The following is a 72089-nucleotide window of genomic DNA, read 5'->3' as shown; positions in this document are numbered from 1 at the left end:
CAAAGACTCACCAGTGACGCTGAATTCCAAAAATGTAAAAAGGCCAAATAAAGTACGAAGTTGAAGAGCACCGAAGACCAAAACTCCGAAAAGTGTCGCCAAATACAGCCACGGCCATCCAATCCCGAGGTAAAAAGCATAAGAATTATAAATATTCAAATCCCGGTAAATAGTCAATCTACAAATAGACATACTCACCATAAGCCGATATCGAAACCAAATCCGAAACCGAAACCGATATAGAAACCAAAAATAGTAGTGAGGTAAATGGTAAATGTTTGTAATGTTAATTAACTCAATCCTTTACTCCATTTTAGTGTATGAAAATTGAATACACTAGCTAGAGTATTACTTCAATTCATTAATTCACAGAAATCTATCAAAAGATTAAGTTAAAAACAACCATTATCAAATACACTAATTCAAATATATATAAAATAAGGGCGAAAGATACCAGAGGAAGAGTCAAACTCATAGATTAAATATAAACTGACATTTTAAGATGTTGATACAATATATTTATGATGTATATTAATCACGTAGCAGGTTTCGTCGTGGGGAAAGAGCTCCACATAGATCTACAATAAGTGCAATATCGTTCCGACTAATTCTATAAAGAGAACATATATGTATAAACTATCATTCGTCTTTCTACATAAACTCTTCTTGTACGAATCTTTTCATTTGCACATTTGCGTTGATCGTGAATAATTGCATTTTGATTGCGTAGCTGCCTAATAGTATATGGTGTTGCATTTGGATGTTCAGATGGATAAATGGTATAGCTAAATAAGTAACAAAATATATCGTATGAACCGTTCACATCCTTCAATCTGTTAGTCATCGGTGTCATTGTTTGGACCTAGGAAAACAGTTTTGATGTACCTTTTTTTTTAGCTCACATGCTTTTCCCATCACTTGGCGTCCGTCGTCCGTCGTCGTTAACTTTTACAAAAATCTTCTCCTCTGAAACTACTGGGCCAAATTAATCCAAACTTGGCCACAATCATCTTTGGGGTATCTAGTTTAAAAAAATGTGTGGCGTGACCCGGCCAACCAACCAAGATGGCCATCATGGCTAACAATAGAACAAAGGGGTAAAATGCAGTTTTTGGCTTATAACTCAAAAACCAAAGCATTTAGAGCAAATCTGACATGGGGTAAAATTGTTTATCAGGTCAAGATCTTTCTGCCCTCAAGTTTTCAGATGAATCCGACAACCTGTTGTTGGGTTGCTGCCCCTGAATTGGTAATTGTAGGGAATTTTTGCTGTTTTTGGTTATTATCTTGAATATTATTATAGATATCGATAAACTGTAAACAGCAATAATGTTCAGCAAAGTTAAATTTACAAATAAGTCAACATGACCAAAATGGTCAGTTGACCCCTTTAGGAGTTATTGACCTTTATAGTCAATTTTTAACCATTTTTCGTAAATCTTAGAAATCCTTTACAAAAATCTTCTCCTCTTAAACTACTGGACCAAATAATCCAAACTTGGCCACAATCATCTTTGGGGTATGTAGTTTAAAAAAATGTGTGGCGTGACCCGTCCAACCAACCAAGATGGCCGCCATGGCTGAAAATAGAACATAGGGGTAAAATGCAGTTTTTGGCTTATAACTCAAAAACCAAAGCATTTAGAGCAAATCTGACATGGGGTAAAATTGTTTCTCAGGTCAAGATCTTTCTGCCCTCAAATTTTCAGATGAATTCGACAACCCGTTGTTGGGTTGCTGCCCCTGAATTGGTAATTGTAGGGAATTTTTGCTGTTTTTGGTTATTATCTTGAATATTATTATAGATATCGATAAACTGTAAACAGCAATAATGTTCAGCAAAGTTAAATTTACAAATAAGTCAACATGACCAAAATGGTCAGTTGACCTCTTTAGGAGTTATTGACCTTTATAGTCAATTTTTAACCATTTTTCGTAATTCTTAGAAATCTTTTACAAAAATCTTCTCCTCTTAAACTACTGGACCAAATAATCCAAACTTGGCCACAATCATCTTTGGGGTATGTAGTTTAAAAAAATGTGTGGCGTGACCCGTCCAACCAACCAAGATGGCCGCCATGGCTGAAAATAGAACATAGGGGTATTATAAATAGAGATAAACTGTAAACAGCAATAATGTTCAGCAAAGTAAGATTAACAAATACGTCAACACGAACGAAATGGTCAGTTGATCCCTTTAGGAGTTATTGCCCTTTATAGTCAAATTTCAACCATTTTTTCGTAAATCTTAGAAATCTTTTACAAAAATCTTCTCCTCTGAAACTACTGGGCCAAATTAAACCAAACTTGGCCACAATCATCATTAGGGTATCTAGTTTAAAAAATGTGACCCGTAAGGAGTTATTGCCCTTTATAGTTAATTGTTAGCATTTTTTATAAATTTTTGTAAATTTTTAGAAAATATTTTCCACTGTAATTACTGGGCCAAGTTCATTATAGATAGAGATAATTGTAGCAAGAAGAATGTTCAGTAAAGTAAGATCTACAAACACATCTCCATCACCAAAACACAATTATGTCATGAATTTATCTGTGTCCATTGTTTAATATTCACATAGACCAAGGTGAGCGACACAGGCTCTTGAGAGCCTCTAGTTTCTTTCTGTGTCTATCATGACTTGTGTATGAATACAGTGTATATGACGATTTCCAGTATAAAACAACGCCAAGCTTTTGGTTGGACGATTTGTTCTATAAAGGGGGGGGGGGGGGTCATCAATAGATCCAACTGCGTCATCAAATTCTGGCCAATCACCTTTCATAGCTATATAGATTCCCATTCTTTAGCTGAAGCCATGTTATCGTTGATCGGAAAGCTTGATCAAGAATTTGCCAAATTTCATAGATAGTTTGAAAGTGTCAGCTTTTAAGAATCGCTTCTTTATTCCTCGGTCTTATTCTGTTTAGCCCTCGCATGCGTATCAAATATAATTATAAACTATATACTGTTTTACCGGTAATCCTGAAGAAATTGATTTCATGTCTTATACATTACTGGTAAATGTCATTTTCTTGATATGGGTTTAAACTTTCATTAGGTAATAATCGGGGTCCAAATGAATTGGGAAACTATTAAAATATAAACATCATTTATATATGTTGTTCGTTCTCGTGAGGCTAACAGCATCAATTAAACATTATTTTTCTGTGAAACCAATATATATTGTTATCTTTGTCTCAATATTATTTTGAAAATCGAATATATATTATAAAAATAAATATAAGCATTTATACTGCACATCATATTTTATACATTTTCAATATAGCTTTAATAACATTTAATGGAATATATCCGACACTTGTTACAGAATCAAACAATTTGTTTTGACACGAACAGTCACAAAGATCTTTCAACAAAGTTAGATATCGAATTCACCAGGTTGAATTTATATTTCAACATGAATTTGATAACGGGAGCAAAGCGTTCAAATGACTTCGAAGGGTAAAGAATTAGCTTCTAAAGGAAGTTTTTTTTCCTCTGTGAGATAGATGCATGTAAATTGTTGAATTGAAGTAATACTCCATCTAGTGTATTCAAATTTAAAACAATATAATGGAGTTAAAGGGATGAGTTAGTTTAACATTATAAACATTTATTATTTACCTCACTCCTTTTTTTTTGGTTTCGGTATCGGTTTCGGTTTCGGATTCAGTTTCGGTTACGGCTTATGGTGAACATGTCTAATATGACCATATCAATGATGATTCATGTAATCAGAGTAGTGCTGACGTTTTGATACCTACTGGGAATCAAAACATCAGCAGCAGTGGCATCGACACAGTGGTTGCAAATAAACGCATCATAGATAACAGGATTCAAATTGTATTTACGCCAGACGCACGCCTCGTCTACAAAAGACTCATCAGTGACGCTCGATTCCAAAAAAGTAAAACAGGCCAAATAAAGTACGAAGTTGTAGAGCAACGAACATCAAAACTACTAAAAGTTTCGCCAAATACAGCCAAGGCATAGAGTCATCCGCTTTTCTTGACATTTCATGTAAACTTGACTTCTCGAACTTTTAGGATTACTCGACACATCACGTGTTTCTTCTTATAATTTGCTCGATCAGTCGATGTTCTTTAACTCATTATTTCTAAATTGGTTATATGCTGTTCTAGTACGTTCACTCCATTGTCCAGTAGACTCATTTTCAAATATTGGATTTTGAATCAGAATTCGAAACATCGGGAATATCTTCATCCAACATCTGACTTCAACCCCATTCGTGTATCAACTGAACGTTTGTATTTTCTATGTCGATGCATTTCGAGTAATATTCATGATGTAAGGCTTTCTGTGTAAAGAACGGCAACTGAAAACGTTCAGTTTCCTTTTCAACCTGGTCTAAAAAGATGTTCTTATGTTAATCTTTCATACCACAACGTTCGCTAGTCATATGTCTGGTGGAGCACTTAGCACCCTAACAATCTAGTTCTGCCTTCCTCAATTCATGAGCCTTGTACTTTAGTGGTAGTCGTTTTATGGTTTCTCTCATATTTGTTCTGTTCTATGTTCCTTTGGAATTTCAACCAAAGATGAAGAACTGGATCTTCCATCCCTGTATTGGATACCTAAACTACATGAGTGTCCTTACACACAACGAAATGTTGCTGGGTCTTCCAAGTACAGCCACTAGACGTTAAGCAACCAACAATCAATCAATCTTCCAAGTACTTCACGAAACCTCTTTCTAAATTATTAACATCTTTTTTATCAGCAATCAAAGCCGGGCTTCAACGTTATTGTAAAACTGCCTATTCTAATTATTCCCCATTCCAAACTAAAAGACAAATTGAAAGTGTTGGTGTTTTCTTTGTTTCACAACAAAGAATGGCGAACATAGATACAATTATATTGTCTTGGGGAGGGATAAATCCTACTTTGTAAAGAATCACTCTGATTTAATTAAAAATATCTCTGCAACTGACATTATCAAGATGCTTGATTTCCTTATTAACAACATATTTGTTACGTTTGAAGGACGTGTTTTTCAACAGACTGTCAGTATTCCAATGGGAACCAATTGTGCCCCTGTTCTTGTCGACTTAAGCTTGTTTCTTTATTATGATGAGGCTGACTTCATACAGGAACTTCTTTCTTTCCGCTATATAGATAATGTTCTTTCACTAAATAATTCAAAACTTGGTGGCTATGTTGAACGCTTTTTATATCCCATCGAACTAGAGATAAAGAATACTACAGAAACAGTTAAGTCTGCCTCATTTTATTGACTTACATCTAGAAATTGACAATGAGGGTCGGTTGAAAACAAAACTTTATTTATGTTGTGTCATGTGTACTATTATTTGTCAGTTTGTCTTTTTCATTTTTTTGCCATGGCGTTGTCAGTTCATTTTCGATTTATGAGTTGGACTGTCCCTTTGGTATCTTTCGTCCCTCTTTTGTAGATCGTTGCGGTTAGTTTTATTCTTGGACTTGATTTAAACTATGTTTTGTCGGGATCTTTTACTGTTTACCAGATGTATCCATTTTTGCAAGTCTGTGCTATAAGAACAACTTCTTTGGTGATAACAATCGCATTTGAAAATATAGAACTACTATTTATATAAGGAAACACCCATTGTGTCATTTTTGTACCATAAAAAAAACATCAGGAAACAATGACTGTAGGTTAATCGAATTGTAATTGACACGCATTTGGTTAAAGGATATTGTAAATTTAAATCGTAAGAGAAAACTACCTTGATTCAGTGCACTCCCATATCGTTATTAATCTACTGCTCATCGACATATACCCAAAATCTTCTTTAATCATATTTTCATAATTCAACTGAATTTATATTTCAGCTGATGTGTTTGTGATATACGTAGGTGATGAAGGATCGGAATCACTAATGGCAGGATGTCTATACAACCCACAGTTAACTACAGTAGCCGAACATTTTGAGCTCAAACAACTAGAGCAGAGAAACCGAGTTATAACATGCTATGAGAAGTTCACCATCACACAGCGAGAGAAAGTAGCTCAGGCTATTGCCTAAAGACAGAGAATGGTCTTTATCAGTGTTCCTGTTTTGTTCGTCTTTGTCTCACTTGTTATAATATAAATGTGCAATCAAGTAATATTAAAGATGTACAAGGTAAAACATTTAAAACAATTTAAAAAGAATATATTTCATCCTAGATTTGTGCATCATAAAACTACTCAAAACTTAAAATTAAAAGTGTAGTGTTTGTTTAGAAGTTTGTACTTGTTTAATTCTAATTTTTCTTCAAATTACTTTATTTTTTATTTTTGTCCCTTTAATTGATAGGAAATGTGTTTCTGTTCACATAATATAATGTTATAACCATTGCTTTTATTGATTTGTATTGTTTAGCTTTAATGTATATAAGTTTTATTTTTTTCTGAACAAATAAATGTCACCCGAGCATGCTGGTCATGATGCTTCAATTCTAATTTGGTAATGTAACTGTTTCATGACATGCAATGGATAATATTTTTCTCGCATTTGTTGGAATCCGTTGGTCTGAGTTATATAACTCATTTATTTATTCAGGCTAATTGTCAGCAAAATCCTCATTTAACATGTTTCATACATCATAGATGACTAGGTACTAGTATTGTATGTCCTTGTAAATACAACTCAACTTAACGTTTTTAGTTAACCTTGACTTTATAGTTAACTCTTGTAAATGTACAACAGCTCTGGTTATTACAATACAGATTCACGAGCCCATGTTGTTTGCCTTGATATGGTTTAAATGTGTAACTATTTTCGTCAGAAAGTTCTTAGTTGTTGTAGGTCCTCAATGCTCTTCAAACTTGCACTTTATTTGGCCTTTTTAACCTTTTTTTATTCGAACGTCACTGATGATTCTTTTGTAGACGAAACATGCGTCTGGCGCATGTAGAAAATGTCAATCCTATTTATTATGATGAGTTTATTTGGTCTCAAATATCAATAATTTGTTATTAAATGTTTCTTCGAAAAAGTTCAACGAACTTAATATAAGCGGGATATCTTCAACCAGTTTGAAATAGTTACACCTGAAGTGAGCATGTATCAAACAGTAGTTGACGACAGTGTATCATTACTCTTACCAAATTAAAATTGTATAACTATCCATGCAGTTGACAAAACTAAAGACATACTTACTTAAATGAACTGCTCTAAAGATATAACCCAAAATGTTTATAGGTGCATATGTACACAGAAATGAGAGTTATAGGGAACTATATTTCAGAGTGTTTACATTTTATAGATTTAGTAGCTAACATAGTGATACTTTCTAATATAGAGGCCTTAGAAAAGACTTAAAACAAGAGTTCCAATATTTCCACACAAAAAAAAATGAAATAAAATCATTAAGTTCATGCGTTTGAATCTTATGTGGATTTACGTTCACCAGGAACGCGCAAAGCCACATATTTGAAAGCGATTATGTACAAAACCAAAACAGTTAAAGGGATATTCAACAAAACTAAGAATAAAGACAAATCCATCCAAGATAAAGATTTCTCTGTATGTTTGAGCGAAATGACGGACAGGAACACGGGAAGAAAAGCAAAACTCGTTTTCTACCTTTGTAAATCACATTTAAAGATTTGGTATTGAACCACAACTCTTTCAAAAAGGAAAGAATTGAATGTAAATACCTCAAACTAAGAGCTTTTCAGACAATCTCTAAATTTGTTCAATGAGTGAGTGCTACTAACACAAATCTGCCTCTCATTGAAAAACAAGCAGTTTGACATTGTTTTATGTTTTATTCCCATGTAATAATTGTAAAAAAATATTGACATTTTGTTTTGTGTGTCAAGAGTTTTCATTTCTATCTATAATAAACAAAATAATTCGTATGTTACACAAATTAAATTATTACATAATTGCATGCTTTGTTTGATGAATAAACGCAACAGTGGTATACCGCTGTCCGAAAGTCATCAATCGATTGAGAGAAAACAAATCCGGGTTACAAACTAAAACCGAGGGAAACACATCAACTATAAGAGAAAAAAAAACGATACAACAGAAGCACTGAAGTGCATAAAAAAATCAAACAGCAATGTAACACACACAAAAACGAACTAAACGATAACAACTGCCAATTATCTGATTTGGTACAGGACATTCTAAGAAAAAATGGTCAGTTGAACCAGGTTTTGTTGCAAGCCAAACCTCGCACTTTTGTAGCAATGTTAAATAAAACGCAAAACGAACATCATTACACGATAGGACTACAGTACAAATCCATGCAAGAACATTCAGGACAAAGAAATATACAAATAACAATACAATAATACATTTAGACATGCTAATAGTTATCAAAAGTACCAGGCTTATGATTTAATACGCAAGACGCGCGTTTCATATACATAAGACTCATTATTGATGCTCAGATAACACAGTCAGAAAGCCAAACAATTATAAAGTTCAAGAGCATTGATGGCTCAAAATTCCAAAACGTTGTGCTTAATACGACTACGGTTATCTATGAATGGGATAAGTAAATCCTTAGAATAATTCATACTTTTGCAAATAGTAAATTTATCAAAAACAATCCACCATGTTATTGATATTCATGTCAACACCAAAGTGCTGACAAACCACATAATAAAAACGTAGATGTAAAACAACCTAAGACAGCACATAAAAACAGCACAACATCACCACGTGTTCTCTTTCACGAGTCTGATGAAATTGTTTATTTTTGATTTTGTTGAATTTAAATGACATTTTTACACACTGTCAGGAAACACTATTCACTTATATGGACTAGAACTAGGATTTTCGTAATTCGTACATGTATATTGTCTTTTAACATTGCCTTATGTCTATTTTTTATGATAATTTGTGCTTCGTGCAATTGGCATCTGAATAACTGATACAAAACTGTCTCAGGGTAAGGGGATGTAGAGCGCTAACAAAAATATTACACATTAAAAGTCTGTATATACCTCTAACGGGCTCCAAAGTTAAAGCATTTAATTCGGTGGTTGGTATTTGTTTCTCACTTAAATGGTTTCAAATTTTTATAGCCGACTATACGGTATGGGGTTTCTCGTTTTGGAAGGTTAGAATCGCCTATAATTGCTAACATCCATTTCGTTTGTACTTTGGGGTGGATAGCTAGCTCTATTGGCAATTATACCACTCCTTATTTTTGGTTAGGTTGAAATATTATTTTTTTTTCGATAATCGATTTGTTATAAAGAAGCCTGGTAGTTTCCTCTTTTAAATTGATTCATAATATTTTAAAAATAGCAGGACATTCGTCTGTAATTGTATAATTTTATTAGAACAGCAGAAAACTCTTATAAAATTTAATTTATGTTCAAATGACCTGTCAATTTTTTAATATCATGAACTGCGAAGAAATACAGCAATATTGTTGTAAGAGTCTGCATTGATTCTTTTTTCGTCCACACTTTTCACATTCTACTAATGATACAACATGATTAGCATGATTAGGGTTAATCTGATTTTTGCTTTAACTATAAGTTATTAGTTATAGTATTATAGTTTAACATTGTGTTATTCTATCTAAACAAAAATCAATTTTTGTTTGTCCAGATTAATTTTTATTTATATATTTTTTTATTAACCAGACAACGTGATTAAAACTTAGTGTAAATGCAGATGTTTATAAGAATTTAGTGTAAATATAGAACTTTAAAAGTGTCTCATAAGTTTATTTTATGGCTGGGTATTGATTGAATGTTTTAACTGGTGATATAAATATGTTGTGTACTTTATTATATTAATCAATATGTGACACTATAATAAAATAAATTTGTCTTTTATCTTATCTTTTTTTGTCATATACAGTTGCAACGATTAGTCGCATTTACGTATTAAAGGAGCTAATGGTAAATTATAACCTATAAGAGCATTACAGGTAGAGTAAAAAATCAGTTATTTAATCTACTTCTCAGCTTACATGCTAATAGTAATTAGATGCATTGTATCATAGAAGCTACAATGTAGATCAATCGATTATACACATGGCTCTTGATTTGAACACTATTCTACTTTCGATTCAGATATTTCGATTGTTAAAGAATGTCTATGATTATATCATGTACTATATAATAAACTTATATTGGGGTAAACGTGCTATGACGAGTTTAATAGCATATCAATTAAAAACAAGAAAGTAAGAAAGAAAGATTGACAAAATATACACATTCGTATTGAACATTGTTAAATGATTTATGAAAAATATACAAAGACAAACAAATTGTGAGAGAGACAGCATGGTGAAAGAAAGATAACTCAAATTTATATAATGTCCTTGAAACCTACAGTTATGTGTGTCAATTTGGTAAATCTATTGTCAAATATTTTTACTTGTTTCAAAACTTTTGTTCGGGTATTTGCAAAAAAAATGTTATCAAGCTTTTGTCGTTTTATGACAAAATCAAAATGAATAAATTCTCTAAATCGAGTATTCTCTATTTTCGATATTTAAAAAATAGACTATGTTTCTTGATGCAGCTTATATAGGATATATTAATACAAAATGGAGCGCGTCCTTAATCACGTTCACATCACAATATTTTCAAGTCTTTCACATCTAGGAATATATTCCATTTAGCTGAAAAGTTCAACCTGCGTTAATGATAGAAAGTTCAGATTTTTAATTTATGATTATTTAATCTCAATTGTTTAATAATGAAGTTTTGATAATAATCAGTATGTGTACAAGATAAATAGTTCTCTCTAACAAATAAGATTTGAATACAAAATATAAACTTTGCCTTTATTATGTAGATAGGAACCTTACATCCTTTCAGTTCTCGACAAAGCGGTTTCTGTGACAAATTTAAAGTAATTTCTCCTGTTCAGATATACCCAAGTTTTAACATTTGGTCAGATCAATGTTTGATTTTTTAACGTAAAAAAAATAAATCACAAAAATACTTAACTCCCAGGAAGGCCATAAGGTAGCAATAAACAGTTAGGAAAAAATATCAAAATTCGCTCTCATTAACTTTTCCAACCCCTTTTCATTGCGTTCTTGCAATATTAAGCTTACTATTTGTGTCATATATGTGCATATGTATGTTAACAGAATCTTCAATATATTTTATATCCAGTATATAAAATGGTAAAATATAGCTTCTTTTGGGTGTTTCCATGGCAACATTCTGCATTTGTTTGCTATAAAATATTGCAAAAATGGGGTAAAAGATGTCACATATTTCCCCAAAATTTGGCTAAAAGTAGAATTTCAATCGCTTATCTATCAGTTAATTCAATGAAAATCATATGTCTTTCGTCTCATTTTTTTTTGTAAAATTGCGTCAAAAACTTCGTGTAGAAAAAAGTGTTTGTAAACATTACATTGATTTCTGGACCGATGGCCAATAAAACATGTAAAAAATAATCTTGATGATCTTATAAACCATCTTTAGTAATCTAAATTCAGCTGTCTAAAAATGAATTTTATTACACAATAACTTTCATACTTGAAAAATCCATCGACGCCAAAATGCGAAACTAAACTCCTAACTGTGTATTGTTACCTAATCAAATGGCAAAATTAAAATTTCAAACACATCAAACGAATGGATAACAAATGTCATTTTCCTGACTTGGTACAGGCATATTCTTATGTAGAATATGGTGGATTGAATCTGGTTTAATAACTATCTAAACCTCTCACTTGTATGACAGTCACATCTTATTCAATTTTATTTACCACGATGCGTGAATAAAACAGACATAATAGGTAAAATTGTCAAAATACGGGTACAGCAAACATCACTGTGTCACAATCTCAATTAGAACAAAAGACAAAAAAATATTTAAACAAGAAGCACAAAAAGCATTTAACAAATTTAACAATCACATTCATTGCTTACTTATATATGTATTTTAAATTAACCATTAAAGAATTGAAATATTTGAAGTCCTGTGACTGCATTCACATCAACTCTAGTGTAGGTTCGTGCGTTTGACTTCAGAATGTAAACGTTACACAGGAAGAAATATAAAAATGTAGTTTAAAATATTTTCAAAATTATAATTTCACATTGGGAAAGGTGGTATACAGGATTAAAATATCAAAAGTTGTGTTAGAACTAATTTCAGAAAAAGAACTAGATTTAAAATTATCCAGAAGTTCTTTACAAATAACAGTTTGAATATAAAATATAAAGTTTGCCTTTATTATGCAGATAGGAACCTTACATCCTTCCAGTTCTCGAAAAAGCAGTTTCTGAGACAAAGTTAACGTAATATTGAAAACAGACAATACTTTATTAACATGACAAGTGTTTGTATCAATACTCTTATAAAAATTTCATAACCTGCAGCTATAAGTAACAATAATTGATATAGCAGATAATAATTTAATTTTGGATGTAACGCGTCTTCTTGATTGGCTGACGTTGTTTTGTTTATCAGCTCATAGAAATAAGTTTGTCATGTGTCACTGACGTTTTAAACGTTTTTTCATTGTTTACTCCAGTGTAAAATGAAATGGAGAATTAAATTATAAGATATGACTGTAATATTTTTTCTGTCTATTCGGAATAACATCAAAATTGTGGTGCAGACTTTTAATCAACACGCTACGCGGGTTAAACAGTTTGCATCACATTTTTGATGTTATTTCTTCAAAGACAGACAAAAAATTACGGTCATTCCTTAAATGATAAATACTCATATAACTTTATTCTTGCATTTTTTTCTTTATGTCAAATGTCATTACTAACGATCATAACGGGTATTTTGTCTTGCCATGTAAAATGCCAATGTGTAAAACCATATTTTTGCAAAAAAAAAATCTTCAAAAAATATGATAAGTTCAAATTGATGTTGAAAAAAGACAACAGCAGTATACCGCTATTCAAAAGTCATAAATTGATTGAGAGAAAACAATTTCGGGTAACAAACTAAAACCGACGGAATAAAACATCAACTATAAGAGGAAAACAACGAAAAAACAGAAAAACTGTAACAAAAACAAACGCCAACATACATAGAAACGGACTATTTGATAACAACTGCCATATTCTTGACTTGGAACAGGACATTTTAAGACTCAATGATGTATGGAATGAATGTAGGATGAACACATCCTACTGGAAGGGTATTCTGACCAAAATGAAGTGCATGTAAGCTTTTATGTACATTCTACATACTTAGATTAACTAAACATTCTGTAGAAATAACTTGAAATTACTTAATTTATTTGTTTATTTGATTTAAGTAATCCAAATAGTTGTCATTAAAAAATAATTACTTGCATTTAATAAACTATTTCAAAAATTACTCAGTAATTTATTTTTACCTAAATGCAGTAAATGATTTACGAAAATTACTTCTTCTTACTAGTTTGTATTAAATAAATTACTTAAAATGATAACTACATAATTTTACTCTCTATATATATATTTATTTATTTATTTTTCACAATCATACTGTTATATTTCTAATTGTATAAAAACGTTAAACTCAATTTTCAAACATTCAAAACAAGTGGCTATAAAACATAACCCACACGACATAATGTATGTTTGGTTTTGTTTTAAAGGTGTCTTGCCGATAAAATAATTTCAGTTGATTTTTTTCACAACTAAACTGATTTTATCATGATTGTTTTGACAGCCATTTATAATTATATTTTGTCTTCAGTATTTGATGATGTGCATAAAAACATGACAATGGTATCAAATATTTCAATGAATATAAAAAACTGATATGAATTAAAATATTTTGCTTGATCACTTTTTAAATAAATTGTCAATATAGAAGGGCATCATAAAATTGTATTTCCTTAATGAGGATATGTACAGATAAATTTCAAAAAGGTCTAGAAAAAGAGTTTAATTTGAAAATGATATATGAACACTAAAAGTTATACAGACTAAAGTTTTACCTTTATTTTAACATACATATTAAGTAATAATTTCCTGTTTGAAGTAAAAAGAAATTACTTCAATTTAGTAAAATATTTAAAGAATTATACATATTAATTGTTCTTCATCAACAACACGTCTTATTACTAAGTAATACTAAAGTTACAGAAACGCGAATTTGAAGAACGACTTTTCTGATGGGAAATATCAAGGTGAGACCAGAAAACAGAAATCAGTTAGAAGGTTTAATGAATGATGTTGGCCAAACCCAGAATCAATTGGAAGCAAGCATCAGGAGAGAACCTAGAAAACAGATCAAGGTCGGATGGTGGAATGTTAGAACAATGTATGCACCTGGGAAGACATACCAGGTAGTAAATGAAATGAACAATTATGGAATTGATGTATTGGGTATTAGTGAATGTCGTTGGACCGAACAGGAAAGATCAACCTAAGAGGTGGTGAGACTTTGCTTTACTCTGGACAAACAGAAAGACATGAATATGGAGTAGAACTAATTATATCTAAAGTAAACAGAAAGACACTCATGGAATGGCAACCTATTAATGAAAGAATAATAACAGCTCGATTTTTTGATAGACATATAAAGTTGATCATAATACAGTGTTATGCACCAACAAACGAAGCTTCCGATGAACTAAAGAGGAATTCTACCAAACCCTGAATGATGTAACAGCAAAAGTCCATAAACATGATATGATAATAGTCATTAGTGACATGAATGCAAAGAAAGGATCAGATAATGTTAAATATGAAGATGTAATGGGGAAGAACGGGTATGGTGTTATCAATGAGAACGGAGAACTATTTCGGAATTATTGTCAGACTAACAACATTGTAGTTTGCTTCAGCATATTCCAACATAAAGATATTCATAAATGTACATGGAAGTCACCAGACGGAAACATCAAGAATCAGATTGATCACATCACGATTGACAAAAGGTTTAGAAAATCTATGGAAGATGTACGGTCATATAGAGGTGCTGATGTTGGTAGTGATCATGAACTACTTATTTCCAGAGTTAAGCTTAAACTATTTAGACAGAGAGTAAATCAGGGACAGAAGAAAAGATATGACACAGATAAGCTAAAGATACCAACAGTTGCACAAGAGTTCAAACTTGATTTCGGGTATTAGGAGAAACAGTGGATAGAGATTTAACAAGCAATATGTGATGTTGGTGAACAAACACTGGGATTTAAAGACAGGAAACAACCAGAATGGATTACTGCCAACAGTATCCACAAAATACAAGAACGTAAACAGATAAAACAAAAAATCAATGCTTCAAGATCACAAAGGCAAAAAGAAAAGCTTGAAAACGATTATAAAGTTAAGAACAAGGAGGTACAAGAGATGATAAATAGAAAATATATTGATAATATAGCAAAAAGGGGAGAAGAGGCAGCAAGCAAGGGAGAGCAGAACAAGCTATATATGCTGAGTAAGAAAACTTCAAACAGCGGCATGAGAGGGAACAGGCCTGGAAATTCAAAAAAGGGACATGTAATAACCAACGAGAAGGAACGGTTAGAGAGATGGAAAGAACACTTCGAAGAAATTTTAAATGCGAAAGATCCACCAGTACTAGCCGATATTCAGCCTTCAGCTGTTGTCGATATGAATATTGAACCATAAACCATAGAAGAGATAATAATGTGTATAAGAGCACTCAGTAATGGTAAGGACCCAGGCATTGACAACATACAAGCTGAACTATTGCAATCTGATGTAGGCACAATAGCAAAAGTCTTTTGCCATTTTATAATTAAACACTCAATAAAGGAAATTAAGAAGAGTGTGAAAACTGGAGAGGAATAACCTTACTATCTGTACCTGGGAAGGTCCTCTGCAAAATCATCATCAACAGAATTAGAGATGCTATTGACAACATACTACGTAAAGAACAAACTTGGTTCAGAACCGGTCGAGGCTGTATCAACCAATTATTCATTTTTAGAAATATAATAGAACAATGCATTGAATTGAACAGCCCCCTATTTATCAACTTCATCGACTTCAGAAGGGTATTTGACACTATCCATCGAGAAAACTTTAAAAAGATCATGGCAAACTATGGAATCCAAGGTAAAATAATCAGGATGGTACAAGCATTTTATGATCACTTCAGTTGTGTAGTCGAACATGAGGGTAAACATTCGGAATGGTTCCACATTAAATCAGGAGTCAGACAAGGATGTATAATGTCTGGATTCCTTTTCTTACTGGTTATAGACTGGACAGTGAAGCAAACAGCACAGAAAAGGCGTGGTATCAACTGGGGAAGACTAGAGGTATATGAAGATCTTGATTTTGCAGATGATATTGTTCTCCTGTCAGCAACAAGTACACAGCTGAAAGCTAAAACAGACGATATAATATACAAAAGATAGCTATTAAAACAACTGGCTTAAAAATAAACAAGAGAAAAAGTAAAATAATGTGTGTAAAGACAAACAACATCCAGCTTATCACATTGGATAACGAAGAAATAGAGATAGTAGACAGCTTTACATACCTTGGATTGGTCATAGATACCAACGACAATGCAACAGCCGACATAAGGAATAGAATTAAAAAAAGCAAGAGCAGCATATTATAAGGTAAGAAAAATATGGACATCAAACCAATACAGTAGAAACACCAAAATGAAAATTTATAAAAGCAATGTAATATCAGTGTTGCTATATTGGGCAGAATATTGGAAGATAAGCAAAAGAGATGGAGATAGACTTAACACCTTCAACACCAGGAACCTGCGTAGAATCTTAAAGATATTTTGGCCAACTATTATATCCAACGCAGAACTGCTACAAAAAAGCTAACATGTGCAGCATTACCAACAAAATTAAGAACAGGAGATGGAGTTGGATAGGTCACATCCCGAAGATGGACCCCTGGAATGATTGTAGAATCGCCTTGACATGGACATCACCAGGGACGAGAAATGTAGGAAGACCACAAGAAACTTGGAGACGAATGGTAGATAAGGAAAGAACATAATTTGGATGGAGAACATGGGGAGAAGCACAACAAGCAGCATCAGACATTCCATTTGGACGAAAGGCTTTCATTCGCGCCCTATACGACACATGGCGCTACTAAGTAGACTTAGGCACTACATAATGTCGTTTACTTGCACAAGGTTCAATAATTTTGATAATAGATGTATTCTAATTATACAATTGCATCATATGTTAGATGCACAGTCTGAAAATTGCATCAGTTTGGATAACTATCAATTTAATTTGGATAATACTTTGAAATGCTTAAAGAAATGATGCTTTGAACTACTTGGTATTACTTAAAATTTTACTTATAATTACTAAAAATGATAGATTAAAATTACTAGCCATTACTTAAATACGTTAAAGTATTTTCATACCAAAATATCTTCAAGCTATCGTTAGTTATCTTTTATATAATTTTAATATTAAAAACTTGATCTTTCTAAAATTAATACCTACTGACTATCGATAAATGTACATAATTGTATCATATTTCCAGTGTTTAAGAAGTAGTTTATGATTTGAGACTAATAAAATATTTAGCCAATCAGAATAAAGCTTTCATTTGACTTTGATAAGCTATTTTTGAAAAATGGCTGAAACACATTAGATTTGAATTTAAACACAAAGTTTACAGAGATAGCTGTAATACTTGCACAATTTACAAGCATGAGAGGAAAGGAGAAATTTTCAAACGGGACACTTTGTGGGTTTTCATGTTTCCGGCTTCTCTTTGTGTATTGTTTCAATTAAATGAAAATGTAGCACAAAGAGTTGCTGGGGAGATAGCCCATGTTAGGAGCACCTGATATCAACACTAGTTGTTGGTGGGGTTCGTGCTGCTTATTCTTTATTTTTCTATGTTGTGTCATGTGTACTATTGTTTACCTTTTTTATTTTTAGACATAGCGTTGCCAGTTTGTTTTTGATTTATGAGTTTGGCTGTCCCTCTGGTATCTTTCGTCCCTCCTTTTTAACTTACAGCAAACAAAAATAGAAATGGATTACAACAAAAAATATACAATAACAACTTTGAGAGGTATGTAACGTTTTAAAATCATGTGCATTTATAATAAAGCAGCGTAGAATTTTTTCGTTCCGGTCTTCTTTTATAAGTTGTAACTTGGATAGGTAGTTGTCGCTTGGCTCTCATACAACATCTTCTTACAAATGTAAAAGAATTAATGAAAATTTACAAATTAATTTATTGATTCTATAACACGTGTTTTCCAGAGATTAATATGTCATAAGTAAATAAATTGCTTCCAAGTGATACAAGAATTATTAAGAATATCAAAAGGAATATTCAATACACAAATGTATATTAAATGAATTACTTACTTTTATTGAAAGAAATTCTTAGAATTACTTGAGGTTATTACTTAGGATTACTAAAAATATGTCTTGTAATTACTTAAAATCATTACTATGGGCTACTTGTAATTACTTTTTTTTAACACTGATATTTACTTATGATATTACTTATGATAACTTGAAACTGCATGGATTAGTATTGTGAATCACTTACAAATACTTGTTATATTACTTGTATTTACTTGTAATAATTACTTATGTTGATAATTCTATTTACTTAATTGGATGATTTTGAATTACTGAAAGTGTAAATTACTTGTATTTACTTGAAATTACTTAACATCACCAATAATTACTAACAATGATCGATAATTTTGACAAATTGAATTAGTTAAATCAAGTAATTGAATTGCTTATTTTTGGTAATTCCGAGTAATACATTTTTTGTAGGAAACAGTACGACTGCAATAATGAGAAAAACCCATACCGTAAAGTCGTCTATAATTGGTCCGACATGAACAATATGAAACAATACAATTGAGAAAACCAACGGCTAAATTTATAACAAAACAATATACGAAAGAAAAATATGACAGAGATAAAAGAAACGACAACCACTGCATTACAGGCGCCTGACTTGGAACAGGCACTTACAGAATTTTGCTTAGTTAAACATGTATGTTTTATCATGTATATATGAATACATTATTATTTGGGAATATTTTGTGAAAAAAACTATTGAATGATTTTTTATTCCAACCTAAGACAGCATAAAAAAGAGAAGATGTTATATGATTGTAAATGAGACAAGAGACCAAAATAACACAGAAATTAACAGATATAAGTCACCGTACGGCCCTCAACAGTGAGCAAAGCCCATACCGCAAGGTCAGCTATAAAAGGCTCAAGTCAATTTTCCTCAGTTATGTCTAAGAGTTACCTAGGTATGCACACTTTCAGTAGCAAAAACTATTCAAATCTATAGACATTTTAGTTTCAAGGTAGTATCACCGATCATAATTTGGAATGGAAGATTTTTAAATACTACTGCTGTTCAATTATAATTGTGTTTGTAATATTTTTTTTAGTATTTAGTATGTTAAGAATGCCGCGTAGGAGAAAAGAAGTATCTGACGCGGAATCACAGAACGAAGGTCTTGAATCATCAAGTTCAACAACTTCAGTGGATACGCCGCACAGACCCTCTCGTCGATCACATTCATACCAAGTATTAAATAACCGAGATATCAATACGCCTGCTGTAAAGAGGTTTAATGAAAACCATGTATTGTTAGCATTTATAATTGTTTTGCTTTTAGGGTAATTATTTCTAAATGTGTATAATAGTATTTATTCATTGTGTGTTAAGTATTGGTTTTTTTTGTTACTTTGTTCATGAAGTTAACATTATATCACGGTCTTCTATTTATTATTATGAAACAATTTGCAAATGAGAACCAAGCAAAAATTGCCTTTTAGTGGTACCGTAAACACAGGTTCTATATAGGATTAAATCAACATGATTTCAAAATTTCGGCATATATAAGAAATAACTGTTACCGATGATTCAGTAAATCAGCAATAGTACACAAAATGTTGACGTTTGAATTCTTACAGTATGAATAGATTGAGATGTCATATAGAGCAAATAACCTTCATACAAAATAAATGAACTACAATTAAAAACATACCACACTAAAAGAGGCTCCTGACTTGGGACAGGTGTAAACATGCGGCGGGATTAAACATACTTTGTGATATCTCAACCCTTCCCTGTACTTCTAGCTATTGTATAATAAACAAACACACAGCAATACGCAAAGTAAAACTTAGTTTATAGTCCGTTTCCGAAGGCTATTGAATCATGTCATTTTTAGGAGAAACACTAATGGTAAAACAATTCTATTTTATATGCACTTGTATAAGCATTGAAACATTTTATTTCGTCTTAATCCCTCAGTGTTGGTCTTTTGACTTTGGGAAATTTGTTTAGTTTAAATGTGTAAAGTTTCTGATAAGGTCAGTTTAAAGGGAACTACTAATGGTTAGTCGATGGTTTTAGGTATACAATAGTTTAAGCATTTTCAAAACATACCAATGGCTCTTAGACTGACCAACTGGTTTTCAAAGGTTCATTTGAGGTTCATGTTGTACATTACATTTTGAAAGAAGACCTTCCATTTTTTTATAATTAGGATTCACCGTGTAGTAGCTTGGTAGGAATGTTTTCCTTAATGCAACAATATTTTGAATATCAACATTTAAATAACAAATGAAATTCATCACCAATACTACTCCTCCACAAAGTACATATTCTATCATGCCTCGGTATATTTTGTCAGCTGCCTGTTTTAATAGGCAAACGCAGATTTGAACATATAAAGTGTGTGATACAAAGCCTGCAATATTCAGACAATTTTAGCAGGTATGTTTCTAAAGTAAAATCTTTTTTTAGAAATAGAGTAAAATTGATCTCGTGATGAGTTTTTAATATCACTAAACAACTGTTGTACACACTGATCCAACAGTATTTGTTTTAAGTACGTTGTATCACAGTAGCCCGTTTGATTGACAAATTATATCCAATGCAAGGTTTATTTAATATTGATTATAATTTTTTTTACACATTTAAAGGTGCATAAAGATTAAGACTTTAAACCAAGCTTAACATGCCACAACTTTAGTTTTCTTACCATTTACCTTCAGATATTAATTTCCGCAGTACAACTGGAAAATATCTAAGGAATTGTTTGGAAGCCTTCTGTTGTTTCTGAATAAAATGACAGTATTATTAGCATACAGAATTACGAACAATTCAAAAATAGATAAATTTTGTTTTCAATTTTTTCATTTAAAACTTCAAAAGGAATACCATATGCATTTCTAAAATATTGTTCCATATCGTTGAAGAAAACGGAAAATAGAAAAGGAGCCCCCTCAGGTTAGTTTTCTCCTAGTTTACCACCAATCAGAAAATTTTATTCTTTACCATTAAATTGAACACAAGATTTAATGCCTTGATACATATTAAAAATAACTTTGAAATATTATCCCTTGATTTCATTAAGATGTAATTTTTGCAATTAGCTAGTTCCTAGAACAGTGTCAAAAGCTTTTCTAAAGTTAATAAATGTACAAAAAAAGTTTTTTTCCAAATGAAAAATATAATTCTACAAGTGCATGCAACACAAAAATATTATCTGTTGTTGTCTATCCTTTTCTAAAACCAGCTTGATTTTATGAAATACGAAATAATACGTGATAAGTGTAACAGCTTTAAAATTATAAGGTTATTTGGGATTGCCTTTATGTTTGAACACAGGTTTAATAATACCAATTATTACATGTCTTTAAATTTTATGTTTTCTCATTGGCTAAAAGAACAGGGAATCCTTAAAATGTTATATTCTTCGCGACATATATCACGAGAAGTTGATATAAGATTTGGAACAGCGTTCGTGTAACTAAATACAGATTTTCAAAGGTAACGTCCAAGGCGTATCTTTATGACGTCTTTTAAATTCTCATTTTTTTTTCTTTTATTTTTTTTTCAGTGTACTTTTCTTTTCTTTTTGGTATTGGTATATTTTTTTCTAGTAAACTTAATGGAAAATTTCGATTGATGAAAATTAGCAACGGCAAAAGCACATAATAACAGAAAGCAGTTTTAACAGTATCTTGAGCAGATAGTAGAAAATAAAGAAGGCTAAAAGTCATATAATAATGAAGGCTAAAAGTCATATGATAAAGCAACTGTTGGCCTCGGTGAATATCATATATCTGGGGTTGATAAATCATTGTATCAACCTTATCAAAAGTCAATAATTGTATATTGTCCAAGTGTATGGAAGAAATCCAGTATCTAATACAATATTAAATAATTTACAATACAATTATACAAAAACAGTGGTGAATTTTCAAAAAATTCATCAAGTATTTTTTTTTTAATTCCTCATCGCTCCCAAGATTTCTAATTCTGTAAAATTTCTATTTCATCATAGATAGGATTACTAGATATCTGATTAATGTCAAAATCGGGTGCATGTAAATCTTCTTCTTCTTCCGCATTTAAATTCTTAAAATAATCGTAACATCTATTTATATCAATTGATGGAGTTTCTTTTTAAGTGTTAGACATTTGTTAAAGATTTTTTCCAAAATCCTTTTGTTTTCTGCTTTGACAATGATCTCAGCTCATTTAAAAACATTTGTTTTTATATATGTGATAATTAACTTGTAGATTTTTTCTTTATTCTCGAGCTCTGTGATTTAATATAGTTTTGTTTGCAACTGATTTCACTTTATTATATATTATTCTTGCTTTTATGAAATATGTACAACTATATGATTAGGTGTACAGATCTTGCAATCTTAATTATCAAAGGGGACATTAACAATGTTCAATGGCTGTTAACATGTTTTTCTATCTTGCCTGAAAGGAAACCCCCTGTATGATTTTCTTAATGGGGTTACAATTTTTAGTTAAATTTGTCATTTAATCATTGTTAGTTGGTAAACATATTAAGTAGCATCCTAACTCATTATTACTTGATATAATTTTAGATCACTGGTGTTTATTTATTCTTGTTTAAAAATACATTACACTGCAACACTCAAAGTTTGCTGGAAAAATCAATCAGTTAAAGAAGGTATCAAACAGAAAGTTTTCTTCACTTTTTGGTGTCACACACACTTACTCAGAATCAATTAAAAACACAAATCAAATTGAGGACAGAATTCAAAAAAGCAACAATGATATGATATTGTTATGTCAGTTGGATTTAAAATAAATGACGTTAAAGTGGTTGAAAAGAGTATTACAATAAAGTCAAACACTAGTTTATAAACTACATGAACAAAAATTATGTAGTCAATTTTACTTTTAAATAAAGCTGTCTTCTATTTGTCGTGATTACAAAATATGTATTTGGTATTTGACACTTGAATTAGCAAAAGCATATCTAATGTTTATGGGAGATTTTTGTCCTCGACTCCCTTGTCATTGTCTATTGACTTTAGAACTTAATCAGATTAAATATCTAGGTTTGTGAATAGGTCAGTTAATAAAATAATAGACAATATTTTGATGACCGTTTGTAGTGCAGAAATACAGGCGATCTCCTTTATCTGATAAATGACGTCATCAAGGCGGGCATAATTTTGTCCGGTGAAGGACAAACTTGAAAGCGGTCTATTGATAATAGGTCAGTGATATTTATTTTGCATCGGTACATCTTATTTTCATGGAGATAGTTTGCTTAAAGTAATCCCCTCAGTTATGATATGTTAGTCATGAAACATTTGCTTTGATTAAACGTTTAAGTTTTTAATTTGGTCAGGTAAAGAGAATCATTAATTTTGAGTCAATTAGTATTAGCATTGACACATCATATATATCGATTAAAATTATTAGGCCCAATCCCTCAGTCATGATCTGATGACTTTCAAAAGTTTCCAAAAAAAGTTTTGGAACAACTTGTAGTTTAAATAGTCATTGATACTTAATATGCAGCTGTTTATATTTAAGCATTGGTAACACTTAGATTAACAAAGAGATACCTATCCAAACTTGTTTTAACATTTTAATTAGGAATAAAGAAATGAATAGACAATGTACCTAGAACGTAGATAGGAGCCCAGGTAGTAATTATTAATTGAGTGATCTTGCAATTGGTTCATGGTTTTGGTTCAACAACTTTATCATGTTTATCATAGTTTGTCACGATTTATCTTTTGAATTTTCTCTAACTTCAGAATATTCATGTTATTGGTATTTATTTTATTGTTGTACAAAAAAGTTGATACATTACAGTATCAGTTAGAGAATTTATCAAACGAAAAGTTTTCTTCCCTTTTCGGCGATACACAGACTTACTCAGTTAAAACAATAGCAATACTGGAGGACAGAATAAAAAATGTCAAGAACAAAATAGATGATATTGTTAAATCAATTGGACCAATAAAAAATGATGTTAAAGAGCTTGGAAAGAACTTAACACATTAAAAAATGAAAAGTCTGATTTAAACATTTTAGTTGAAGAGATTGAAACTGTCAAGCTAGAACAAACAAATGTTAGGACAATTCATGGAGATATTGAGATTGTAAGAAGGTCGACTGAAAGGTGTCTTACTTTAAAAGATTATATCAATTTCAAAGCAGATAGAATATCAAAGATGAATACTCAAATGCAAATATTAAATGCAGGATCATCACTTATACAGCAAGAACACAACAAGTTCAGTAAAAAGTTACAGGAATTCAATGCTAAGTTGATGAATGAAAATAATCTCCTAGATACAAATACTATAGAAGTGGCACAGTTGAAAGTAACTATTGAGGCATGACCTTGATCTGAGTCTTACATAAAAAGAATATTTATATTGAGTGTTAATCAACTGTATTAATTTTTGGTTCTTGTGGTTAACATAACTTAATACTGTCTTCTATTTGTTAATATAAAAAGATATGAACATGGTATTTGGTTAAACAGTTTTATCATGTTTATCCTGAAAAAAAAATATTACTTTTACTGGTATTTTATCTTTTATTTCAGATTATTGGTTTTTATTTTTTTCTTGCACAGTAAAGTTAATACATTACAGTCCAACACTGAAAGTTTACTGGAAAAAATTAATCATTTAGGGAATGTATCAGATGAAAACCTTTCTTCCCTTTTTGGTGGTACACAGAATTACTCAGAAAGCGTCAAAATAATGGCAATAATAGAGGACAGGATAAAATATGCCAATAATGAAATAGATGATATTTTAATGTCAGTTGGATCAATAAAAATGGATGTTAAAGTGCTTGGAAAAGACTTAAAAGAAATGAATGAAACATTAAAAAAGAAAAATTCTGATTTAAAGATTTTTGTTGAAGAGATTGAAACTGTCAAGTCAGAACAAGAAAATGTTCGGACGATTCATGGAGATATAGAGATTGTAAGAAGGTCGACTGAACGCTGTCTCACTTTAAAAGATGATATCAATTTCGAAGCAGATAGAATATCAAAGATGAATACTCAAATGGAAAAATTAAATGAAGGATCATCATTTATACAGCAAGAACACAACAAGTTCAGTAAAACGTTACAGGAACTTAATGCTAAGTTGATGAATGAAAATAATCTCCTAGATACAAATACTAAAGAAGTGACACAGTTGAAAGAAACTATTGAGCAGTTAAATGTGAACTCTAGAAAATTAGATGACTCCTTTGTTGTCTTAGGAACTGAAGTTGCTTACTGTAGTGAACAAATGGACAAATGTAAAGAAACAGCTGAAACAATGAAAGGAATTATTTATGATGAGACCTACTTAAACAAATCCATCAACACATTAAAAAAAGAAGTGGAAATTTTAAATACTAATATTACAACCATCAATGGTGACTTAATAGAGGAAAATAATTTGTTAAATATAAATTCCATGGAAGTGGCAAAGTTAAAAGTAGATACTAAGCAGTTAAATGTGAACTCAAAAAAACTAAATGACTCCTTTGCTGTCTTAGGAACTGAAGTTGCTAACTGTAGTGAACAAATGGAAAAATGTAAAGAAACAGTTGAAAGGATGGAAGGAATTATTAAGGATGAAACCTACTTAAACAGTTCCATTAAAATGTTAAAAAAAGAAGTGGAAACTTTGACTTCTAATATTTCTTCTGTCAATGGTACCTTAAGCGCAGAATCAAAAAAGTTAAACAACTTACAGCTGTTATTGGAAACTGTACAGGAGAAACATGGAGAAATTATTAAGATGGATGCTAAATTAGATGAAACACAGCAGTCAGTCAGTCATTTAGAAGAAGATATAATAAAACTGGCTGAAGAGATTGGAAAATATCAAAAAGAATTTCCGTCCATCTCAAAAATACCAGTACAAACACTGAATACGACTAAAGAGGACGTAAGTTCAGGTAAGTGGGTTGACTGCTAAGACTTTATTCAATCAGAATGTAAAATAAACTACTGTTAACAAATAGGAATAAACAAAGATAATTTTTGATGTAAAATTTGATTTGAAAATGGACACCCTAAACTAATATTTAAACAGCTGATCCGTATAAATATAATTTTTTAAAACTTCTTCTCCACCTCGTATCTCCCTTTGTCTGCCTTATATCGCTGCGAGTGGGACATAAAAATAATAACCGTTTGTCCGTCATCCAGTTTGAGTAATCTTACAACTAGCTATCTTGTCTAATTGGTATGAAGTTTTATCACAGGTTTGCTTCATAAAGAAAAGGTTTTAGCCACCATGGCTTTATGATGTTGTTTAGCGTTTATTGATGGAGGAAGCAGGAGTATCCGATATCACCTATTTATAAACATCAGAAGATGAGTAAGATTGCCAATCAGACAACACTCAACCAAAGACCAAATAAATAAAAAGTTACAGTGACTTGACTGTTAGTGTTGCTCCCCAACTATTGCAACCCATTCCAAATTCTGACCGATTTGCAATTTGTTTTATCAAACCCAACTGTTCAACTGGTCAGAATTTTGAAACAAAAACTGTTGAGTCAAAATGTGAAAGTGCAAGTTGATATAATAAATCATATTAGTACTTACCCTATATGATTTTTGTAAAAATGTCCAAACTAAGCTGTCATATAGTTTTTCTTTCGAAAAGTCTTCTATATTCATAAGAATCAGACATCATTGGATGAAAACATCATATATTCAGTAAAATATGTGTGAAATAACAATACATTATTGAAAAGTTTCTATGGGGAGATAACCAAAAACATCATTCCTTTAAATAAAGACTTTTTAAAAGAAAAACAATGATTATCTCCCTATGGAAACTACCTACAAACATATTGTAATTTCACACATATTGTACTGAATATGAAATGTTTTAATTCACACAATGTCTGATTCTTATGAATATAGAAGACTTTATGAAAAAAAAACTATATGAAAGCTTAATTTGGACATTTTTATAGCAATTCAAAATTACAACAGTTCACCTTAAGCATGAGAATGCTTTTAAATTATTTTGAATATATAGCATATGATTTGGTTTATAATTGTTTCGACAGCTGCATTGTATTGCTCGCTTGAGAAGTTCTTCTCTTAATGACCCCTAACGACTTTCGGCTGTTTGTTTTTGTTTCTTTGTCTCGTCGAGTATTTCATAGCTTAGCAAATAGATAACGGTAAGACCATAGCCGTTGAAATAATTATTATTGAAATTATTTAGATAGATAACGCTGTGTTCTTGTTTCAATCTGTTTCCTTATCAGTTCTTGTCTTACCAAAATGAATATTATATTTAACTAGTACAACACGTTTTATATTTTTATATTTACCTAAAGTTTAGTTTTTAACTTTTGAATGTTCTTATGGATATTTCAGGGCATACGATACAGTTTTGATCCCATATTTAAATTTGATGACAATTTGCATATTGGCTATTTTTTGCCTGATTAAGGTAGCACAATACAAAGATTTTATAACTCCAACTCCTAAGTTTTAAAATGTTGTAACTTTCTTAATAATGCTTGAAAATGTATAACAGTGGTAGTTATGAATAGCTAACAGATTACTCTTTCAAATTAATTCAATGTTAGTATTATGTAACAATTATGTTAACAATTATAATGTTAACTGTGTCTAAAATATTTTTCACCAAATTTCCTCTTTTAATTGAAATTAGCTTCTGCATAAGTATTCCTAGAGGGCTGATTTTATTATATGTTGTTCCTATGGCAATTATTTACAAAAGGGTGTCTCAGATTTTAGATAGAATGTATAGAACAAATTTTACAACTTATTAAACATTATCTTCTTTCGTGTGGTTAGGATGTTTATGTTCCAGACCGTATGAGTATTTGGACCGTACGCGTACGGTCTTTGTCCGTATGCGTACTTTTTCGAAATACTCATACGGTCGGACCGTACGCGTACGGTCTGACTAATATCAAGGAGTTGGTCAATTGTACTAGATATAAATACATATAACAGATCAACATAACTTAACTCTCAAATAAATAGTAAAATAATCAATTGTAATTGAAATAAAGACTTTACATTTAACTATTCAAAAAATTCACGCTAATCAAATCTGTAAGTCTCTAGTATTTAGCATGTAGATCATTAATACATAATACACTAATTGAATTATGACAATTATTTTAACTGAAATTGAATGCGAATAATGTGGGAGGACAATTGCTTTAGAATATTTAGCAACTTTTCAAAAAAATGCTAATCGAAAGGAACATGCATGAACTGAAAAAATGTAAATATGAAAAATATACTTTTGGTAGCGAGTGTCAACTTTGGCGAGAGTTTCAAAATAGGATTCAGATATACAATTAAACAAATATCTAATTTAAATTGTTAGGTAGTTCATTTTATCCATCTTATGTAATAGTAACAGTTTGTAAAACTAAAAATAAAGATTGTGATAAATGTTTGTATAGATGTAACCCATATTATCCAACAACATGTATGGTCAGCTCATACTGGACCATACGCGTATACTCATACGGTCCGACCGTACGCGTATGGTCGGACCGTACGAGTATACGTATACGGTCCGGACCGTACGCGTACGGTCTAAATACTCATATGGTCTGGAACATTTACACTAGTTAGAAATTTATGAGATAATGGAATACCATAGTGACAATTTGAGACACACTTTTGAAGCCCATGATGTGTTGATTAAGATTTCATTAAATTTTTCTGTATACTTAAAGAGATGATGGAACTAAATTCATTCAAGTGAACAGACCAAGATTTTGCCACTAATTACATAATAATGATCACATAATAATTACATAATAAAAATATTGCATTCATTTAAAAGATTAATCTTTTATCTATCTATATATACCTCTTTTATTATTTTTTATACATTCATAAGAAAGTTACAGCATTTTTAAGGTTAGTGATTGATGTAAAAAAATCTTTGTATTGTGCTACCTTTAATCAAATATGTAATAAAAAATATACCTTCATGTGCTACTTTTGAGTAAATGAGGTCCAAATGTTATATATTTGCTCAAAATTCGGATTTGTAGACGTATTTTTCCTTTCGACAGAAATACAAAAAATTTTTGTTTTAAAGGATAAACACGGGCTGTTTTTTGTTAAATTATTTGTAAATTCGGTTTTATATAACTGTCCTTTAAAATTGTGCAATTTGTTCTTCAAATTACTAATACTTATCAAATGTTTACGAATGTAGAAATAAAACGTCATTTTTTGCTGTATATTTATCAAATTTAAAAAAATTGCACTATTTACGTTTTCATAAAAATTGGCACACATAATCTTCTTACGTTACCAAACCAAAAAGCATTTTAAAAAAGGGGGGTCCATTAACTCGTTTTTTAGTTAGATGAGTTTAAAAGATAAAAATCAGTCGAAAACTGAATCTTTTCCCGATAAGTCATAGTTTGACGTCGCGAAAATAACAATTTACGTTAGAAACGTCATTACCTCCCCTGTAACTGTATCGTATCCCCTTATTCTCCGGATTCAATTGAAATCAACAGACAATAAAGTGCATGTTTGTCTTGGACAGTTGAGAATTTTAAGGAAGAACTCACAAATATTGGAAAAAACATTACTTTAAAATTAAGTAAAACAGTGTTACAACAAATTAATTTTGATAATCTTAAATCAGTTTCCGAACCTGAGCAATTGTCAAATGAAGACTAGTAAGGCTCGCTAACCTTACCAAATGTGAACAGTCATTCGTCTGATAAACTTCAACTTCTGATCGGAAATTTAACAGAAGTTGTTACAGGACTAAGGGATTCTATGAATTCTAACACTAACAGGAATAATTCTAAGACTCCTTCATCACGGATTTTTTCGGGAGTATACAAGATACAAGACGAAATAGATTTTATCAAGTGCACACAGCAGATGATCATGTGTTTACATTATACAAATGGTACGGTGTTTCTCCAAGTGAAAGCCATTGCAGAATAAATCCCACTCTTAACACATCTACAGCTACTATTAAGGGAGTGCCTTCATCGTCTGTTCTCTTTTTGGATATCATTTCACCAGCACTTTAAAAGCAAATAATTGAAGGTAGGCACGTTAATCTAGCCGAATATTAAATGTCAAAGATTACGAATCCGTTCAGGCAGATAGTACCTTTCTTACTAGCAGTGGTATAGAAATTGATTTGCCAGGAAAAAAGAATATCCGGCTTCATAGAACGCTCACTATTAATGAGCTCGTATGCGCTTTTGGCAAATATAAGAGCGTCATTTGTAGGATTTTTCCTCAACGCAGCCAAGAATTAGATTGTTACGTAGCTAACATTTTACAGATTGAATCTAGCTACGACGAAAATATTTATAAATATCATTTTTTTTGCCACCAAAGCTGCAACTGAAGTTCGCGATTTCAAAGTTAAATTTGATTGGAGAGTAAAAGCCATGACATTCTTTTAGTTCCGCATGCAAGGATTTCCGAGGATATTTTGATTCATTCTGTCGCACATTGTTACAAAAACTTGAGACTTTTACATACAACCATTAAATTGTATTTATGTGGAATTCGGTGTTATTATATCCAAAGTAGCTGTGACCATCTGTTTGATTATACAAATGAATCGACACTCCATAGACTCAATATGATAATGCGCGCAGTCAAACGAATACAAGGAGTTTACAGTTACAAAACATTTTGATTCTACTGTAAATCTAAGCGTAACTGATGTTGCTATTCTCGATTCTTATGCTCTTCTACATCTTAAAACCTCAAAAACAGATCCTTTGTGGTAAAGGTATCAGTAAACAGCTTTACAAATCCGATCATACCATTTGTCCTTATTCTGCAGTCCAAAAGTATATCGCAATCAGGAAGGGTAGAGGAGCATCTCTTTGTTTTTCAGATCCATTGTTTGTCAAGGAGAATGGTAGCGCTTTAAACAGTAACTTTTGCATCAGAAGTCCAAGACATGTACTAGATATTTTTGGGTACAACTCAAGCTTATAAAATGGTCATTCTTCTAAAATTGGTGCCAGTACATCGGCAGGATGATCTGTTAATATTCAAGATCATTTTATCAAAACATTTGGTCGGTGGACATCAAACAGTTATTGTCGTTAAATTCGTATATCCAAGGACACGATTTGAAAAGCAAATAAGTCCTTGTCATTGTCTAAATATATCTGAGTCATATTTGATATGTGGACATTATCGAACTTGAATGGATGTTATTTTACCAAAGAACAATGAACTTTTATTTTGAAGTTGTGAACCATAATTGAACTTTTATTTGAATTAACTTTACTTGTTATGTAGTATTCAGCCATTCGGAGAGTTGCTGTTTTTATTTCGATACACTTGGACATATCTTCATACAATATCGTTTAGTGAAAGAAACAATGTATTAGAACTTTAAGTCTTTCGATAGTGACAATTATTTGAATTCGAATTTACCGATTTCATAGAATATTCAGCTGTTTCGAAGAGTTGCTGTTTTCTCCTGATAAAAGTGGATTTATATTTACAGAACTTGTGTCATTGAGTTTCAAGTTAGAGTCTGCTTTGAATGTGGAAAGAAGCAAATGTGAAGCTGATAGTTTTCTAAATACTCAGCCATGTGACGAATTGCTGATTTATACTTCTCTCTAAAACTTTTTTACCACATGCGACTTTAAGGCTCTCTTTATACCCCCTTTTGAATTCCACCTCAGTTAATATCTTACAACTTGGGGGACTACGCAGCTCATACATATTTTTTTAATTAATCTGACCAATGGCCATTAATTGCATGTTTTATCACTGGTCAGTCTTTTTTAACCCCCAAGTTCTATCAACTTACAACTCATATTTCATTAGTTATACTACAGTTGATAGGACAGGTCACGTGGAATTTCCACTGTTTCGCAAGCATCAATATTTAACGCAAACTACGCTTTACAACAGCTCAGGATTCGGAGAATTCGACGGGAAAATGTTTTCATAATTAGCAAAAATATTTTCATAATTAGCAAAAATATTTTCATTATTAGCAAAAATATTTTTAAAATTAGCTGAGATAACGTCCTAAGGGCAATACAATATAATTTTATTTTTTGTAAAACATTTTATATTTCTTTAATATTTGTCAGTTTTCTCTGTTGGAATGTATTGTCTCTGTTATATCACAACCAGCCACTTAATTACAGACTACATTACTTAACTTGGTACAGGTCATTAAGGTCTATTACAAGTGTATACCAGTTGTAAGCTTCAGACGATAATCATTGGGTCCTAAACTATGTCAGAACGTAGTTAAATTACAGCATGCCTTCATCGAGAAACTTTGTGGTTATAAACTATAAAATATCTATACAAGTGCTAGATTCATTTTCCCCAACAACAATAAAGTGGAAATAAAGTATTATAGGATTGTAACTATGTTTTATTTTATCACCTTGCACTTTCATGACTTGGCTGTGGTCTTCTACAACAGTTTGTTCAAATTCTGACCAGTTGGACAGTTTGGCTTTTAAAAACAAATTACTATTTGGTCAGAATTTTTGAATAAGTTGCACCACTGGGTCAATGCCACTGATGGTGGACATTTCGTCCCCGAGGGTATCACAAGACCAGTTGCCAGCACTTCGGTGTTGACATGAATATCAATTATATGGTCATTTATATAAATTTCCTGTTTACAAAACTTTGAATATTTCGAAAAACTAGGGATTTTCCTGTCCCAGGAATAGATCATCTTAGTCGTATTTGGCACAACGTTTGGGAATTTTGAGTCCTCAATTCTGTTCAAATTTGTACTTGTTTGGCTTTATAACTATTTTGATATGAGCGTCATTGATGAGTCTTATTAGTCTGGCGTATTAAATTTTAAGCCAGGTACCTTTGGTAACTTTTAGTGACACGTGTTCTAAAGAACCGTTAGTTTTTTTCTGTAAATATTTTATGCCTTTCCTTGAGTTTTATAAGCATGGCATATGAATAAAGTTCATGTCTATCATGATGGTTAAAAAATGCGTATTTATATTTAATGAATACATCTTCCATTTTGGTATTAAAGACACATGGTTGTGGATACAAAGAACGACTGCTGTTTTGGGCCTAATTACTTTTTATGGTGTTCTGTTTTATAAAAAGATTGATGTGATGGAAAAGCAAATAAAATACCTAACAGAATACAAGGATAAACTGTCCTTGAAAAATGTGAGTACACTTTATTTATTTCTTAAAAGAACAGAAAATATTAGAATAAAACCATTGTTTGGCCAAAAGATGCCAGCGAATTGATATATCACCATGTATCTACGTGAATATTTTGGAGTGTGGATGGCAAGGATCAGATGTGTTTTAAATATAGCTTCAGTATTAGTCATATCATTTTGTCTCATCTGCCGAAAAGCTCATTGTAAGCCTTTATTATCGCTATAAGATCTACATGATAAGTGAAAATTTCAAACATCTTAAAAAGCTCCTCTTTAAACCACTTGGCCAATTGTACTCATTCTGGTCACTCTAACTACTTATCCTTTGGATACTTCATTATCTTAGCTACTGAAAAAATTGCAGCTATCTACAAAGGGGGATACAAGAAAATAACTTTTACTTTTAATTTGTTTCTACAAAGTTGTGATTGAATATTCATATGAATAAGAAATTGTTTACCTCTGACAATCATGATTCAAAGATTTAAAAAGTGAACACGATATTATCATATGATTTAAATTGAGATGCTGTATATTTTACTATTCATACTTAGACTTAAAAATATAATTTTCAGAGGTCCGCCTGTATTGTTGATCAAATAAAGAGAAAACAACCAAAGGAACTTGACAACAAGTTTTGTGTAATTAGTTTCAGTCAAGAAACACATAACAAACATAGAAAAATCACCAGACATTGTGTGGAGGGTCGACGGAGGATTAAGAATATGGACGAAGCAGATTTTGTGGTAACCAATGGTAAAAGTGTACTGAATATACCTCCCTGTAAAGTCCTTTTGGTATTTGTGGACCACAATTACCAAGATGTCATTTTAGAAAACCCAATTGAAGATAACGAAGATATCAAATTATTAACAGTGCAGGCATGTCGAAAAATTGGAGGTAGGTTAGATATTGATATAATCATTACACCTTTTCACACATGCATGATTGTGTCCTTTCACATGGTTTTAATTTGGTTTTTTCAAACGTGAACTCCACGAAGAAAATGTTTTACTTCAAGTTCAATCACACAAAAACCTAGCATACATGTATTTATAGGTATTTTGTAAAAAAAAGATATAAACCATTTTTTAACCTTAATTTATAATATATTCATGACCATTCATATGGAAAAAGATAGATAACATTGGTTTTTTTTATTGTGATTAAGATTATAACACAATGTTGACTGATGTACCCCTATTTTTGACCTGTTTACCTACATGTATTATGTCTGTTTGTTTTGTTCACACATCATTGTCAATCGTGGTTCAGCAAGCCATAAAACCAGGTTAAATCCACCTTTTTTCTACAAAAGAACATGCCTGTACCAAGTCAGGAATATGACAGTTGTTATTGAGTCGTTTGATGTGTTTGATTTGTAGGCTAAACGCCAAAGTCTTTGATTTTATGACTCATCATTTTGCATTGGTTTTGAGGCTGACATATGATATCTCTTTCAACGTAACCCAGAATTCCCAAAAAGACAATTTGATGTGTTTCTTTTGGGGCGGAATTAAGCTTGTTCCAATAAATGGTTAAGCTCTTTTATTATCCTTTTCATACATTATGTATGAATCTAATTGGTAAGATAACCCAAATTATACGTGTTATTTTGATCTTCCACTGTCGAATTGTGTATCTTTTTAAATTTTAATTTGTATGAGTAAAAAAAGTCGAAGATGCAAATGTAATTAATTTTACAGAAAATTTTGAATGTGTTTTGAGGTCAATTAACTGCTTTTCATACATTTATTTTGATAAATATTCTGTGTCTATGGAACTAAATTTTCCTGTTTTGTAACTATAAATAATGTTTTTTGCAGTCAGCATTACACTATTACAGATACAGTATAAGGCAAGACACAGGGTTCAGATGAATCTTTTACAATTGTTGGATACTTTTATGTATATTTTAAGCTCACCGAGCCCCGAAGGACCCTATGTGAGCTCATGCCATCACTTGGCGTCCTAGGTCTGTCGCCGTCTGTCGTCGTAAACTATTTAAAAAATCTTCTCCTCTGAAACTACAGGGCCAAATACCTTAAAGCTTTAACTAAATGTTCCTTAGGTTATCTAGTTCATAAAGTTTATCCGAAGTTTTGATCTATCGACAAACATGGCCGCCATGTCTAAAAATAGAACATAGGGGTCAAATGCAGTTTTGGCTTACTTCTGAAAAACTAAAACTTCAAGAGCAAATCTGACATGGGGTTAAGATGTTCAAAAGGTCAAGTACTATCAGCCTTGAAATTTGCTGCCACTAAATTGGTTAATTTTGCCTTTTTGTTATTATTTTGAATATTATTCAAGATAAAGATAAACTGTAAACAGCAAGAATGTTCAGCGAAGTAAGATCTATAAAAAAGTGATATCACCAAAATTGTCAATTGACCCCTCAAAGATTTATTACTCTTTAAGGACAATTTTACACAAGTTGTTTATGTTTTGTTTTACTTTAAAAATCTTCTCAATAAACTCATCATAGATACCAGGACTAAATTTAGTATATACGCCAGACGCACGTTTCGTCTACAAAAGACTCATCAGTAACGCTCGAATCCAAAAAAAGTTAAAAAGGCCAAATAAAGTACATTCAAATGAATGTAGTATAAATTTTGTATCTTATTTCCTTGTACCGCTAAAATCAAACACACTATGGCTGAAATGGAACATATGGGTTCGCATTTGAAGAAAATATGACATTTAAATGGCATTTTTAAGCCACTCATTAATACATATTGAAAATCAAAAATAATCATTGATGGATTATTTAAGCAAATAATAATAGGTGAGCGATTCAGGCGCTCGAGAGCCTCTTGTTTTATGTTTGACTCAGGATAAGAATGGGATGCTAAATTGCGATCAACAACGCACTCCCACATAGCTACCAACAAAATAGCGTCACAATGCCATCATTGCCTTTCGGCATGATCAAAAACACATTTCAAGGTCGAATCATTGCTGTCCAGAGTCCTACGTATAAATGTATAATTCTAACTAAGACAACCCTGTATCGTCAATGTGCTTGTCCCTGGCATGACAGGTCAGCAATGGATTTCACAGTCTTTATGTTAGTCATTTATTGACAGACTTATGTCTCTTTTAATCTCGGTTAAGTTAATTCACGACTCATGTTAACGTGTGATGAATTATATCATATGAGTGATAATGAAGTTATTATGCAATAAACCCAATCATGAAACCTGAAAAATTGTCCAATTAAGCGTTGAAAAACCCAGTTCGTGAAGATGAGAACGCAATAGTATGCCATTACTATGTGTTCTGCAACTTTCAATCAGCTGTCAATGGGACACATTATCATAATCTATCAAATGCTGTTGAGGTATTGTATCTGTTTTGAAATTTTCGAAAATCTATTTTCTTTTAAAAAGAATGAGCATCCAAAATCAACTGTCTGTGTCTCCAGTTGGAATATTGTAAACATTTGCTCCCTGCTCAAAACGTTTTCCCAGGTATAAAATAGGTAACTGATCATAAATTATTTTTTAAATAAATTGGCCAGAGAGAGAAAGCACTGCATTTAAGGGTAAGAGTCGTAAAGCTCGTGGTAGCGTTCTTACATTTAGTACGGGATGTTGTTGATTCGAAATCCGAACATGTTAAACCTAATACATCACCAGTCCGGTTTATGGATTTGCATTATGGGCCCCGTGAAATTTTCAAAAAAATGTTATTGTGCAATAAAATTCTTGTTTGGATAAGAGAATTTATATGAATATCAAGGTTGTTGGATCATAGGATGCTTGATGTATTACAGTGCAGATTTTGTTTATCCATATCCAGACATTATTGTAAATGGTTTTCTTTCATCTGATTTATGACGTTTTCAGGTATTTGTTTCACAAAGAATACCAATTCGATTTAATAAATTTTCTGTCAACGTACGAGACAACAGTCTATTATGTTTACATTATTTGCTGATCGGTTCCTTTACCAATAGAAAGGAAACATGTTTAAATATTATTCATTCTGAATGTATACTTCTTATAGCATGCATAGTACTGTAATTCAAATGTTTAGTGTAAAAAAGTGAAATTCGCTGCATTTCAGTGTATACCTACTCCTTTAATTTGTAGAGACATTTGTAGAAACATTTTCTTTACATCTTCACTGATTTGTTTTCAGCCGATGTGTTTGTTATATATGTGGGTGATGAGGGATCAGAATCGCTAGGATGTCTGTACAACCCAGAGTTAACTACAGTTGGGGTACATTTTGAGTTAAAACAACTTGCGCGGAGAAAACGAGTTATATCATGTTATGAGAAGTTCACCACCACACAGCGAAAGAAAGTAGCTCAGGCTATTGTTTAATTTGATCAGTTCAGAGACTGTTACAAACAGAGAAGAGTATTTTCCAATTTTGCTATTCTTTTTTTTTCCTTTGAATTATTCAGTACAAATATGTTAATAAAATGTGCGATTAAGGATTGTAAAAACCTTTAAAGGACAACGATATCAATGATAATTCATGTCAGCACAAAAAGTGCTGACTACTGGGCTAAAGGACAACGATTTGAAAACAATTTAGAAATAAATGTTATGCAATATGTTATTACCCAACAGAAAAATGAAAATAAAAAGTTAAGTTGCTTAAGATAGCTTTCCCTCATTTTCCAACATGTTAAATTTGAATTTGTTTAATTCAAATTTTTCTCCAAATGTTCACATTTGTTATTATATGCCTAATATGACTTTTGATGTCAAATAATAGGCAGATCGGACATATTTTGAGTTCATTTACTGTCTACTTCAGTTTGGGTTTAATTGTTTTATAACATTCCAATGAGACTGAAAATGTTTTGTTTTAAGATAAAAATAATTCTTACCTGACGTAGCCGTGCGTAAAATTTATTTCAGCATTTTACTTCGACACATGTCTTTTTAATAGAATAAAATGTCTTATTTGTAAACTTTTTTTTCCTACGCAATCGGCTATTAAAGAGGCACTAGCTGTCAAATTCATGTTCACCGATTTAACACAGATTACCATATTTGATTTATAATATATATCAGAAATTCGTGTGTATTTTTAGTTTAGACGCCATCTTATTAAATTTCGAGATAACCACCGTAAACTGCTGATTGTCATATAACCCGATATAATAATTTTTTGTAATTTATTTTTATTTCATCTGAAAATACACCAAGTATTGTGATACATAATTATATAGTTAATTCATAATACATGTATTGATATTAAATTTTTCAATAACAGTCTAAAATTAAAAAGTTTGTTATGCTAATTGTTCTAAATTTTCTACTCGATCATACACATCTTTTTCACTCTGGGTTAGAATACCTGAATATGTTGATAGGGTTAATGATGGCATCAGCCTTCTCCTCTAGCCACATGCATCACTGTCTATACAATGATGTTGAACATGAGAGGTACCAGGAGAGGCCAATAGAGATCATTAACAGATAACATGTTGGACAGAATCACATAATAAATGTCAACCTTAGTCAAGGGGAGATCATTCAAATACAATCAAACAAAAACTAGTATATCAATATATATATATAACAATATCAATAAACATAGATAGTACCTTTAAGATGCACACAAATCACTGTCCAGTTGTGATGTGCATCAACATATTATTAATTCTACATGAACTATTATAAAGCCTTAAGTAAGTACAAAATAGAAAGATCTCTCCTCAAATGTGAACTAAGTTTTTAATTAATTCCAATTTACTATCAAATTTCTCTCTTGCTTTAGGGGATCTGTAAAAGGAGGTAGATATTTTTTCTATTCGGTAGGAATTTTTAATCATAGCTATGACACCTATAAGAGTCGGTAATGAAGTATTAAAGCGACATGTATAAATGTAATATTTAACCAAAATAATGAGTAAGTTTAGGGGAAAATCCCAAGACTCTGACCCAAGAACAATATTTTCCCCATTAGAAATTAAAGTTAAATTATTTTCAACTAGAAGAAGTGCTGCAACTAGGGTACATTCCCAGAAAAGGTGACTTATAGTTTCTTTAGTTTCTTTACAGAAACTACACAAGTAAGTTTCTTTTAACCCATATTTCAGCAATAATGCATTTGTAGCAAGAGTTCTATGTAAAATCTCAAACTGGAACATACTAAATTTGTTGTTTTTAGTGCTACAAAAGGGTAAACTATAAATGAAATCCCAATTTTTATATGAGTGCCTAGTTCCTTACACATTGTGTCTTCTTGTTTTGTAGGACGTTCTGTATACATTGACAAGAATTTTTTATAAAAGAACTGACATGACTTTTTATTGTTTTTTATAAATTCAAATTTATCGTTAGATATGTGCATAATTTTCTCTGAAGTAGTGATTAGATTTTTCCAGTCTCTTGGTATCATATGAAGCAAAGAATGGTATTCCAAGAAATTAATATTAAGATTATATTTTTCGAAGAATTCTTTTAAAGTAAAAAAATTACTGTTTTCATCAAGTAAATCACCTACAAAGAAAACTCCTGATTCAACCCACCTCTGGTAAAAGACAGTTTTATTATTAATTTTCAAACTCTTGTTTAGCCATATGGATTGTTTCATGATCCCTTCAGAAGTGCCATTAGTGACAGTGTTTAGGATACTCCAGTTTAGTAAAATATCTTTACAGAAATGATTAAAATTTGAAGAAATCTTTTGGATACCATCAGGGGTCATCAACCATATTTTGTCTGCTCCTAATCTGTTATATTGATCCATTAACAATGTTTTCCATGGGGATATATTCAAGGGGTCTAAAAGTTTATTTATCCATGTCATCTTTAATGAATAACAAAAAGATCTTATATCTGGCATTTTCAACCCCCCATTTTCAAATAACCCTATCATAACTTTTCTTTTAATCTTGTCTGGTTTTCCTGACCACAAGAAACAAACAAAAAATATTTTGAATTTCTTTTCTTTTATCATCAGGCGGGTTTGGCAAAACTGTCAATGATTGAATTAGAATAGGTAGAGCTAGTGATTTAATGACAGTGATCTAACCCATATATGTTAAATCTCTATAAACCCAGGAATTCAGTAAGCTCTTTATTTTTTTTTTCTACAAAATTTACAAGCGTTTTATTTTCACTGAATAGATCAAATTTTATTCCTAAAAGTTTAAATTTTCCTGAATGATTCCAGTTCAAATTTCTTCCGATATAATAAATCGTTCAATTTGATTTTTCTTGGTCTGTTTAATTTCATGTTATAGGTTAAATTACAAAAAGTTAATTATTGTTTTTACCGGTATAAGAATGATTTTTTTGCGAATTGAATCGGTCTACGAAATGGCTCACCTTTGATTCACTTTCAATGTTATTTTCTTTTTAATGACTGACAACGATTTGCACATGCAAAACTAATCTTTAGCTATTGGGTTAAATTGAAGGTCACATGAATACGTTTTCAATGAGATTGAATTATTCAATTGCACGTGAATAATTCATCAGCAATGTTTCATTGCTTATTTTGACAAATTTGAAACAAATTGGTTGCAAAATGAATTATAATTTCATCATTTCACTTACATCAGTGGTTTAACCAAACAAATTCATATTCTGTTGTTTTCATATCTAGTAGCTAGTGCCCCTTTAAATAATAACTTATTTACTGTGTATGTGGACAATTTTGTGAAAATATAAGAAGTGGCAATTCTTACCTTTCATATCCATGGTACCTGTAGTTTCCTTGATAAAACATATTATTGGCTCGTCCAGTGTCCAGTTTGAAGTTCATTAAAGTTTCTGTACAAATTCATGCACGTTCTGATTTCATCAATATATATGTATAAAAAGCATGAACAGCCAAATGGTAAATTAATAATAAATTAATCCAATCAAATTGCATGACATTTCAATGATAACGAGGGGTCCACTTCATGAACAATAGTGAGAGGAGTAAACTTGTTAGGAAGAACATGACAGATATTTAAAGTTCACTAATTTGCAATAACGAATAAATAAAGGCAACAGTAGTATACCGCTGTTCAAACTCATAAATCCATGGACAAAAAACAAAATCGGGGTAACAAACTAAAACTGAGGGAAAACGCACCAAACATAAGAGGAGAACAACGACACAACACTACAATGTAACACACACAGAAACGGACCAAGCATCAGACAAAATCCCACGAGAATAACAAATATAACATCAAAACCAAATACATGAATTTGGGATAGACAAGTACCGTGACACGTGTTATCGCAATGTGAATTTACTTTCAAAATTATGAGAAAACAAACGACGCAACGTTAAAATGTAACACACACAGAAACGAACTATAATATAACAATGGCCATATTCCTGACTTAGTACAGGACATTTTTAAAGGAAAAAAATGGTGGGTTGAACCTGGTTTTGTGGCATGCCAAACCTCGCACTTTAATGGCAATGTTAAATATAACATTGAAATGACAACATAATATTACAGGACTACAATACAAATAAATAGGAGAACGTGTTGATTTTTACATTAAAGAACTGTTGTTAATATAAATATGAAAACAAACTAAAATTGAGAATGGATATGGGAAATGATTCAAAGAGACAACAACAGCCGAAGGCCACCCATGCGTCTTCAATTCAGCGAGAAACATTTAATGTTTTAAAAAGGCGAATTTTCTCAATAGGGTCAATCATTATGTAGACCTTTTGGAGCCCAAATTTTTATTGGCTTAAATCTCGGGGGGGGGGGGGCACTTGCTATATAGTTAGTGGTAGGGATGAGCCGCTGGAATAGGTCACTTTTTCATGCACTATGATATATGAAAAGGGTGAGAAATTCAGATTAAATATATCAATAGGTTGCTATTATCACTTGCTTGATTATAACATAAGTATCTGAAACTAATCAGATGTCCGTATTTATTCATGATGCGGTTAATCGCATCGGAGTTTACTACAAAATTTGATGATTGTTTTTTTTAAACCTCTATACAACTACTGTAAAACATTTTATTTTCTCGAGCAATTTATTTTCGGTAATAGAAAAGTTGCGCAAATATAAATCGTCGCAAATATGTAACACTTGGGTCTTTATTTATTTAACTTGTATTTGAATCTCGAGATTTGAATATCGCGAAATTAAATCACCGCGCTATAGGTTAGTAATGGCTAAACACGCCATAAATCATCCACTAACAGAAGTTGGTTTACAGTTATCCTTTTGAAAAGGGGCTCCAACTCCGAACATGCTAATGGGAGGAAATAAGTTATGAAAAAACACTTTATTAATCTCGTGCATCAGGAGGTGCCTTTCTGGATTTTTACTTAATCAGGAACTTTTAAAACCAAATATTGAATGTTAGCGACGTGTCGAACGTTGATACCGTTTGAGCTTCATGACAGAAAGGACCATACAAAGAATAGCCGAGTTCATTCCAGGTCATCTGTGCCTATAGGAGTTATAACAAAAGTTTTTTAATAATTTGAAATGTCATAACTTGTACGTTATAAATCATGTTACATATTTCACATTAAAACAAATCGGTTATAGAGTTCATCTAATATAATGTATTTATTATAAAACAACTCATATGTCTACAGAAAACATTATCATGAATGAGTTCTCTATTGAAAGAATGTATTGTTTTGTCAATCGTATCCATTAAATACTTTTCGGTAAACATTGGCGTTAATAAGGTCTTTGCGAATTTACTTCATATTATGTTGCTGATTTTATGTAGTCAATATTATACATCAATGGGGGAAAATGTTTTGTGTTTGTGGATACACTTGACTGACTATAGATTCGTATAAAATAAATGTTCTGACCCTTATGAAAAGAGAAACATTGCTGTAACCTTATGGTAAGGTTGCAGCAACCTTGCGGCAATCTTTTTAGTTCGCCAAAAGACCTGAAAGTTGTTCACCAGTGTTCGCCGCTAGCAGCGACCTTTCGGCAAACATATGTAAAAGTTTGCCGCAAGGTTGCCGCAAACTCTTAACTTTCTTAAATTTGAACGAAATTTGTAAACAAACTTTAAAGGAGTCCTAAAGTTTGCTGGAACTTCGCCGCAAATTTTATAGCATACTGAGCATGCTCCCTGTACTAAAATCAGACTTCCTGCTTCTTTGAATTTGAAATAGGAGGGAGTTTTTAATGTTGGTGTTTTCATGTTAAAAGTAAATGGATGTTATATATGATCATGATGATAGATGTCTGAGTTATATATGATTCAATTAGTTCCTGGAATAGGCCATGCATCATTGATCATCTCTTTGTAAGTTAATTTAGACTGTTTTTGCATGTTAATTTGCTATTATTGGTACAAAAATTATGTCAAAGAACCCCCATTTTGAAATAACGATTGTGTTACACTCTTATTGCCCTTAGAGAAATATCATTACAGTTGTAATCTTAAACTTTGTAGATAATGATGATTTGCAGGAAAGGTCTTCAAAACAATTTTTAATTCTATATTGTTTAATCACATTTGTCAGATTTCTATTTTAGATATGATTTTATGCTTAATGTGCAGTCATGCCTTAATCATGTTAATCCCAGTTTCTTTATAATTGACCTTCAAAATAATATAAAAGACAGATCTAGATCTGTTCTTGATTTTTTCATACATATGAATCTGTTAAGAAATTAATCAGCTCATTCTGAATTATGCACTGAGTAAATTAATAAATATACATGTACCTACATTGTTTTTATTGTGTTCACAACTTTTATTTCTCTCTTTCACATTTCTTTAAAAATGTAATTTGATCAGAATTTGAGCAGGTAAATATCAGTTATTGGTCATAATAATTAATTTTGATCCAAATGTGCATCATTTTGAATAAGAAGTACAGTTTTGAAGAAAAAAAATAACATATAAAGGTAGTCATCATAGCTAGGGCATCATTATCACTTGATTTGCCAGAAGTTCACCGCAAACTATATAAGGCTTTGAAAGTTTGCCGGAAGTTCACCGCAAAAAATTGCCAGAAGTTCGCCACAAACTATATAAGGCTATCTGAGTTCGCCAGAGCTTCACCACAAACATTCGCCAGAAGTTCACCACAAATTATATAAGGCTATCAAACTTTGCGGCAAGTCTGCCGCAACCTTCATTTGCATGGTAAAAAGTCGCGGTGAAGTTGCCACAAACTATTTGCAGCAACCTTACCGCAGTGTTTGCGGCAGATGTGCCGCAACAGTTCGCCAGAAGGCTGATTTTTCAGTAAGGGGATTAATATGCTAAGAATTTCATCTAGAGACATTTATCTTATATGAATTTTCTTTCAAAACAACATGGGTAAATTGTATAGCTGATTTCTCATTAGTAATGGTTTTCTCATTAACATTGTGATAATAGCTAAAAAAACATTTGTTCGAAGTTCGGGATATTTGTTATTTTATTTTTTGCTTTAAACCAGACAATTTCATACTTGAAAGCTTTGTTGGTGCATTTTTTTATAGCTGCCTCTCATTGGAAGACGTGATGTGTTTTGTTATCCTATTATATTTCATGTGTTTCCCTGAGTTTTAGTTTGTAACCCGGATCTTTTTTTTTCTCAATCGATTATGAATTTCGAACATCAGTTTACTACTGTTGCTTTTATTTGTTATAGTTTCATTTTTTGTTGACTAGGAATTGTGGTATAAAATATTTACCGTTTTAGTTTGTCTGTATTGTATATTCATATCCATTTTTTATAAAATAAAATTTATATTTGTTATAATTTTGAATGTGTATATACTCTTATGCTTTGTTTGGTGGCACTATTTATCAATGCTACTGTTCTACTCAAGTGACACATTTACCAACGGTGTAGTAACACGGATCACTTATACCAGAAATATTAGTTTTCTTTATTGTAAGGGATCAGTGCGACTTGTCCATGTGTATTTTCTATATCGATTCTTTGCGTCATTTGTTTTATATAAGTTTTTTTTTCTTTGTACATATCTATTGAATATTTGCTTTACCGGTGCTTTGTGTCTTTCGTTTTTATATAGATATTTTTTGTGCGACGCACCCACCTCTTAGGTAAAACCTTTTGCATTTGACTTTTACAGTTTGAACTCATAGTTGTCTTATCAGCAATAATTCATTATTTCCTTATTTTCATATGTAAAAAAAACATATGTGCAAAATATGATAAGTTAATTAGTGTGCTAGTGACTTAATTCAATATATTTTGGGTCATGTTATTCAATGCGGGGTGAAAGCAAACCTCGGACTCCATTTGGAATTTACTGACCCCATATCTTAGACTATAATGGCCAAATAGGTGAGTCTTTTATACAAAGAACATTCTTACATTGCTCTATACAACACCACAACCCAACACTAACAACTAGTTAGCTTTTTGGTGATGTGTCTGCATTTATTTCAATTGTTCATCATAAATATATAGTTTGTTCTCATAAAACATATATAAACATTTATATAATTACAAAGGTCAGAGGGAAATTAAGAACATACCTACAACATATTAGATGAGATAACACAAAACATAAAAATAAATAAATAAACACATAGACCCAAATAGTTAAATACCAAAAACTAAGATTACAAAATAGGTATATAAACATGTTTCTTCGTCTGTTGGCCGAGCGAAATGTTTCAGATGTTTTCTAAACGTCGTGTTGTTATAAAAAAAGGGACATAGTCAGCAGATGATAGTATTGTTTAGGGTTGTTCTGAATATCCTACTTAGCGCGAACTGAACTGTATTTTTATTTCTTTTGTATTAATTGTTGATTTTTATTAGTTAGTTCTTTGTTATCATTTTGAAGCATTCATGAATAGATATGTTATATATGTATGTACATTTCCCTTCAGAATAACTGTTTTTAGCTTTATTTGTATATACAGTGTCTCGTAAGTCTTTATAGGCTGTGTATTGATCCTTTTTTTATGATGTTGTTAACAATTTTAATGTAGATCAATATGTGACACTTTAACTATTATTTATCTTATCTTATCTTACATCTTAATGACTAGTATGATAATTATAAATTGGGGATGGTGTATAGGCTGTTTCTTACTTTTTTAAATTATGACTGGCAAATGACAAATAGTCATGAATCAATACTCCAATTGTAAGGTTTATGTTTTAGAGTAGGTTTCTTTCTAAACTATTATGTTTTATAGTTTAAAGTATTCATCATCTGTATATGAATATGATTTTGTGTGTCTATATGTCAAACAAACTTTTTAATTGTATATTTTTATTAGAACACAAGAAACGTTAATGTATTTCAAATGATCTGTACAAGATTAGGAACAATATCAGTCAAAAATATTTTTAATATACTTTGCTAAAAACATGTGTTTCTCTTACATGCCATAAATATTGTATATCTATTAATTATTTATGTTAACAAGACTTTCATTTATAGCTTTTCTCTTTTTAAGTCTAACTTGTATATTGATCATTTATTTTCAACCAAGTAGAATAAACAGTTGATCATTAATTTGTATTCATCTATACTGCTGTCCATTTTCACTTCAAATCCCAACCATCCATTTAAAAAAGTCTCAGGATTCAAAGATACTGCAATAAATAAATTGTGTTCGTTAGACATCATGTAAAAAACAAATTTAATTAAATATTGTTTTGGTTTTTCTCAGCAGATCATGAAAATTTACAATTATAAAATTGTGAATTGTGAATTGAAATGGGGAATTTGTCAAAGGGACAAATAACATTTCCCTTCAGAATAACTGTTTTAGTAATTTTAGGAAAATGAAAACAACCCATCCAAAGAGTAGATGACAGTCGTAGGCCACCATAGGTCTTCTACGCAGCAAAAATATCCCGCCACCAGAGGCGGTTTTCAGATGTCCCCTAAACAAAATAATTTACTAGTTCATTAAAAAAGGACGTCATACTAAACTCAAAAAAATGTAAATGAAATGAATTAAAAAAACACAAAAGACTAGCAAAGGCCAGAGGCTCCTGACTTGTGACAGACGCAAAATGCGGCAGGTTTAAACACTTTTTGTGAAATCTCAAACATCCCCCTATACCTCTAGCCAATGTTGAATAAGGAAACACATAGCAATACGCACAGTAAAACTCTGTTTAAAAACAGTCCGAGTCCGATCTCAGAATAGGTAACAAAAGAAACTAAGCAAAATGACAATGATACATAATAAACAAAGGATAGTCTATACTGTTTTTGCATCCTTTTAACAAAAAAGGACTTACACCGATGCCAGTCGAGTATTGACAACAGCGTTTGTCCCTGCAAATTCAGTCGAATACTGCCAAAAGCATTTTGTCATGTAAATACAATCAGTACACCTTTAAAATGAAGGCAATCAAAATAGCGTTCCTTACTCTAAATTTAGTAACACCTGATATAATTAGTATGCATATTTCCCTACTATTTAAAATTCATATCTAACAGAAAAGCAAGTATGACTTGGACCATAAAAATGACAGTGATGTCAAGTGGTAAATTCGATAGACACTGCAATATATAAAACATATGAGTGAAAATGATGCCTTTGAAATATAAAAAAAGAAATTGTTACATCAAGAAAACTGTCTGTATGAATCTATAGATATAGGAAGATGTCGTGAAAGTGCAAATGAGACGACTCTCCATCCAAATAACAATTTATAAAAGTAAACCATTATAGGTCAATGTAGGGCCTTTAACACGGAGCCTTGGCTCACACCGAACAACAAGCTATAAAGGGCCCCAAAATTACTAGTGTAAAACAATTCAAAAGGGAAAACCAACGGTATAATCTATATAAAAAACTGCTGCACATCAGATTCCTGACTTAGGACAGGTGCGAACATTTGCCGCGGGATTAAACGTTTTAATGGTACCAAACATTCTCCCTTTTTCCGAAACAATAGCATATACATGAACGGTTAGTCAGAGAATGTAAGAAAAAATCTATTGCATTAGTTTCTCTTCAACCTTAGAACAAAATATTGCATTAGTTTCTCTTCAACCTTAGAACAAATAAAATTTTCACTGTCAAGTCAAAGAGTTACCTAGGCATGTAAACTTAAGTAGATAGATATCGGAAGATGTGGTATCGGTGCCAATGAGACAACTCTCTATCCAAGTAATAATTTATAAACGTGAATCATTATAGGTCAAGGTACGGTCTATTAAGGTTTCAAATAAAGGCAACAGAAGTATAAAGTAAAATCACAAAAATACTGAACTCCGAGGAAAACTCAATCGGAAAGTTCCTAATCACATGGCAAAATCAAATGACAAAACACATCAAACGAATGGACAACAACTGTCATATTCCTGACTTGGTACAGGCATTTTTAAATTATAGAAAATGGTGGATTGAACATGGTTTTATGGCGCTAAACCTCTCATGTGTGAAATTCATGAATCGATTGAGAAAAAAACAAATCCGGGTTACAAACTAAAACTGAGAGAAACATATCAAATATAAGAGGAGAACTACGACACAGCAGAAACACAACATTAAAAATGTAACACAATGAGAAACGAAGTATAATATAACAATGGCCATTGTTGTTTGAAAGAAGAAGCATCAATCAATATTTAAAGTGGCAGATGTAAAAACTTCTGCTGTACAATTATTGTGCCCCACCTACGAAAATAGAGAGGCATTATGTTTTCTGTTCTGTGCGTCCGTCTGTTCGTCTGTCCGTGCGTCCGTCTGTCCCGCTTCAGGTTAAAGGTTTTGGTCAAGGTAGTTTTTGATGAATTTGAAGTCCAATCAACTTGAAACTTACTACACATGTCCCCTATGGTATGATCTTTCTAATTTTTAATGCCAAAATTTGATTTTTACCCAATTTCACGATCCATTGAAGATGGAAAATGATAGTGCGAGAGGGGCATCCGTGTACTTTGGACACATTCTTGATGTTTGGTCTTTAATTCTAAATTTTTAGGATTAATACCGAGAATGCCACGAAGGAGAAAAGACCAAGAATATTCTGACTATGACTACAGCAACTTTTCAGTATGTACCACGAAGACCCCGTCGTCAATAACAGTTCAACCTAGCTCAATCGGGGTTTGACCCTGCTTCAAAAACCTCAGAGAGCAATACTCAAACTCTAAAGTGGTTTTATGAACACCTTTATTGTTACTTTTCTTATTCGGATAATTACACTTAAATGATATGTGGAAAATATCTATAAATTCGGTGTGATTTTTCTTTTCTTTTATTCATGAAGTTCATATTAGTAAAGCCGTTTTTTATGTGTTATGTTGAATAAATGAGAAATTGAGAACCAAGCAAAAAAGTCTCTTCTCAGATTTTATGCTGATAATCTATACGTAGGTTTTAGTTTAAACAAAATTTGGAGGATTTCAAAATTTCTGACATACAGAATTATGTCGTTTTAAAAATTCAGGAGTCTGTAGTTCAGTGGTTGTCGTTAGTTCATGTCTGTTATACTGGTAAATTGTTGTGTTATGAATAAGTCGTTAGTTTTCAATATTGTTTCATATTTTTTCATGTCGGGACCTTTCATAGCCAAATATATTGAAAGGGTTTTCTCACTGATGTAGGCCGTATGGTTACATATCAATGCTTACATCCACTTTATTTGAACTTTTGTTTATAGTAGTTTCATAAGAAATGGAGGCCATGTAGCTATATGAAAGGAGTGATCCCAATGTATTCATGATTTTGGTTTTTACAACAACAACAACAATTTTTATTTGTCAATCAAGACGCCCCGATTAGCAGTACAATTACAGTTTAAATCAAAGTGTACAAATAAGTGTGTTGGTTTTTTTTTTTTATTGAACTATTTGAAATTACAATATATGACAATAAAACTTAAACTATATAGGATAAGGGAGACAAGAAACACATTATATATTCTCAAAGAAAATTGAGTGAGTGAAAACAGTCAGTACCGTTGTATAGTTAGAAGAGCTGGGGCTACTTATGTTTTATTACTTAATTTTGCTCTTCTAGTCTATATCAAACTATCTATTAACTTAATCATTATGCTATTAACAAATAGATCTTCATTTGACATCAACCGTGCAAATTGAGATTGGTCATTTAGAGTTTTTAAATAGGTAAATTTAGAGGATAAATCTAAAATGAAACTGGACCTTTCAGATGGACATTGAAGAAGAAAATGAGTTTCATCCTCAACAATGTCATGTTTACATATTTACAAAATCTTTAAACATTATCGCTCAAAGTACGGCCTTCAACACGGAGCCTTGGCTCACACCTAACATCAAGCTATAAAGGACTCAAAAATACTAGTGTAAAACCAGAAACCAACAGAATCTGTTTAAAAAACTAGCAACGTGAAACACTCATGAACCACATCTACAAACGACAATCGCTGAACAAAAAGTATGGTTACTCATGGATATTATTTAAAAGTAATTGGAATCACACACTTTTTTCTAGTCTTAGTTATTAAAATTTCAACAATATGTCATTGAAAAACGACTCTATAACCAGTACATTGAGGACAAATGAATGCTGTCATAGGATTTTGATGGCATTGATACTTCTTAGGAAAATAGGGATAGACAGATTATTGGTCTTTTAATCTCAGGGAGGTTCATTGACTACATCTCATTTGAGAGTTATCACCCTGTGATGTGATTCTATCAGAACAATAATCTCGCATTCAATAGACCATCTATTATCTATATTTTGCTTGCAATTGTATTTTTTCGTAAACTTTACGGACGCCATCACGAGTTGGTTGACCGTTATGGAATAACAGTTTCACAGATGATATCGAATATGTTCCTTATGTCGTAACTACAATACCCTTCCCTTTTCACGAATGTGACCTACCGAAGTATACTATTTACCAGATTTGTAATAACATAAGCAACCAGACGGGTGTTACGTGTGGATCTGCTTACCCTTCCGCAGCACCTGAGATCACCCCCAGTTTTTGGTGGGGTTCGTGTTTCTTAGTCTATGCTGTGTCTTGTGTACTATTATTTGTCTGTTCGTCTTTTTACTTTTAGCCATGACGTTGTCAGTTTATTTTCAACCTTTGAGTTTGACTGTCCGTCTGGTATCTTTCGTCCCTCTGTTATGTTGTTGCTAATATGCAATCAACAATGTCTTTAAAGTAATGTTTTAAAAAATATGTAACTTTGGAAAAAAATAGTGAATTCTGTAGGTGATGAATATTTGTTGAATAAAGTTGTGAATATTTTGCTTTAGTTTAGTTGAGGTACAATACCCATTGACACTTCAAGATACAAACTCTTTAAAAAGCGTTTTGTAAATACATAATTCATAATTATGACCATATCGACGATAATTCATGTCAAGTGCTGACTTTTGAGATGGTTTTACCCTTTAAGATTAAACTCCTCGACCCAGTGGTTATAAATAAAGTCATCAGAGATACTAGACCTAATATTTTTTTACGCCAAGCGCGTGTTTTGCTTAAAAAGAGAGCTATTGAAGTGTCTTGATAACTTTGTCCATGTATCAGAAAGAAGAGTGTCCACAACCACTTCTCAACATATAATTGAAAACATAGTGTACAAAACTTGCAGACTTTAAAGTTTTATGAATTCAAACGAGAGTCGCTTGCTTTCAACAGCTTTATTTTATCTTGCTAAAAGGCCAACCCCTGTGTAATTTTCTTATTGTATATTTAATGTTAGTAAAATTTTATAACCTCAATCATGAAGTTTATGAAAATGTGTTTACTAGTCTGATCCTTTCACATTATTACTTGTTCTAATTTCAGATTATCGTTTTTTCTTTTTTTTCTTGAACATAAAAGTGAGTGTACTACAATCCAACACTCAAAGTTTGCTGGAAAAAAATCAGCCAGTTAGAGACATTATCAGAAGAAAAGTTCTTTTTCCCTTTTGGTGAAAGGGATGCTTACTCACACTCAGTTAAAATAATGGAAAAACTTGAGGACAGAATAAACAATGCCAATAATGAAATAGAAGATATTCTAATGTCAACTGAATTAATAAGAACATATGTTAAAGGTATTGTTAAGAATATAACAACTGTTACAATAAATGGAACATTAAAAAATTAAAAAAAACCACCGTTTTAGTTAAATGATTGAAACTGTTAAGACAAAACAAGAAAGTGCTAAGGCATTGCAAGAAGATATAGATAGTGTGAGGAGGTCTAACACTGCAACAGTTACAGTATGAAAATAATGGAAGAAAGAATAAAAAATGCAAGTTATAAAACAACCGATATTCTTCGATCACTACAAGCTATGAGAAAAGATTTTAGAATGATTGAAAACAATGTTTCAAAAATGAATGAAAAATTAAAAGTGGAAAAGACTCACCTAAACATTGTAGTTGAAAAGATGGCTACTGTTAAGACAGAACAAGATTATGTAATAGCAATACAAGGAGATATAGAGATCGTAAGAAGGTCAGCTGAAAACTGTCTCCCTTTAAAAGATGATCTCACTGTCAAGGCATACAGAATAATAAAGATGAATATCAAAATGAAAAAATAAACAAAGATGCTTCATTTTTACACCAGGAACACACCCGGTTCAGTCGACATTTACAAGAATTTGATACTAAGTTGACAGAAGAAACTAATCTGTTAGATAGGAACATAAAAGAAGTTACACAGTTAAAAGCAGTTACTGAACAATTAAACGTGACATCTAGAAAACTATATGATTCTTTGGTGGTTATAGGTACGTCGGTTACATACTATAGTGAATAGTAGAAAAGAATAAGGACATCTTGAGATCAGGTAGGTTGATTGACTGATAAGTTGTGATAACACATTTAGTTCCCTTGGGTTTTACTTCAATTTAAAGCGGACTGTGTTGTGTCAGATGATCAGACGGTTTTACACCCAACGTTGACTTTGAAAACTGCTGATCTGTATACTAGTACCAGGATTCAGATTTGTATGCAAGACGCGCGCTTCGTCTTCAACAGACTCATCATTGACACTCAAATCAAAAAGTTTTAGAAGCAAATTAAAGTATGAAATTGAACATGTTGAAGAGCACTGAGGCCCCCAAAAAAACATTTATACTAAGTAGCTGGGTTCATTTATTCTTAGGGTATAAAATCTTTGGCATTTGGAAGAAATCAATGATTTGTAAACAGTTAATGTATACTTCATTGTACTTACGACCATATCAATGATAATGTTAATAAGGAAGTTCTGACTACAGGGTCGGTGATATCTGTGTGGTGTTCATGGAAAATATATGTTAGCGGCAATAAGTGAAATTAGGCTTTTTGCTTCAATTCGCGACAATAAGCTTACGATTTTTATTTTAGTCTACAATGTTGGAACGCAGTTGTTGTTGAAGATGTACATCCATGTGAGCAATATCGGCACTTAATAGTCTTTTATTCTTTTTCTGAAATATGCTGATTGCTTAAATGCGTTTCATTATGACATCTGAATAGAATAATGTCATTTATGAATACGTTTTCCTTTACAGATACGGAAGACAAATGGTAACTTGTGCATAGAATCACTGTTGCTTTAGTCATAATTGTTTGTTCCCATATGTTGGGGCCTGATTTATAACATATAATTGATATAATTAACAGAAATCAAGGATGCGTGATTTTTGTAATACGTGAGAACACTGTATTTATATCTTATCCGAAAATTAACAGCTATGTGGTGCGTAAAAAACATTGGAAAATAAGCCATAATAGGCCAAAAGTTGTCAACAAGTCGATATATTACATTTATATGCATTTTTGTAATATTGATGAGGATAATTATATTCATATTTGATACAATACCGATATTTTTTTGCAATTGGTGGAATAATAAAATTAACGGTACCAATTTTCTTGCACCAGATGCGCATTTCGATAATACATGTCTCTTCAGTGATGCTCGTGGCCAAAATATTTGAAATCCAAAGCTTATATAAAAGATGAAGAGCTATATTCCAAAAGGTTCAAAAAGTATATCCAAATCCGTGAAAGGAATCAGAGCTTTACATTCCTAAATTTTTAATAATTTCTAATATTTTGTAACAGCAAATTTTAATAACACAAAAAATCCGTATGTTCATACCAGTACCGAAGTACTGGCTACTGGGCTGGTGATACCATCGGGGACCGTCAGGACAATAATAAAGTGGACCGTCAGGACAAATTTCATCACAACTAAACAATGAATTTCAACGAACTTTTCGCAAAAACATAATTACTTGTAAATTTTCGTTCTACTTTTTATTCAAAATGATAATTGGTGAATAAACTCATCATAGATACAACCTATTCATGTGCGCCAGACGCGCGTTTCTTCTACAAAAAGCCAATCAGTGACGCTCGAATGAAAAAAGTTAAAGGTCAAATAAAGTACAAAGTTGAAGAGCATAGAGGACCAAAACTCCTAAAATGTTTGCCAAATACAGCTAAGGTAATATATTCCTGAGGTAGAAAAGCCTCAGAACTTTAAAATTTAAAATTTTGTGAACAAATAATTTATTTCTTTTCATTTGTGTTTCAACATAGTTTCAACAAAGATATATGCAAGATTTTAAATCATATATCCCTTAAGTTAATTGGCATTCGTAAAGTCGCATGAAAAACACTAAATTCTGTATCTCTGTTTGGGTGTATGCATGGTTTCAAAATTGAATTATATGTTGTCAATCAACCAATTTGATCGTGTCTCTTTATATGACATCAAAATCAGTTATCAGTGCCAGCAAACTACAAACCAAACTATCAATGGTCAACGTCTTTGTATTTTGAAAAAAAAGTGCATGGAATAGTAAATATCATATAAATGTAACATTCAATGTCACACCTTCAATGAAACTCTATGTGATGAAATCATGTTGTAGATTTCATACATAAAGAAGAACATTAACATAGCTTCTTGAATTTTGCTGTTTTTCACTTTACTTTTTGAACTTAAGATTTCTGTGAATGAGGAATGACAATATAAATTCTTTTATATAAACATTGCAGGAGTGATGTATTTTGAGATCAGATAATTGCCTATAGTTCATGTTCATCCATATATTGCATTAGAAATGACATAATCCTCAATCCAAGATACTTTTAAGAACTTGTTTGTTGCATGTTTTATGTTGTGTACAAGTTGTAATCATTATGCTGTACAAATTATAATTTGTACAGATTAGTTTTTGGACAAGTTATCAGTGTTTTATGAACCGCTCAACACAAATGGATGATGTAAGAACACATTCTTTTGTTTCGCATACTTATGTCATATTTTAACAACTACATGATATAGTCTAATAAAGAACATTGATACAAAACTCATTATATGAACACAAATATACTTTTTATGGATATGATGTTGGTATAGGGAGAAAAATAAAACTCGAATTTAAACCATTCAAGTATCCTTATTTCCAGTTTAATTTTATGACTATGAGATTAGCACTAAATGTTAAGTTGAAGTATATTAATTTAAATTAAAGACATTAAAATGATACATTTTAGATAATATAAAATTTCCACTTGTTGCAAAGAATAGGTGTCAAAAAACGTATAATTTATACAAACTTACATATTGTTCACAACATATATACATATTAATATAGACTCTTGCTTTCTATGTCTTGGTGTCTATGTCTTGGTGTATCATATGTGCGGGGGTCGGACCTTTAGCGGGACATCGGGATTTCATGTTGATAGATCTGTATGTTGCTTTTGTTGTGCTTTTGTTCTGTCTGTTTTAAAAACTCTTTATAGCTCATGTTTGTAATTGTATTGCTTACATGGACATTAAATAAAGCTGTAAGTCATTTATGTCTTATTATGGGATTAAAGCTTTAAGCTAAATTACTGATCATTCAGTACTTGTGTCTTATCCTAGCTTCTTCTTCTTCGCATATCCTTCCAATTAGGGACACCAAGTAGAAACAGAATTGTGTTTACTTGTATTATTCAAATTTTTACAGTACTATATACATCGCATGGTTTTAAAAAGTTAAAAAAAAAATGTTGAACACTCAAACCCCCATGTACAAGATACAACACTATAGTGCAAAGCAAGTGTAACATATATACATTCGTTTCCTTGGGTTATATACTACAGGCAGGTAAAAAGGTCTATCAACCACTGTCGTATAGCAACAGGAACCTACCTAATACAAACCAACATAGCAAAATGTAGTACTATTAAAGACACTGCAACATGTCCATTATGTGGTTTAGAAGAAGAAGATGTGATACACATGCTCACAAGCTGCATACTGTTACATGATGTCAGAAAAACACATCTTTTAACAATGTTTAAATATATTTTAAAATGAACTGCATGAAAAAACTAACGTTTTAACTGTACAAAATCTTATCCGAATGAAAGATGAATCTTGCTAGCTTTGATCATGAGCTATGTTTTAGACAATGTGCTTACTCTATGAACATTTTAACCTGCCTGTAGTATATAACCCAAGGAAACGGATGTATATATGTTACACTTGCTTTTCACGATGTTTTTTTAGATGTCTGTACTTTTCAGCATACTGATGATGACCCAAACTTGAAAACAACATTCCTCATAAGTTCCTAACATTCAAAAACAGACTGCCTTGGATTCACAACAATCTTAAGAAAATTATAAATAGAAACAACAAGCTATATTATAAAATGAAACAAGACATCAAGTATGCTGAAAAGTACAGACATCTAAAAAAAACAAGTACAAAAAGAACAAAGAACTGCATACTGGGGTTATATTGAAAAAAATGATTTTAGCCCTACCCATAAATGAACCCGACCAACAGTGCAACAATCAATCTAAACCTAAAAAGCTATTTTCCTTTATTAAGTCACAGCGCACAGATAACACCGGTGTCGCACCACTGGAAAAAGAAGGACAGTTAATAGCTGATACAAAGCAAAAGGCAGACATCATCAACACACAATTCCAATCAGTGTTTACAACTGAAACATATAACACCATTCTAGACAAAGGTCCTAGCTGTCACACCCTGTGATAACACCACTTGAAATATCTTTACCTGATGTCAAGAAACTTCTACACAATATAAACCCACATAAGGCAACCGGCCCAGACAACATCAGCGGGAGAATACTAAAAAAACTCAAAGACCATACAGCTCCAATTCTCACACTTATCTTCAAAACATCACTTGAAACTGGCATTACACCAACAGACTGGAAACACGTCAACATAGCACCAGTATTAAAAAATGGAGAAAATATAAACCAGAAAATTACCGTCCTATATCATTGACATGTATTTCCTGTAAACTTATGGAGCATATCATCACTAAACACATCATCAACCATCTTGAAAAGAACAATATATTGTATGACCTCCAGCATGGCTTCCGTCAGTCTAAATCTTGAGAAACTCAACTCATTTCATTCATCCAAGAACTTGCAGCAAATAATTACAACAACACACAAATAGACTTAATTATAATGGACTTTGCCAAAGCCTTTGACAAAGCCTCTCATAAAAGATTACTCTATAAATTACACTATTACGGTATCCAAAATGAAACATTAAACTGGGTCTTACCTTCCTAAACGACAGCACACAAACAGTAGTCCTGGATGAAGAGTCATCTGACCTTGCCCCAGTCACCTCAGGTGTCCCTCGAGGCACAGTTCTGGGTCAAGTATTATTCTTGGTATACATTAATGACCTTCCAGAATACCTATCATCCAGTAAGCTCAGACTGTTTGCCGATGACAGTATCATCTACAAAAATCATCAAATCTCAAAGTGACTGTGATGCACTACAGTTAGATTTAGATGCAGCTGCTAGGTGGGAGCAAGACTGGTTGGTCGCTTTCCATCCAGAGAAATGCACAGTCCTTACAGTCTCACAGACGAAAAACCCATTCAAACATGACTATATCCTCCACAATCACAAACTGGAACTTGTCTATTCGGCTAAATATCTGGGCATTACACTTCAAGCTAACCTAAAATGGTCAAAAAATACAGACAACATCATAGCTAAGAGTAACAAATCTCTGAGCTTCTTAAAAAGAAACTTAAAAACTTCTTGTCAGAACATCAAACTTAGGCATATCTGGCACTAGTCCGTCCTAAACTGGAATATTCATGCTCAGTATTGGACCCCCACACACCTCACACAGTTGAACAAACCTCTAAAATCGAGATGGTCCAAAGGCGAGCTGCCAGATATGTCTGTTACAGATACCATAACATCAGTAGCTCGACAGATATGATAAACACCCTAAACTTGCCAACTCTACAGGAAAGAAGAACACGCACAAGATTAATAATGTTCTACAAAATAGTACATCAAATCGTATCTATACCATCTGCTTTTCTCATACCGTCAGACAGTAGCACCCGCAAAAACCATAATTATACTTTTAGACACATTTCAACCAAAAAAGATACATATAAATATTCATTTTTTCCATATACCATAACTTAGTGGAACTTATTGCCAGTGCAAACAGTCGCTGTCGCCACAGTCGCCACTTTCAGAAAAAGGCTCACACCAACTGTTCTCGACAAATTCATCTAACTCATTATTAGCCTATGTACATAGTTTTAATCACAATTTAAAAAAAATTATATTACGCACCTCAAATTTATTTCTAAATACTTTTGTTTTTGTAAATATATATATATATAGGCCACGCTGCGCAGACAGTAAATAATCTTCAGATCATTGAAGGACTACTGAAAAACTAAAGAAGAAGAAGAAAAATAGATTGCCAAATTTGATGTGGTTTTCCTATTTCCACGTGATCCACACAGAGATGTTTTAGTGTTGATTCATTGACTGATTGATCTTTTTAGGTTTTTGACCAATAGTTATTAATTGCTATCTTATAGTGATGTTTCCACTGTAATTTGTTATTTGATTATTCAGTAAGAATTCTAGATTCGGTAGGTTATATATTTCCAATGTTTTGGATACTATGTTATAGAAACTTCCTGGGTTGTTGATGTTGATAGAGATCTGGCGTTGATTAAGTTGTTGTATACTATCATTTTCATTGTTTAGAAGGCTATATAAAAAGCTCAGTTGACGTTTGTGGAGCTCTGCTTCTATGGGTAGTGCACCAATAAGCACTCCCAATAAGTAGATAGACGGCACAGAGGGCTGTTCTTTGAGACAGTAATTGGAATTTTCTTATGCAGTTTATGTTGAACTTTCTTAGGCGGTCAATATCTATTTGTTTTAATGGTCGTATTCCAAGTCAAAAAAAGTTTAGGTATTACCATGATTACATAGCTCCGATATATTTGGTAAGAGGTAATGGGATTTAAACCATTTGATCCATGAAGTACCCTGTTAATTAATGAGTATAGTGTTCTGCAAGTTATGGACAGTCTATATCCCCTACATTTACGTTATTTTCTTTAACTTCATCTCGTATTATACCTAATTGTTCAGTTTGGTTGGTTGGTGTTATACAAGTGGTGCCGAGATTACACTGTAGGTTTATTCTTACAGTTTTGCCTTTTATATTGAGGATGATAGCATTTGTATTTGTTGGATGAATTGTGACCCTGTCCTGTTTGGCATTTCGTAGAACAGTGTTAATTTTAGCATAATTTGTAATTCTTCAACATCATCAGACAGGAGTGCTATATCATCTGCACATATGTTGGTGTGCCAGTGTAAATATTGCGAATTTTCATTCCTACACGACTTTTCACCAGTTCATTCAATACGTTGTTAATGTAAACCTTATATAGGTGAGTGGATAGGACTCCACCTTGTCGAACTTAATTATAATCCTGGTACCTTAGATAACTATTTACATTCTGATACCACTCCAGAAAGGCAGCTATGAGCATGGAGAGACCTTCTGTAAAACCAACTTGCATGTCTGCGTGGATAAATTTTTTAGTAAGATGTGGTTAAAATACATATTCGAACAGTTTGGTAATTGTTGGTGTCTCTGTGATACCTCTGTAACCATGGTAACTTTTTACTAGTGTTGGATCTTTCAGTTTTTTTAGTACTGGGTTAGACTCTAGTAAATCTTTTCTTAGAGAAAAGTGATATTTGTTTTGTAGCTAAGATTTGATCGGGATTAGATTAAGGATGGAGGTGAACATTGGTGAAAGAATACTTCTAGCAGTTTAGAGATGTTCTGCGGAGATGCCAAATTCATCCATAGCTTTGGTTCATGTTTTCATATATAAGGTCAATGGCGTTAGTTCTGACAGTACTTAATTCTAGAAATGCATTCTCGTAACTGTTATGTCTGTTATCTTTTGGTAAAAATAGGTCTTCCATATATTGTTATAAAGCGTTTAGTTTGATTTTTCGGATCCTGTCAATCGTCCTGTCATTAGTATAACCCATTACTTTTTTCGAAAAAGTGGTTCTCCGCGGACTATTACACGGAAAATTAAATAACATAAATTTGCTTGAAAAGACTGTGGTCAGATTTATTCAAGTTCTTTAACTGTTTTCAATCTATCTCCTTGAAATATGAATTTTGTTATAGGAGAGGTATAATATATCATTGAAATGATAAAGAATTTTATCGAAATTAAAAAAATGAAATGGTTGAGTTACAAAATTCGGACCTTGTCGGGGAAATAAAAGACATGAATGGATCATAGGGGCAGATGTATTTAAACTCGCATAACATTGTTTTTAAGGTCTTTCCCCTACGTGGGGAAAGACCTTACTGTTTTTAAGGTCTTTCCTCTCCTCTCCGCGAGGAAAGACCTTATTGTTTTTCTCATGTTTTTTTTTTTTTTCATCCAGCATTTGTTTAACATGGCCTCCCCTTGTTTCTATTGGAGTTATTAAGACCATATATGGACCATCGGTAGACCTCATCATGAAGTATTACCAGATGAGGCTGTGTAGGATTTCATCATCCCTTTTAGAAGTTATCTCCCTTTTATTGGGTTTTTTTCGACATGGCCCCCACCCCCCTCTTTGTTTTTGAAGATATCATGACCTTATTTGGATAATAGTTATATCTCATCATGATGTGTTACCATATGAGGCTGCTAAGGATTTCATCATTCCCTATGAGAGTTATGTCCCCATGAAGAAATTTCTTTCTTTTACATTTTTCTCAAAAAGTATTCAAGATAGAATCCATTTGAAAACGGCAACATGTACAAGATCAGATGGCAATGTTAATTAACATATACAATCATTTTGTTGTTAACCCTTATAAGGAGTTATTCCCCTTGAAAAAATATACACAATTTTTGAGAAATTGTATCTCGAGAACCGGAAGTCGTAAAGACTTTGGACCTACACCAATAATCTTAAGTTCATGTGACCTTTAATTTGCACCCAATGTCAAAGGTCACCGAGTGCAAAAAAATAATTACGCTGCAATTTCAAGCTTTCATATTAAGAAAACGATAAGAGTTTGCTGCATACTTACAGCGTATAAAATGTTCCTCTCGACGAGCTCTACATTATATACACTGAGCTCAAAAGAGTCCGACTGTCTGTTCAAAAGTTACGACGGGATGATTCTTAAAAGTATAGTATTGTGTGTATATCTTTTTAAAGATAACAGATATCAACCTACTATAAACTGCAAAGATGATCGGTAGTTCAAGACCTTCAATTTGAGGTCAATGTCAGGTCATGATGAAATTTCACCTTGACCTTCACATTATACTATGACCTTGACCTTGTGATATTTGAAAGGTCAAGTGGTCCTGAGTTGAATGGTGGTAGTCCCATGTCTCTACGACTTCTACTTCTCAAGTTTTGTATTGCATCATATATTTGATGATTAATTGTGACCTTGGTGAACTTTGAAATTGTCCCAATTCTTTATCTATAATGTTGTCCTTCAACTGTAAATCATTTATCATTTAACAGATTTGAGATATCTATTGTCGTTTTAGAGATAATGCAGTTTGAAGTTTTGCGAGCGGAGGCATGTATTTATGAATCATCAAGAGCTTACGACTTAAAATGTTTTAGAAATTGAAGAGGTTGACATAGTTATATGTTTGACCAAATACCAAAAACATTCCATGGAAAAAAACACCAAAAAAACAATTTGAAATTTTCAAGTTTTGCATTGACTTTGTAAGTTTCATAACTTCTATTTATATAGTTGATATTGCATCATTATTTGCACTTTGTCAAATAGGGTCATCTGATATATCAAATTGAAGGTCTTAATAAACTCTACTTAAAAATGAAAATTTTAAACCCCCTTTTCATCCCAGGGGGACGGGTGGGGTCATTTAGTGCAAAAATTCAAATTTCACAGATAGTAAGATTGTCGCATATCAACTTAAAGGCCATAAAACGTACATTTCAAATTTCAGATTGACGTCCTCAAAAAAATGGTTAGGTGGTGTCATTGAGTGCAAAAAATAAATTTTCTTTTAAGATAGGGAGTTGTATGTCAAATGAAAGGTTCCTGACCTAAAAAAAATAAGTTGGATGGGGTCCAACTTTCTAGAACATGGCGTTGTCGCATATCAAATGAAAGATCATCAAGTCTATGTTACATATATCATACTTCCGATCTCGAAAATGTAGGCGGATGAGGTCATTAAGAGTAAAAAGTGAAAAGTTTCAGAAGGTATACTTGTCGTATATCAAACGAAAGATGGTACAAAGTACATTACGAAAACATCACTTTTACAGGAAAGACCTTTCAATTATTTTACAAACAATTGAGATACTAGTTTCTATTTGTTTTCATTTTAGGCAAAAGTCTATTGAAGAGAACGAATGACTTTATATTTATACAGGAACATATTTGAATACAAAATACCTATTTGATGATGAAAAAAAAAGAAGATTGCCTGTTGAAATTATTCAAACAATAGTATTATATGTCTCTGTTCAAACTAATTCAACTTGCTTAAACTGCATTAATATAAGTTAAAGCAGGTCTTAAACTTAAAAATGAAAATAATAGTATTTCTTTCCCAGTAAACTATATGTAATTTAAAGACGCGTGTTCGTCGTTTGGAATGTTTTGATTACGTGAACGTGTGCCGGTTGTAATTCAAACCTTGTATTGATATTAGGTGATATATAGTATATATGGCACGCGGGAACCACATAAAATGAGATAATCACAATTTATCGGCGATAATGATAGATTATCGGTCGACCATGATTATAGATGTAAGGCGTAAAGTATACTTTACGGTTGTAAATGCATTTACGAAATTATCGTCGACAATCTATCATTATCGATCATAAATGCATTAACAGTCGACAATCTATAATAAAGGAACGCGGGAACCACATTATTGGATAATAACAGTTTAACGGGCGATCCGTAAATGCATTTACGCCCTGTTTTCGATAGCAATTCAAATGTACCCAATCACAATTTGTTTCTTACTGTTGAACATTCTCGAATTAATTTATTGATTATAACATTCTTAAACTAGAGGCTCTAAAGAGCCTGTGTCGCTCACCTTGGTTTTTGTGAATATTAAACAAAGGACGTAGATGGATTCATGACAAAATTGTGTTTTGGTGATGGTGATGTGTTTGTTCATCTTACTTTACTGAATATTCTAACTGCTTACAATTATCTCTATCTATAATTAACTTGGCTTAGTAGTTTCAGAGAAGATTTTTGTAAAATCCAACAACAGGTTGTCCGATTCACCTGAAAAATTCAGGGCAGATAGATCTGGACCTGATACCCCATGTCAGATTTGCTCTAAATGCTTTGGTTTTTGAGTTATAAGCCAAAAACTGAATTTTACCCCTATGTTCTACTTTTAGCCATGGCCGCCATCATGGTAAGTTGACCGGGTCACGCCACACATTTTTAAAACTAAATACCCAAAGGATGATTGTGGCCAAGTTTGGTTTAATTTGGCCACGTATTATCAGAGGAGAAGATTTTTGTAAAAGATAACTAAGATTTACAAAAAATTGTTAAAAATTGACTATAAAGGGAAATAACTCCTAAAGGGGTCAACTGACCATTTCGGTCATGTTAACTTATTTGTTAATCTTACTTTGCTGAACATTATTGCTGTTTACAGTTTATCTCTATCTATAATAATATTCAAGATAATAACCAAAAACGGGAAAATTTCCTTAAAATTACCAATTTAGGGGCAGCAACCCAACAACAGGTTGTCCGATTCACCTGAAAAATTCAGGGCAGATAGATCTTGACCTGATGAACATTTTTACTTCGTCAGATTTGCTCTAAATGCTTTGGTTTTTGAGTTATAAGCCAAAAACTGCATTTTATCCCTATGTTCTATTTTTAGCCGTGGCGGCCATCTTGGTTGGTTGGCGGGGTCACGCCACACAATTTCTAAACTAGATACCCCAATGATGATTGTGGCCAAGTTTGGATTAATTTGGCCCAGCAGTTTCAGAGGAGAAGATTTTTGTAAAAGATAACTAAGATCTACAAAAAATGGTTAAAAATTGACTATAAAGGACAATAACTCTTAAAGGGGTCATTTGACCATTTCCGTCATGTTAACTTATTTGTAAATCTTACATTTTTGGATTATGTCCCCTTGAAAATGGATGTGTGAGTTTTTTGTTTCATCGGAAAAGTGTTATAAATGTCTTATATCTAAACTTTCTGGTGCCAATTTTCAAGATATTCTTATGGTATATACCAAATGATGGATATGTGAGTAAATTTCGCAAACTTAATTTCAAAACAATCTAGTATTTGTGATATTTGTGATATATATACATGTCCATTTGTTGACATCTTGAACGGAACTCACAAAAATGTCGAAGATAAACAGACAGTTATCTATACATTTTTTCACCAAGGGACTCAAAGGGATATCCCATGATGATGTATTGTCAGAAATTGCTAAGGTAATTGATATTGAAGATGTATTATCAATTCAAATCACTGAAAAAGACTGCATAGTAACCCTAAAAAACCCTGAAAGTAAAGACAGACTAGCGGCTCAAGGCATCGCACTAAGAGACAGATCTGTTAAATTTTACGAAGTAGAGAGTTTAATTACTCATGTAACGATAAAAGACGCACCTTACGAACTAGACAACTTATATATTGTTGCTCAGATGCTTAGATTTGGTAAGGTGGTTCCAGGCTCTTTAAAACGAGGCGTTATCAAAGGCACAAACATCGAAAATGGGTCTCGGTATATTGATATTTTGGAATGTGATACAGTGCTTCCGAATAGAACATCTTTTGGTCGTTTTGAAGTAAGACTTTTTGCTGATAACAATCGCACTCCATGTATTTATTGTCATATCACAGGTCATCCTTCATATAGATGTAAGGACAAACCAAGTCTCATGAATCAAAAGAGATGTTACAATTGTTGTGGTATAGGTCACGTAGCTAGCGCCTGTACAAGTGAAGCCTACTGCTCTTACTGTAACGCCAATGGTCACGCCAGACGAGACTGTGAACAGTACAAACAGGAAACAGAAAAAAAGGAATTGGGCAGTTATGGTCCTGAAATATTAGAGGGTAGACAAGACAATACAAAAATCATTCACACTGACGAAGACGACAAGGAATCCATCGCATCAGACAACACAAATTGTGAACGAGAGACGGTGTCTGTTCTCCTTGGAGCATCTAATTGCATTAGGCTGGGTCATATCGACGATTCGGTAGTGAACGCTTCAATATCTGGAGGATCCTTTGGCAAAATTGAACAAAACATTGATTTAGCTTTTCAAAAAACTGAAAACAAAGATATTGAAAAGGTTGTTATCTGTCTAGGCACAAACGACATAAGTAGAAATAAAAGTGACTCTGATCAAATAAACCTTCTTGTAACAAGCGCTGTCAATCGTGTAAAGTCTAGCTTTCCAGAGGCACAGATAGGCCTTTGCAATATCATACCGCGAAAAGGCAACGGCGCTCAGTTTCAGAAAATAAATGAAACAACCAAAAACGTAAATAGTTTCATGAAAAAACTTTGTGTTCGAGAACAATTTGTAGCATTTGTTGATATAAATGATCAATTTTATAAACACGGAGCTGTAATCAGAACGTTGTTTGATAAAAATGACAGTAGTGGGGTACACGTCAGCACAGAGGGCGCACAAAGAATTAACAGTAAACTGTGTGAGTTTCTCAATAGCCCAAACACAAACGTCGTCGTATCAAACACTCCGATTGATCGAAAACGCAACAGAAGTGACAAAACTACTCCAACATCTGCAGACCGGACATCCAAAGTATCAAGAAAAGAGACAGGAATAGATCATGATTAAACCCATGTGAATAAACACTCAGACTACTTAATCTGATTTTAATGTTAAAAAACAAATATTTAAAAAAAACAAAACAAACAAAAACAAACAAAAAACACAAATGTATCACTGTAAATATTATGTCCACTTTTTTAAACATATTTTTCGTATGTATATGTTATTTAAAAATAATTCGTTTATATGCCTATATGTATATATTGCAAAAAGTGCAAACATTGCTAAGCTATACCAAACTGTATTGTTAAATATTGAGAAGATGAATAAGTATCTGTTTATTATACCTTTTACGGTTTTTAAACGACGCTTAGTATTGTTATATGATGAGAACATGAATGAGTATCTGTTTATTACACCTTATACGGTTTTTAAACGACGATTTATGATTAAAGTTTTACCTGATTTGTTTACACAAAGGTATACACATAAACGATCCGTTAAGTTTTATTGTTCCAAATAGATATAATCAGGTTCAAAGCATTCAAGTGAAACATTTAAATGACGAAAGAAAGAAACAAAAAACTATTCGATCTTAATATGTCTTTGTCAATTGCTTCTATAAACGTAAATGGTTTACGAAACAATAAAAAACGAGATATGATTTTTAATTGGTTAGTTTTTAAAAAGTTCGATATTATTTGTCTTCAAGAAACACATTGTTCAAAATCTGATATTGATAACTGGGGTAATGACTGGAAAAAATTTGGGGGAGGGAAATCAGTTTGGAATTGCGGAACTTCTGATTCAAGGGGAGTGGGATTCCTTTTGCAAAAGAATTTTTCCGAAAATGTAACTTTTATAAATCACGATGAAAACGGAAGATGTCAAATGTGTGACATAAAAAAAGATAATGCTGTATATCATATTATTAATGTATATACACCGAACAACGGTTCCGATAGAAAGACTTTTTACGAAAATTTGCGCAACTTAAATAAAGTGTATGACGATGATAGCGTTGAACACTACACCGTATTATTAGGAGACTTTAATTGTACTTTAGACAAAAAAATAGACAGAATGCCATCACATCAAAATAATGACGTCGGTACAATTGAATTAAAAAATCTTTTATTGAGATATGAATTAGATGATATATGGAGATCTCGATTTCCAGATACAAAACGTTATACGTTTCAGAGAGGAAACTCTAAGTCTCGTATAGATTTTATTTTCTGCAGCAAATCTTTGAATAGTAAAATATTTAACACTCGTATATCTCATTTCCCATTTAGTGATCACGAAATAGTTACATCAAAAATTAAGTTAGATGATATAGAAAGAGGGCCGGGTATGTGGATTATGAACTTAAATACAATTAAATCTGAGCAGTTTTCAAATGCTTTTAAAATCTTTTGGGAAGGATGGAAAAATAGTAAAGACAAATATAATGATATACAAGAATGGTGGGATATTACCAAAAGTAAAATAAAATTTCTAACAATTGATGTAAGTAAAACACTAAATCGAGTATATAATAACAATCACATTAAAAAACTTGAAAAACAACTCGAAGGATTAAAATTAGTAGAGGAAAAAACAAGTATCACCAATTCTAGAATAACCGAAATTGAAAGCGAAATTAAGGATATTTATACAAATTTTACAGAATCTGCGAAAATTAGGGCAAAAATTAAATGGTCAGAAGAAGGTGAAAAATCAACGAAATATTTTTTTAGTTTAGAAAAGAAAAATGGCCAAAACAAGTTATGGAATCGTATAAAAACAAAAACGGGTGAGTATAAATATGATATTGATTCGATATTAAAAGAACAAGTAAATTTCTATTCCACACTTTTTACGGCTGAAGGGTGGGACAAAAATAGCGGTGAAAAGCTTTGCCAATTTATTGAAAATAAGGTAAGTTCGGACGATAAGGAGATGCTTGATAGTAATATAAATATGGAAGAATTAGAAAAAGTGCTCAAAGATCTCAAGACTAACAAATCACCAGGTGAGGATGGCATTATATCTGAATTTTACATACTGTATTGGGATATAATAAAAAATGATTTTTTCACACTCCTTCAAGAAATATTTGATAAAAATGTCTTAAGTAAATCACAACATAAAGGGGTTCTTACGTTATTACATAAGGGTGGTGAAAGGGAAAATATAAAAAATTGGAGACCTCTTACATTACTTAACACCGATTATAAAATCATAGCAAAACTTCTTGCAATGAGACTGAAAAAAGTCTTACCGAAAATAATACATTCAGATCAAAAAGGGTTTGTAAAAGGAAGAAACATTAGTGATGCTAACAGATTAATTCAAGATATAATAGACTATATTGACAACGAAGATGAAGATGGAATAATAATATTTCTTGATCAACAAAAAGCTTTTGATAGAGTTGAATGGGAATGGGTGGATTTTGTATTAGAAAAGTTTAATTTTGGGGGGAAATTTAGACAATGGATAAAAATGTTACTCTATGATGCTATTACTTGTATAAAAACAAATGGACATGTTTCAAAATATTTTTCGATAACACGTTCGGCCAGACAGGGCTGTCCAATAGCACCCCTTATATATATTTTGCAAGCAGAACCAATGGCATGTGCAATACGAGGTAACAAGGAAATTGAAGGGATTCAAATACCTGGTGAGGGGGGTAAAAGTATAGAAACTAAATTATGCATGTTTGCTGATGACACTCAGCTTTTTAACAAAAATGAGAAATCAGTAGAAAAATCTTTTGATGTCCTAACGCTATACGAAAAAGCTTCGGGATCTAAAATTAATTTTGATAAAACCAAAGGTTTACTTATAGGATCTCTTAAAAGGAAAAAACTAAAATTTAATAAAATTAAATGGATCACAGGTAGTGTAAAAACCCTCGGAGTAAATCACGGATATGAAATTGATAATGATGCTATATGGCAAAGTATAATAGAAAAGATTAAAAACTGTGTCCACGTTTGGAAAAGCAGGAAACTTTCATTTAGTGGTAAAACCTTAATTGTAAAAAATTTCATATTGCCCATGTGTAGTTATGAAATTGAAATGCGGGGAATTCTTGAAAAATATTCAAAAGAAATAAACAATATTATTTGGAATTTTATATGGGATGGGAAAGTTAACCAAATAGAAAGACAGGTTTGTTGTCTTGATATAACAAAGGGCGGAATGGGCATGATTAGTATAGACTTATTCATTAGAAGTAAACAAATAAAGTCTCTTTATCGTATTCTCCATGAACCATTAGAAAGCTGGAATGCGATTGGCAAGTATTGGCTTCGACACTTTGACAACAAGTATAATGATCAGTATTTTTTATGTAAATGTTCAAATATTAAAGGACTAAATATTAAAAATATTCCTTTATTTTATCAGAAAATGATTTTTACATGGTCTAATTTTCTAAAAATTGGAGATAATCCCAAAACTAAGAACGAGGTACTTAATATGAGACTATTTGGTAATTCAAAAATTTCATTTCAAAATAAGCCATTGTTTTTTTCTTCCTTTCTAAATAGTAACATGAAATATATCAAAGACATATGGAATGTAGAAACCAACAAATTTAACAGTTGTTGTTCTATATTTGAAAAACTTGTAGATAAAAGAAACTGCATATCGGAATTTTCAAGAATTAAAAGTGCAATACCAATTGACTTCTTACAAATATTAGAAATTGATAATGAAATTAATAAGAAACCAAACATAGAATTGAAACTTTCTAATGAAATGGTTATATTAGACAGATCTGGGAAAACAATCAAACCAAAAGAATTAAAACTAAAATATATTCGAGACATGATTAATAAGAATATATATCCAAAATGTCAACTTAAATGGCAAGAATTTTATGGCCACGAAATTAATTGGAAAATAGTATGGGGCAATTTGAAAAAAGTTAAAATCACCAATAAAATGAAAGAATTTCAATGGAAATGCATTCACAATATCATATATACGGAAAGTAGACTTAAAAAAATGCAATTGTCAAACGGAAAATGTCATATTTGCCAAACTGTAAATAATACTGAAAATCTGCAACATTTATTTTTCGATTGCAATACAACAAAATTAATCATTAGTAAAATCAAAGATATTTTTACATTATGGAATATTCAATTAGATGATGATAATTTAAAACAGTTTATGCTTTTGGGAGATAGCAGTGGTCACTCGAACCAAAATTTACTTGTAAATCTATTTTTTATTTTGACAAAATGGTCCGTGTGGAAAATAAGAAACAAAATTAAATATGATGGGATAAAAATGTCCTCTACATATATTTTAAATCTTTGGAAATCATACATGGTAACACATCTGAAATCTGTACCCTGTTACTTATCAATTAATACATTAGACAAAGAGAAAATAAACACATTAATTAATTTCATACTATAAGTACATACCTTGCAGGAGATAGCAGTCATGTTGTCTGTTTTTTTTTTTATATCTCTTTAATTTATATTGATTACGGTAATCCATGGTTTAAAGATGCACTCGATTATGTTAAAATATTATGTGAATCTGGTTTATAGGTGCACTCGTTTATGTTTTTATAATATTATATTATTTACCACTAGTAGTACATTCTATAAAGATATTCCTTTTTCACTCATTGTCATATAAAAGAATATAAGTATTATTACATGTATACTATTTTTTTCGGATAATATAGTGCACATTTTTCAACCTCCTGCTTCCCGGACAGTTGGCTTAAATGTAAACGGGAATCCACAGTTTGCATCCTGGGCAACTGAGGAAATTGTAAACAGGAAATATTTGGAATAAACAAGTATCAATTTAAAAAAAAAAAAAAAAAAAATCTTACTTTGCTGAACATTATTGCTGTTTACAGTTTATCTCTATCTATAATAATATTCAAGATAATAACCAAAAACAGCAAAATTTCCTTAAAATTACCAATTTAGGGGCAGCAACCCAACAACTGGTTGTCTGATTCATCTGAAAATTTCAGGGCAGATAGATCTTGACCTGATGAACATTTTTACCCCATGTCAGATTTGCTCTAAATGCTTTGGTTTTTGAGTTATAAGCCAAAAACTGCATTTTACCCCTATGTTCTATTTTTAGCCGTGGCGGCCATCTTGGTTGGTTGGCGGGGTCACGCCACACAATTTCTAAACTAGATACCCCAATGATGATTATGGCCAAGTTTGGATTAATTTGGCCCAACAGTTTCAGAGGAGAAGATTTTTGTAAAAGTTAACGACGACGGACGCAGGACGACGGACGACGACGGACGCCGACGGACACTGGACGCCAAGTGATGAGAAAAGCTCACTTGGCCCTTCGGGCCAGGTGAGCTAAAAAAAAACTTTTATTTCTTTTTCCCTGTTATGTCAACGTTTATTGGGGCCAGTTGTTATAGAAATTTAACTTATGACACCTTTTAGCAATATAACAGGTAGACAAGGTAGACATGTGATAATCTAGCCACCTGTAATATGCATTTACCTGTAAAAATCAGGGCAGAATCAATTTGCGCAAATTGCAGTTTTGAAAAGGTATCAATTGCGCCACTCTCTTTTATTTTGATGGTATTAATTGCGCCAATAAATGAAATGAAGTAGCGCCACATTTACCTGTTAATATTGTTTTACCTATATCATACCTGTACATGTTTTACCTATATCATACATGTACTATAATTAACCTTTCCACTTAAGGTTTAACAGAACGCTCATT

At 31.9% G+C, this 72089-nt stretch overlaps 3 protein-coding genes across 3 annotated transcripts in view; all 3 read left to right on the top strand.

The window, feature by feature from the left end:
• Positions 1-7473, top strand: part of LOC139524560 (uncharacterized protein MCAP_0864-like) — a 13184-nt gene extending 5711 nt beyond the window's left edge. Inside the window, exon 5 of the mRNA XM_071319415.1 lies at positions 5834-7473. Coding sequence (XP_071175516.1) covers positions 5834-6027 — 194 coding nt within the window. The 3' untranslated portion in view covers positions 6028-7473. The remainder of the gene's footprint in view (positions 1-5833) is intronic.
• A 7124-nt stretch (positions 7474-14597) lies between these two features.
• Positions 14598-15020, top strand: LOC139525270 (craniofacial development protein 2-like). Its single transcript, XM_071320471.1, has one exon. It carries the CDS (start codon positions 14598-14600, stop codon positions 15018-15020), a length of 423 nt encoding a protein of 140 aa, XP_071176572.1.
• Positions 15021-24916: 9896 nt separating this feature from the next.
• On the top strand, positions 24917-39354 carry LOC139524559 (myosin heavy chain, clone 203-like). Its single transcript, XM_071319413.1, has 4 exons — positions 24917-26120; positions 33224-33366; positions 33941-34265; positions 37515-39354. The coding sequence occupies exons 1-4, from the start codon at positions 24920-24922 to the stop codon at positions 37700-37702; spliced, it is 1857 nt and encodes a 618-aa protein (XP_071175514.1). The 5' UTR covers positions 24917-24919; the 3' UTR covers positions 37703-39354.
• Positions 39355-72089: the final 32735 nt, after the last annotated feature.

Source organism: Mytilus edulis, chromosome 5, assembly GCF_963676685.1.
Source record: "Mytilus edulis chromosome 5, xbMytEdul2.2, whole genome shotgun sequence".
NCBI classification, from domain to species: domain Eukaryota; kingdom Metazoa; phylum Mollusca; class Bivalvia; order Mytilida; family Mytilidae; genus Mytilus; species Mytilus edulis.
Note: the sequence above shows the minus strand (reverse complement) of the source record. Positions and strands in the feature narration are given on the sequence as shown.

What these genes read in the sequence shown, in the direction of transcription:
- LOC139525270 (XM_071320471.1), top strand. Translation starts at nt 14,598, where the DNA reads ATGAATGCAAAGAAAGGATCAGATAATGTTAAATATGAAGATGTAATG.
- LOC139524559 (XM_071319413.1), top strand. Translation starts at nt 24,920, where the DNA reads ATGGCAATAATAGAGGACAGGATAAAATATGCCAATAATGAAATAGAT. An exon ending in TAAAGAGGACGTAAGTTCAG is followed by an intron (nt 26,121 to 33,223) that starts GTAAGTGGGTTG and finishes TTGGTATTAAAG; the next exon opens with ACACATGGTTGTGGATACAA. An exon ending in GGCATGTCGAAAAATTGGAG is followed by an intron (nt 34,266 to 37,514) that starts GTAGGTTAGATA and finishes ATTTGTTTTCAG; the next exon opens with CCGATGTGTTTGTTATATAT.